Raw genomic sequence first — 68,341 nt, forward strand, 5'->3', positions numbered from 1 at the left:
CATCCCGTAGGATTATCTGATTCTGAGAGGTAAACGAAAATGTCAACGATTAACGCAGTATATTATTTCATTATTAAGTTACCTGGTCTTTAACACGCCAGCGGCTTCGAGTCGAGGTTTATCGCAAGTCCGATCTAGTCAACTGTTTGCACGGGAATGAAGTTGGTTGATGATATGACGCGAGGTGTATAAATTAGAAGGAGAAGTCGTCTAGAGTAAAATGACATTTCATGACTTGACATAGCACTACTGTCATAGGATTGGGCTTTTGACATAACACGGGGTCTACACTACAGCGCGACGTCCCGTCACGGAAAGCGATGTTGCCTGACAGGCGGTTGAACTAATCTAAGGCGCACAAATCGCTCTAGACGATGCCTAGTGTAGAAACGGCGAAAAACGCGACGATGCGCTAGCTCTTGTCAACAGCTAAACAAATATCATGCATCACTACGTCAAAATTCAACAAAAAAAATTTGCCAAATTTACGCCCCAATGTGATACATATTTCCCAAAGACAATTAACAGACAGGTCGCAGCATACCATGTAACGAGCCGAAAACCGTGGGAAAATTTTTGACAGTTGGTTAAAGTTTTGTTTACTTCTCACGAACAGCGAAGAAAGTGGGGTAAAACTGCAAATTTGGTATGTTTCATCAACAGAACAAAGAGTTGAGGCGTTCGAAATATGTTCTGGAAGAAGGCTCCGTATAAGGCAGACCAACACACTTTATTTCGGCAATCACAGCGAGCAAAAGGATCCATATCCCATGATTTCACACAGAAGAGCAGATTCTATCCGCAAGACCATGGATACTGTGATCTAGAATTATCAACTACCTATTTCGCGAAGATTTTAGCGGAGATCTCCCAAGTATGCTGGAAATGTTTGTAAACACTTTTTTAACCAACTGTCACAACAATGGCGGAGCAAAAAACAGCTTTGACCCGACCTGTCTGTTAATTGTCTTTGATATTTCCACATATTCTTTGAAGTTACCGGTTCATCTGTCAACGCCATTCAGCAGATGCTATAAAACATGAAGAGCGTTTGAATTTAAATGGCCATAATAAGTCCGTTTTACCCGTTTAAGTATTTGCAATATGATTTATTTTTATGCATAGTTTTTAAATATCAAAACCGCTTAAAAGACAATCGAAGAGATCAATATAGTTTTTTCCAATATATTTTTGAATAACCTTATAAAGCCTGTCTCATAGTAAATTGAGCCAAAGAAAGCGCGCTACTGTGGCGCCTCTAGTGGCGTCAACCGGAAACTAATATTTTTAGTAGTATTAGTGAATAGTAACAATCAAGTTGTGCAAGTTTCAGACCTGTACTATTGTTTTTCGCTAAATGCCGTATAATGGAAATTGATCGACCAAAAATAAATCCGCACAAATAACTGGAGCGCCGGTGGAGAGATTGGCAAGGCCCGGAATCCATAATAAAAGCAAAGAAAAATTTACAAGTATTTTTATTTTGTACAGTTATACATAAGGTTTGTTATAAAAATAGGTTTTTACTTTTTGCGTGTTCCCTGTTCTTATAAATTCACGTACTTTTTTTAGCCGATTTTTCGACCTGCCATTATTCCAAGGTTGTCTTGGAGTGGTACTGGGCCAATAAGATCACTTGGTACCAAAACCAAATTTCCCAGAGTTTCACCCCTTCGAAAAAATCTGGGCAATCACAAAATTTCGTCTTAGACAAAGTGGTGAAACAGTTACAGATGTTCTTGGCAAAAGGAAGTTAACGGAGGTTGCGAAAACGGAGTCCCATTCCACGACATGGGCGTTAATGCAGGAAACAAAAACAAAATACGTGAATTTAAAAGAACAGGGAACACGTAAATAGTAAAAACATATTTTTATAACAAACCTTATGTAAAACTGTACAAAAGAAAAATACTTGTCATTTTTTTTGTTTTTTATTTTAATGTGTTCCTGGTATATTCAATTTGCTCAGTTGCCTTGGTGTTATAGTATTTTGTGCGGATTTATTTTAGGTCGTTCAATTTACATTATACGGCATTTAGCGAAAAACAATAGTACAGGTCTGAAACTTTCACAACTTCATTGTTACTATTCATTAATACTACTAAAAATATTAGTTTCAGGCTGATGCTACTAGAGGCGCCGCAGTAGCGCGCTTTCTTTGGCTCAATTTACTATGACCCCGCGTCCACACGGCATAGTAGCGTAACGATTTTGACACTCCGTCGTAGTGGAAATGTTGGTCGAGAGGCCTTAGCCACGGCCATAAAAAATTGTTGAGACTACGACGGAGTGTCAAAATCGCTACGCTACGATGCCGTGTGGACGCGGTCTGAGACAGGCTTTATTTAGGCTACTTACTCCTAGTTTATCGATTACTCTCTTATATTGTTCGAACTCTAGCAAAATTAAAAGTGTCTTATGAGCAAAGAAGACTAATTAAAACATTCCACTGATATTTAAACTTACAGTGTGATCAAATTAGCCACATTTGAAACAATTCTTTTTCAACGTATCTTATTTCATCGATCTACCTGGTTTGTACTTATTGGATTGTATTTATTTATTACAATAGGGATAGCCTGGTCGTTTTGCTTAATGTTCTATCATAACATAATATGATTGTGCCATCAGTCTAAGTATCAGGATCTCTGTTTTCCTTAATCGAGGATGACCTACACTGGGTATGAGATTTGTACTGTATTTGCAAAAATTGGATTTGTGAAATGAAATGAATGAAAACTAAATGAAAATTAAACTACGCTCCACTTTCTATTCAGATCTGACTTCCATTGAAATTCCTCAATATGTACACAACCATAGGGAACACTGAAACGTTTCTAAACGTTTGAGAACATTTTTTCCATATTCTTCTATATTATTCCATATAAAAACCCACGCACTTCTTCGCGTTCAATGGCACTTCCGTGGAGCATTCTTTCCTACTGTGCTGCTTAGAATTTTAATGTGCAATCATGCAACTGCACCGACCTAGCGATCGAGGGGCGTACGGCGTGATTGAAATTCTGTATGAATCGATGAGCGCCCGCAACATCTGAAGCAAGATCGATGGGAGGGTCACACAACTAAATGGACATATTCCGCGCCCGAGCCAGCGAACGTCCAGAAGAACCTGCAATCTGCAAGGGAATGCCAAATAAGAACAAACATTCTACAAATGTCATAACGAAACGAGCCCCCCACTTCGCGCTCCCACAGCTAATCCGAGCCGGTTTGTAAAGGTCCCAAAATGGACCAGTTTACCGGCACTCGACCGCCACATCCCCGGGACCGGTATTGCTGCTCGCTCCCTCAAAGATCCTGTGGGGTGGAGACGCACGAGATCCTCACTGCTGCTGCGCTTCCTTTCCCGTCCAATCTTTGCGCGGGGTGATTTGAGAGAGCCAATGTAATTGTGTGTAAGTGCCGGCGATACCGAAGCGGCGATCGCCCATCGTGGCCCAAAGCAACCGACCGGCCAGCCCGTTTCCGATTGGCGAGCATTGATGGGCAAAAAATCGAAGAAGAGGCAAACAGGGAACACAAAACCGATACCTTCCCGATAATCGGGCCCCTTGGCCCAGGGGAATGCGTCTCCGTGGGGCCCATCGGGCAGGAATATAAGACGTAAGAAAAAGGTCCACCAAGACCTCCGATCGGCCAGGGTATAAATACCGCTGCGCCGTCGGGCTGGACAGCTTATTAGTGAATTTTGCGTCGTCCAAGTTGGACCGGGTAAGTGTCTGCACGTGAGTGGAGCGTTGCGTTGTGAGTGTTGCGCGAGGGATCGCTTTGGCCAAGATCAAGTTCAATGGCAGCCCGCGAGACTGGGAGGCAGAGGACCGAGATTAACGGTATTTGCTTACCGGATGGCCAGCGCAGTTGGGTGAAACGGGATTGGGTGGGCGATCGTGTGTGTTGTTGTTTCGCGTTCGAGCTTTTTTGCGATCGTTAAAATTTGCATAAAACAAACATAAACGATTGATTGTAAGAAAAAAATCGAAAAATACACACAGGCCAAGAAAGCTATGCTGGTGAATTCTTGATGTGGGTGGTGGCGGAACGCAGAACGTCGTCTGGCCGTTGGTAATCGTGGCAGTGAAAAATGGCCCCGGTGTGCCGTGCACCCGTGATAAATGACGGCAATTATGTACTTATACTGGCGTGTTTATCGTTTGCCAGTGAGTGATGAGTCGTGACAGGGACAGGCACTGGAATCGGAAAGGCGGAAAGATCTAATTGTGGAACATTATGCTATTATGTGGCTTGGCTTGATCGGATTGCACTTGTAAGAATCAATAGAAGGTTCGAGGAATGTAAATGTTCCAATTAGTGGGTCACCTCGTTCCATGTTCAAAAACAAAAAAAATGTGTGAAACGTAATCTTGTCGCAAATTCTAATGAAAAACAGGTTAAAATAAATCATCAATATTGTAAATCGATGGTCATTTTATCGATGAGTGTTAAAATGTAAACCTTCAATGTTTAGTGCAGTGTGTCCTCGTGCTCCTCCTATCGCTGCGTACCCCATTTTACTGAAATTATTAATTAATAATAATTATATTAAAATCAATCATTGATCATGTCAACAATACAAGCATTCAGACCAAAACAACTCCCAAAGTCCAGTCTCAAAGTCCATCAAACATGCCAACACATACGGTCAACAGTAGAAAACTGCACAAACGAATTACCTAACAGTTTTGTTTGTCATATAAACATAAAGGAAAGGAACCATTTGATAGCACCTGATATTTGCAGAAGAAGCTACATCGTTTTCATTTCTTGACCCTTCGCCCGTCGTTTATTATTCCTCTCAGGTTGCGACAATGTTGGGCCAATCGCGGGTGGTGGTTCTTTGTCTGCTGGCGGTGCTTCCGCTTTTAGCAGCGCAAGGTGAGTGAAGTCGACTCCCGACGTCTCCGATAGTCCATTGCCGAGGGGAAAAATATAATACAATCGTTTCGTTTAACCATCGTGCATTACGGCAGGTCAGAAAGCACGTATCGTATGCTACTTCAGCAATTGGGCAATCTATCGGCCGGACGTGGGACGCTACACGATCGGTGACATACCGGCGGAGATGTGCACGCACATCATCTACTCGTTCATCGGGGTGGACGACAGCAACTACCAGGTGCTGGTGATCGACCCGGAGGTCGACCTGGAGCAGAGCGGGTTCCGCAACTTCACCGATCTGCGCCAGCAGTACCCGCACGCGAAGTACCAGATCGCGGTCGGTGGTTGGGCCGAGGGAGGAAAGAAGTACTCGGAGATGGTGGCGCAGAAGGAGCGCCGCCAGTCGTTCATCGCGAGCGTGGTGCAGTTCATAAAGGTGTATAATTTCGACGGCTTCGACCTGGACTGGGAGTACCCGGGGGCGGCCGATCGGGGCGGCAGCTTCGGCGATAAGAATACGTTTTTCTACTTCGTCGAGGAGCTGCGGCGGGCGTTCGATCGGGAGGGGCGCGGCTGGGAGATTACGATGGCGGTACCGGTGGCCAACTTCCGGCTGCAGGAGGGCTACCATGTGCCGGAGCTGTGCGAGAACCTGGACGCCATCCACTGCATGACGTACGATCTGCGGGGCAACTGGGCCGGGTTTGCCGATGTCCACAGTCCGCTGTACAAGCGTCCGCACGATCAATGGGCGTACGAGAAGCTGAACGTGGTGAGTGGTTCTACGATCGGTAGGGCAATAAATTGACTTTGATTTAAGGAGTAACTCACACTGGGCCTTTTTGTAAATGTATCCCTTAGAACGATGGAGTCCAGCTGTGGGTCAACTATGGATGTCCTCCGAACAAGCTGGTAGTAGGAGTTCCCTTCTATGGTAGAACCTTCACGCTGAGCGCCAGTACCACCAATCCAACGCTGGGATCGTACATCAACAAGGAGGCGGGTGGTGGTGACCCGGGACCGTACACTAATGCTACCGGATTTTTGGCGTACTACGAGGTAAGTAGCACGTGGTCGTAGCTAATAGCTCTATGCTCATGATACCCACATCTCACTCCCGGGACAGATTTGCACCGAGGTACAGGACAAGGAAAAGGGCTGGACAACAAAATGGGACGACGTAGGTCTCTGCCCGTACGCCTACAAGGGCACGCAGTTCGTGGGCTACGAAGATGTGGAGTCACTGGAGCACAAAATGAACTGGATCAAGCAGAAGGGCTACGCGGGTGCGATGACGTGGGCTATCGACATGGACGATTTCCACGGCCTCTGCGGACCGGAAAATGCACTGATGAAGGTGCTGTACGACGGCATGAAGGATTACGTAGTGCCCGAACCGACGATCACCACCACTCCAAGGGTAAGTAGGAGCGATAAAATCAACTATTGAGCAAGAAAATATAACCGTGTGTTTGAATTGCAGCCCGAATGGAATCGACCACCATCGACGGTCTCAACGGAAGACGATCAACCATCGAAGCGTCCGGCGGCAACAACTACCACGGCTCGTCCAAGACCGACCACAACGACGGCAGCACCGATTACGACGACAACCCGCAGAACCACCACGCGCACGACCACCCGCAAGCCGGTCACAATTCTTCCACCGGAACCGGAGGATTCCGGCGAGGACCGTGAACCGGAGCCGGCACCGGCAAGCCCGGAGCGGGAGGACGAATCGGAGATTGACTGCTCGGGCTATAAGGACTTTGTCCCGTCGGCCGACTGCACCCGGTACTATCGGTGTGTGCACGGGCAACCGGTGGAGTTCACCTGCAAACCGGGGACCGTCTTCCATACGGCGCTAAACGTATGCGATTGGCCGGAGAATGCCGACCGGATCGAGTGCCGTTCAAAGGCCAAGCTGCTCGGGGATTTAGCAGACAAGTAAACGCCATCCGTTCCAGGGACGCCACTATCGCCACGAGCTGGTGGTGTTTTCTTTTTGTATTACTTATGAAATAAACCTGTAAACATTAAGCAAAGACTGTCGACCGTTTGTGGTTTGGTTAGTTTACTTTTTTTACCAAACAACCGGGGGTTGATTATGTGAACACTATATTCCCATTACATAAGGCCACTCCAGCGGTTTATTAAAGGATTATGTTTTCCTCATTCTGGGGCTTTCAATTGGATCTATTTCCGTGGGTTCTTATTTCAATCTAAAGCTTTGGGAAACAAGATGTAAATCACTCAAAGTCAATTTAAAAAATATGATTAAAATGTTTCTAAAGCACTAATCAATCAGAAATCAGATTACAATCTAGAGGGGTTTTTCCGTAGGTTTCTCCCAATGTATAAATCAATGTTCCTTCGGAGGAATTGGTGCTAGTTTTATGACTATACATATGTGCATCCAACTGTGTGTAAATCACTCGATCCATTCCAATAATTTAATCAATCACTGAGTCAAAACAATTTTCAAAATATGTATAACTGTTTGTTTGATAATTTTTGTTTTGTTTCAAGCGATAGTAACACGAACTTAACACTAAAATACATTGCTTGGAAATATTGTCTGAATGCTTTAAAGATGTTTCCAATCTGCAAACGGCTAAATATACTAGAAAGTACATTTGTTTACTATATTTTGCCGTTTTTAAGTTTTTCATACACCTCTTGATCGTTCATAAGAATAAAGGGATGTAAAACAAAATAAAAAAACGCAAAAAGATAGTCCACACAATATCCTAAAAAATAGCCGTTTACAGATTTGAAATCTTTAAAATAACGAACCTCTAGTGTGTTAAAATGACCGCTAAAAAGCATTCTAGGTGTGGTCAAGTTGGTTCTCGGAACTGGTCGTACAGAGAAACCTCAAATTTTTGTTTTAGATGTACCTTTGGATTTTAAGAAAAGCATTGTTTTTTTAAACAAAACTCTAAACTTGCTTTGTGGTCAACATGAACGCTGTTTCGATTCCAGTGTTAATAGCATGTTTTTAGAATCTAGAATTTGACTCAAACTTGATATCGAGGGAATAATTTGACTCATACCTCACACAAGCAGAACCGCGAGAAGAACAATCTGAGGCTATTCGCGGAATAAAGCAAAGATTAACGTCGCCAAACAGTAGAAGACGATCGTCTGGTTTCAGCTGGTTGTGTTTTATATCGGGGTCACTACTACGCCTCACTACTACTACTAGGCCTCAAATCATTATCATCTCCAACTTGGACATGCTTCAGCTTTCAACATACAAGCCTGTTGGAGCGTTTGAAAACAACTGCATCACATCTTAATCCCTTTTTAAGGGATAGAAGTGTCTAAACAAATGTCGGTCAGTGTAATAATAACACTATAAGATTCACTACACCACAGGAATTATCACGTTCATTCTTAAAGTTACGCACGTCTTGGGTAGCAAGCGAAGTTTTAATAATACTTTTTATGAACTTGCTTGTTTGGATGTAAAATCAGCACTGAGAAGAAAACGGTCAGCAGATGTTATTTCCCCTCTTCCGGACATTCGTTTTAGCACTTACTTACAAACAGTCCCACTATCTCATGTTTATTATCGTGTGGGTTTCCCACCGGAAACCTGACCCCGTGCGCTACAGGTACAGCGAGTGCATAATAAAATACTGTCGTGAGGCGAACGATGCTTTAGTTTTCTCGACTCAGGATTTCGATCGCAGGCCGGACCATCGTCAGTCTCACAGTAGTGTTCCTCGTGATAACATCTACTTCGTCGCAATGGCTGCCTCCGGTACGTGGTTACGACATCTGTCCAGACTAGAGCGCGCGCATCTCACCAAACCCGTTTTACGCGATTGCGTGGGGTGCATTTATAATACGATCGCATGTACTTAACGCTCGACTTCTTCTTTTCTCCTGCAGCAACGACGTGCTTGACATTCCTGCTGGCCATGACACTGGCGCTACAGAGTTCCTTAGCCAACCGGCGCATGATTTGCCACTACACCACCTGGTCGCAGGGACGTGCCAACCCTTACTCCTACCGGATCGAGGACATTCCAGGCGACCTTTGCACGCACGTGGTCTACAACTTTGTCGGTGTGGACAGCGAAGAGTACGAGCTGACGACGCTCCAGCGCGAGATCGACATCGTGCAGAACGGGTTCGGCCGGTTCATCGATCTCAAGCAGCGGTTTCCGGATCTGAAGCTGCATGTGGCCATCGGCGGGTGGGATCACGGTGGCGAGCGGTTCAGCAAGATGGCCGCGTACCGGCAACGGCGGCAAAAGTTTGTGGCGAGTGTGATGAAGTTCATGTCCCAGTACGGGTTCGATGGGCTGGAAATTGTCTGGCTCTACCCGGGTAATGAGGAACGCGGTGGTGCAAAGATCGATAAGGACAACTTTTACTACCTCATCAGTGACCTGAAATCCGCCATTAGAAAGGCGAAAGCTTCGTGGGAAGTGGCAATACAAGTGCCAGCAGATCATACGAGATTAGAGCTCGGTTATCAGCAGGACGCGTTGTGCGAGTAAGTGTAATTTCCCGTGATTGAGTACTCCCCTAGTGCCGCCGTGACAAGGCTAACTTTTTCCCACGTTTCTCAATAACTTTTCACCAGAATCGCTGACTACGTCCATGTGATTGGATACGATCTGCGCGGCTCGTGGACCGGATTCGTCGATGTGCACAGCCCAATGGTGGATCGCCCGCACGATCAGGGCATCTACGCAGGAATGAACGTGCAGAATGGTGTTGCGTCGTGGCTACAGAGTGGCTGCTCTCCGGACAAGGTTATCCTTGGCGTTCCCTTCCTGGGTCGCACGTTTCTGCTGCGCAATCGGGTGGAAAATAGCCTTGGCGCACCAGCCCGGGGACCGGGACCGAAGGGACCGCACACGTACTCCGAGGGATACATGGGGTACTTTGAAATCTGCGAAAAGTTCAAGCAGGGTAACTGGAGTCAAATGTGGGATTCGATTGGCCTGTGTCCGTATGCCTTCCGAAATTTCCAGTGGGTCGGCTACGAGAATGAGCGATCGCTGCAGGAGAAGGCCCAGTGGGCGATCAGCCAAAAGCTAGGTGGTGTTTATGCGTTCTCGTTGGACTTGGACGATTACCGGGGAACCTGCGGTGAGCCCTATCCGCTGATGAACGCAGTTTCCAAAATAATCAAAGGTTCGAGTGGAAATAACATAGTGTCGGCATTGGATCGGTTTGATCATTGACACCGTTAGGAATTAGGCATTTTGTTACTCAACCTAACCTTCGATTCAATGTGCTATCAAGTAACACACTATCGAAGGTATTGATCTATCATAATTTATTATTTAATTATAAATACTTTTTTTAAAGTAAAAACGCATTTAATCAACTTCGCAGTGGATGATAGTTCTTTTTTTCAAGAACAATGACCCTTCTTTTGTCTTAAAGACGGTTGCAAAAAAAAATATATATAATAAATAAGTGACACATTTTTTTATGAAAATTTCTTGATTATTATGACATAAGTGGTTTCCACAGGGAAAACGACGCGTTTCAGATTTCATAAGTATGTAATCAAATGTGTTTTTTATCACGCAAAAACTACACAATCCGTATCATTGTCTCACACATAAAACTGAAAGAAACCCATTAAGTAGAATACATTAAACTTCTAATAATAGAAAAGATTCTTAGGTGAAGCAGCGTTTTGGTTATAACTCGAAAAATATTACCGTAAATCCTCGTTTCTTCAGTGTGTAACGCTCGATTAGCCACAATCAGAAGCAGGTAATTCCCTATTTAGGATGATTCATCCCAACGAAAATAAGGTTCTGCCATTTTGGAACTAATCTCGCAACGGATCCGACCCGTTTTGGTATAATCTACCAGTGACCACCACAGGGAAACAATCTCGCGTCATGGGGTGTTTTTTTGTGCTGCGTTTCAAATGGTTCCCTGCGAATGCTCCGTTGTATTAGTTAGGTGCGCTTCTGATGATTGCTTGATGAGGTTCAGCTATAGTGACCAACCATCAGCTCGCTCATCTTCAGTGTATTTGAGCAGCGCGAGGTGATCGCGTCCGGTCAATCGTAGATCGGAGCTAAAAGACGACAGTAACGTGTTTTTAAAATGATGCGGTTGGGTGAGTAGAGATTTACGAGATTTAGTTTTCGTTGAACTCACATCAAGGGTTCTGTTTCTTCAACCCGTCATAGGTATCCACTTCGTGACACTTGCTGTGCTGCTTGCTACCGTAGCGAGCCGTATTGCCGCAGCCCCGCGGTTGGTTTGTTACTACACCAACTGGAGCCATGGGCGACCGAAGGAGTACTCCTACCAGATCGAGGACATTCCCGGTGAGCTCTGTACGCACGTCGCGTACAACTTCGTCGGGGTGAACGAAGACACATCGGAGCTGGTGTCGATCAAACCGGACTTTGACGATGTCCAGGATGGGTTTGGGCGGTTCCGGGACCTGAAGAAACGATTCCCGGATCTGAAGCTGATCATGACGGTGGGAGGCTGGACGCACGGTGGCGGACCGTTCAGTAAGATGTCCGCCTCGAGGCAGAGCCGCCAAGTGTTCGTCGCCAGTGTGGTCGCCTTCATGGAGCGATACAACTTGGATGGGTTCGAGATCGTTTGGCTGTGGCCCGGGGCACCGGAGCGTGACGGCAGGAAGCAGGATAAGGATAATTTCTACTACCTCGTGGACGACCTGCGGCATGGGTTCCAGCGAGCCGGCAAACCGTGGGAGGTATCGGTGCAGGTACCGGTCGATAGGGCACGGCTGGCCACGGGCTACAGTCAAGAGTCGCTGTGTGAGTAAGTACCGCTATGAGGAATGCTTCCCGCGAAACTAGCAATAATCGTACGCACGTTTACGCTACAGAGTGGCCGACTATATTCATCTCGCCGGGTACGATCTGCGCGGATCGTGGGGAGGAGTTGCAGATGTCCACAGCATGCTGCGCCGTCGGCCGCATGATCTCGACTACTTCTATACCTTCAACATCGAGGACGGTGTCGAGTCGTGGGTAAGCCACGGGTGCCGACCGAACCAGATCGTGCTCGGACTACCCGTGTACGCTCGAACCTACACGCTGCAGAATCCGGCCGACACCAGTCCCGGTGCGAAAGCGACCGGCGCGGGTGAAACCGGTCCGTACACCAATGACCCGGGAATGCTCGGGTACTTCGAGCTGTGCGAGAAGTTCAAGGACGGCAACTGGACGGTGGCGGTAGATCGGACGGCCGAGTGCCCGTACGCGTACCGTGGCGACCAGTGGGTTGGCTATGAGGATGAGCAATCGCTGGAGGAAAAGTCGAAGTGGGTGACGGAGAAAGGCCTCGCCGGTATCTACGTGTACACGCTCGATTTGGACGACTACCGGGGAAAGTGTGGCGCTCCCTATCCGCTTGTAAGAAGTTTGCACAAATTTATCAAAAACTATCCCAAGTCAGATGAGGATTTTGATTTCGCTATATACCGTCTATAAATTGTGTGACATGGTATTTAACGGCATGTTTATGTTGGTAAGGAGAACACAAAACAAAAAAAAAATAATGCTTGTAATTCACCAAAGCGTTGTTCCAATTGTCAAAATAAATCTGCGATCATCTTTGAAACCCGAGCTTTGCTCAAAAAGATCATTGGTTATATTATAACATGATCGGCTCACACCTTACAAATCAATTTCTTATTCTTAACATATGTCAACGCAAGAAAATATATGTATAAGAGATGACATAAATATCCTGTATGGACAGAATTATAAATATTCGTCCATTCAGGGCTGCGTAGAAGCGAATACTTACATTCTGTTCTAATGTGTCTGTTTTTTCTGATCATGTTTTTTTGTGGTCAGAATCAACGTCCCGTTCCAACAACCGTTGATAACCTCTGCCATGAATCAGCAAGATAACATTGACGCAGGAATTGACCGAAATTCGATGCTCAGTTCGCTCTTCATCACCTTCATGCCGATTGGTCGCGTAGTGCGCTACCCGTTTGAGTTAGTTGAAAATTGGCCTTCTTCGAGGGTAAACCTTCTTCGAGCATTCGCCGATAGAGTTAGTTGAAATTTGGTCTTCTTCGAGGGTAAATGTTTCAGAGGAATCTTCTGCTGCCGCCAGGTTCCAGTTGAAAATGCCGATCACCGGTAAGTACCGGTGGACGACAGGGAATAAACCTGTTTGGTCAGTTTTATAAGTGCGAACGAACCCGTCGTCAGCGGTCTTGGATGGAATATAAAAATTTGTTAATTGTGTGTGCGTGTACCGGACACTGGTTTTTGTTCTTCGTTTTTTGGTCTTGCCGTTCCTAAGACGTGCGGCCACTTATCAGCGTGGTGCTGCTGGTGCATCTGACTCTGACTGGGCTGTCTACGGTGCGCGCCGATGGTGACACGCGGCTCGTATGCTACTTCACCAACTGGTCACCGGGAAGATCCGACGAGTATGCGTTCAACATCAACGACATCCCGGTCGATCTGTGCACGCACGTTTCGTACACCTTCGCCGGCATCGATGAGCACACGTTCGAGCTTAAGTCGACCGTACCGAGCTTCGACATTGTGCAGAAGGGCTACGACAAGTTCTCGAAGTTGAAGAACAAGTATCCGGACCTCAAGCTGTCGCTGGCCGTCGGTGGTTGGGCGCACGGTGGGGAGCCGTTCCAGAAGATGGCCTCATCGCTTGCCTTCCGGGAGATATTCATCGCCAGTGTTATCGAGTTCATGCGTCGGTACGACTTTGACGGCGTCGAAATGGTGTGGCTGTGGCCAGGAAGCCCCGACCGCGGGGGAACCACCAGCGATAAGGACAACTACCACAGTTTGATTTCGGAGATGAAGGAAAGTTTCCGACGGGCCGGTCACGAGTCGTGGGAGGTGTACGTGCAGGTACCCATCGACCGGTACCGGATCGAGCTCGGTTACCACCAACGGCAGCTATGCACGTAAGATGACCTGTAGTTCTGAGGAGAGAAAGTCTACGATCACTAACATATGCCTTCCGATTTTTATTCCCACAGAGCGGCGGACTACGTTTACATCACCGGATATGATCTGCGTGGCTCGTGGAACGGCTTCACCGACGTGCACAGTGCCATGAACAACCGGCGTTTTGACTCGGGCGCGCTACGAGATCTTAACGTCAAGGGAGGTTTGCAGAATTGGATCAATAGTGGCTGCCCGGCAAACAAGATTGTGCTCGGCGTGCCACTATTCGGGCGAACGTACACCCTCCAGGATGAGAGCAACCATGGGCTGGCGGCTCCGATTACTGGACCGGGCAGTGCTGGGCCATATACCAACGAAGGCGGCTACTTGGGGTACTTCGAAATCTGTTCCGCAATGAGACAATCTAGCTGGACGGCCGAGTGGGACGAACGAGGCATGTGCCCGTACGCGTACAGTGGCAACCAGTGGGTTGGGTACGAGAACCAGACCTCGCTCGAGGAGAAGGCCAGTTACGCCAGGCACAAACAGCTCGGAGGCATGTACGCATTTTCGCTGGACCTGGATGACTATAGGGGCAAGTGTGGTACACCGTATCCGTTGCTGAATGCGCTCAGGGCGGCTTTTAAACCCAAAAACTTGTGTTCTGACGCAAGCAGCGGATTTACATTGGACCGCGAACCTTGCGACCTTGAATGAACAGTAGCTTCTTAAAAGAGAGTCAGGTTTGAGGTAACCGGAAATTAAAATAAAATTATCAAATGATATTCAATGAAGCGTATTGATTTTCGTAAATATCAACATTTAATCTAGCATTCAAACTTACTGAGTTACTATGGCTGGTAATTAGTTTTTTGAACTTTTTTGTATGTTTGTGCTTTTAATAGCATGCATTTTTGAAATAATCGAGGCAGACCGTCACAAAAACTGGCAGGAAAGAGACAGATTGAGGAAAAATGTTACGCCTACAAAGTAAATCGAAATTCGCTGAACTAAAAACTGTGAGCAACTAGTTTTCTCTTAATACATAAATTGTCCAGAATAAATTTTACATAGTGTAGACATTTAAATTTACAGAGTATTGAGAGTTAGATTGAAATTAACAGCAACAGTATGAATTATAACACGTTTCACAAACAAAAGCCATGTAGAGGTAAAATAATATGTTTTTTACAAAATCTGAGCATTTCTTCTTTGGCTCGGATAAGTGACCAGATTTGCTTTTCGCAAAATATCTAGGGACTGGGGTAGGGGATGAAATGTTCATATAAAAAGAAATAAAAATAAAAAATAGTATCAAATTATCAGCCACCAAAAACTGGTTTCCGTGTAGCTTCGAGACGACAAGTGGGGAATTTTACAGATGTGTAAAAGCCCATAAGAGAGTGTCCTGAAGAGATAAAATTTCGGTACCAAAACCCGGCAACTCGGAAAACCCCCGGAACTCAGAAAAAACATTATGAGAAGCACGATGATGGTTTTTGTTGGGGTATCAGGTGTTATGCTAACGAAAGTGGCATACAAAAAATTAGATTACGATACGCTTGGAATTATAAATCACTGCTTTGCTTGGGAATAGTAATTTAAACCTACTCACTCAGACAAAAATTATGCTAGTCAGTGTGGCGTCGGTTGACTTTATTTGCATGGTAATAAACATCCCTTCTTCACTTAAAGTGAGTGAGTTAAACAGTGTATGTGAGAACGGGAGAATGTACCACCATGAGCCGGTTCACAAAACAGGTATAGACCCGGAGCTGGCGCTTAACTAGTCGATGCACGTTAGCACGAGATGCATAACGTACTTGGACGGCAACGGGAAAGCAAGTCCCGATTCGAAGTGATGTGTCTATGAAGTAGATTAAAGCAAAGTGATCGTTCCACAGCTTATCGGAAAGAACGAAGTTCGTACGGGCATCATGAAGAGTATTGCAACGATTTTTGTGCTTTTGTGTGGGGCAGTGTGGGGTAAGCGTGTTTCCAGCTTTGGTTAATGTGTCCCAGTCGAGGGTGATACTAATTATTGTGTGCATTTTTGCTTATCGTATTCGTCCTACAGTCTGCGAAGGGCGACTTGTCTGCCACTACACCACTTGGTCCCGGTTCCGACCGGATGAGGCCGCCTTCCAGATCGATGACATTCCGGGCAAGCTGTGCTCGCACGTCGTGTACAACTTCCTCGGCGTTAACGAGACCTCGCATCAGCTGGAGCTGCTGCAGCCAGACTACGACATCGGTGAGCGAGCGCTCGAGCGGTTTGCGGCGCTGAAGGAAAAGTACCCGCAGCTGAAGCTACTGGTGGCCGTGGGCGGCTGGGGCCATGGCGGGGCCAAGTTCAGCGAGATGGCCAAGTTCCGCGAGCGGCGCAACCAGTTCATCGGCAGTGTCGTGAAGTTCCTGCATCACTACCGCTTCGACGGCATCGAGCTGGTGTGGCTGTATCCGGGTAATTTTGACCGGGGCGGCGCCGTTGAGGACAAGGACACGTTCCTCTACCTGGTGACCGAGATGGCGAAGATCTTCCGGGAGGAGAAGAAGCAGTGGGAAGTGATCGTGCAGGTGCCGCTCGATGTGTCGCGGATGGCGGCCGGCTACCATCAGGAGGCCCTGTGCCAGGAGGCCGACCATGTGCATATGATCGGGTACGATATGCGTGGCTGGTGGAACAACTTCGCCGATGTGCATAGCCCCATGGTGGCGCGCCCGCACGATCAGGAGGTGCAGAGCTTCGAAAAGGTGAACGTTGGGGACGGTGTGGACGATTGGCTGGCGCAAGGGTGCGCCCCGGAGAAGCTGGTGCTCGGGGTGGCACTGTTCGGCCGCACCTATCTGCTGGACGATCCGCTCGACAACACGATCGGGGCGGTGACGATAGGGGCGGGCGATCCCGGTCCGTACACCAACGAACCGGGCTATCTGGGGTACTGCGAGTTCTGCCAGAATCTGACTAGCAGCGAGTGGACGCAGAAGTGGGACGATGTCGGCATGTGCCCGTACGCGTACACCGAGACCACCTGGATCGGGTACGAGAATCAGCGTTCGCTTGAGGCGAAGATCGACTACGTCAAGCGGAAAAACCTCGGTGGTCTGTACGCGTTCTCGCTCGATCTCGACGACTATCGGGGAGAGTGTGGCGATCCGTTTCCACTTACCCGCTTCCTGTCGCGATACCACGACGAGACGAAGGTGAAGGAATGGCACATTTTCTCCTCAACCACCGAGAAAAATCAGTCCAACGCAAGATAACCTTAGTCAGTAGCTATAGTAAATCAAGCTGAGTAAAATATACAAAATAAACCATGCTAAAAATTGTGAGTCCATCTCATGTTTCACGTTTAATTCGAGCAAAGAAACGGGGACTAGGTTTGTTTTTGTGGTTCGGTCAAACCGGTTCGAGGGCACCAACACGCTCGCGGTGACCGTGAATATATATATTTCACCCCGCGACGCAACTGTGCTGACATCAACAACAAACCATCAACGCCTAGGAAAACCCATAGTGAGAGCTGGAATTCCCTCCTCCGTTGCACTTCGCTGTTGTAAACAAAGGGAAACTACATCTCGACTCCGGTGTTAATCAATGCGGGGTAAATTTAAGCGGAGATGTTGAACTTGATGAACCAGTTGCTCGTGTAGAGTGATTCAGCCAAACAGACGTACCACCAGTTTGTAGTAATGGTGGTGTTGCTCCACCAATGAATGTAGCCAATCCCTGTTAGCTCCTTAAAACGATGGAGTGTTTGCATACTTTACACATTGAAAAAATGTTTGAGCTTGTCTAATAAATCACAATTTATAAAATAAACTATTGTAATTACACTACTATAATATAAATAGTTGACATGCTATTTTAATGCGGTACTGAATGTATTGTAAATAAAAGTTTTCCATACTCCGTCATAAATTTGATATGTAAATGTTTTGTTAAATATACTAAATCTATAAATCGAATGTTGTAGACAAGACATGAAATTAATTTTTAACTCATTTTGTATGAAACACTAGTCAAACATAAATCCCATGCCTTTGATTTAATTCTAAACATATTTGTTTAAAAAAGGGTGACACAAAAGTTAATTAAAAATGAGAATGAAGCTATCTTATGGAAAAGCTATTTTTCACATTTTTCTAAAAATCTAATTGGAACTAATTGAGTAAAACAGAGAAGCGTTCCATTCCAACCGTAATTCATACTATTGTTTTCAGGGTTTTTAGATTCTTTTAAGGAAATAAAATATATAAAAAATTTAAAAAAACATGTTAAGGAAAATATTAACTCATCATTGAGTTCTAGTTTTTCGGTTTCAACTAAATTGAAATGTTTGGATGAATTTGCACGGTATATTGCACAACATCTAATCCATTGAATACATTCAGCATAGCAGCAAGAAGTGTACAGTAATATTTTAAAACAAATTTGTTTCTGCATACATGTTTCAACTCAAAATCAATTTCAACTATTATATAATTCAAATTTATGCAACCAGAAGTCAAATAAAAAGTTACTCATGACAACATTTCTGCACGTGGCGGCCAGTGAAAAGTCCCCCATGCACGGACCTACATTAACTCTGGCAGACCAATTGTCACAGGATCCGAGGCAGACGCAGGGCACACTAATCTATGCCGGACACCGCGGCGTCCCTGTATTTGCACGACGTGTGCGCTATTTTTTGTGCGTCTGTCTCTAAAATTAACCATGGAGGTATCGGCTTCTCTCGCACTTTTTAGCGCATCTCTGTAACTTTCCGATCCCGCTCTCGCGGAGCTTCCTTCTAAAGATTCCTTCTTTCTTTTTTTATTGTCGCTACCGATAGCTTCCCTTTGAGAGTTCGTTTCGCCAGCCCGCTAGCTCCCCGCACCGGAAAACCGGAGCGGCACCAGCATGCCGTCACGGGGTGCGCGCGATTCGGGGTCGGGAAATTCGGCAACCACCTAGCTCGAGCACTGCCAGTTTGGCCAGTGAGTGAATCTTCGAGCATCGTCCGAGACGCACGTTGTACGTGATCTATTTTGCGGTAATTTCAAGCTTGGTTATAAGAAGGAGAGAAGCGAATAAAGCCTTTTGTGGGGAAAACTGTGCAATAAGTGCTTTGATTAAAATTCGTGTCAGTTGAATAAGCTGCCGGAGTGTTTTAAAAAAATTAAATCAGCAATAAAATAAATTTAGAACCTGGGTGTTCATATTCAAAACTATCGAAAAAGTGGTTTAGCTACAGCTGAGAAGTCATATATTATGTAGCATAGTTGTGCAATGTTCTGCTTTACTGTTACCAGTTTTCCGAAGATCTCTACAAGCCACATACAAATATCTAAAAATATGGAAACAAGTGATCGGTTCGAGGATCTTCCAAGGAAAAATATAGCTGGCGTGTGGATGTGCTACTGAGTGTGTGTGTGTCTGTGTGCTTTTGCTGGTTTTTGTTCGATAGGAATTGATCAAGCAATAAATTTTTGTGAGCTCCTGTAAACGATTCGGTGGATCTGGTTCACCAGCGCATGGCTAAATGGCTATTCAGTGATAAAAAAAAAGTTTTGAAAAAAATATTTTATTAAAAATAAGTGCGAAAATATTTATTTCCCCTCTCCGTCATTCATTTTCTTGCAGTCATATGTAAGTGAAACAAAGCAGAACGCAACGAAGTGAGCAAAAATGCAACGAATCTCAGTGTGGGTCCTGCTGGGCCTAGCGCTGTTAACTCTTAGTGCATCCGGTAAGTACCCGCGGTCGGCTTTGGTCTGCACCGGGATCAGCTGAGCCAAAAAAGGGCCAACCAAGGGCGGTCGGTCGCTGGAGGTGGCGGCGCGCGACGGTAGTGAAAATTGCACGATTATGTAACCGGTTATTATGCAACTTGGGCCACGAACGATCAAATGAAGCCGAATGCCCGGTGAATATGCGCGATCGTGGCGCAAAAACGGAGCAACTGCTCACGACGCTCGCGGATGGGTCACGTGGGGGTGCTGCGGGGTCGGATGGGTTGGCCACTCGGGGAAAATAGAGTGGGAGCGGACCACACATCCGCGTTGGAGGGTCGTCCCATGGCGAGAGAGGTTAGGGAGTTATTTTTAACCTCTTCCGAACTGGTGGACCCACGAGCTAACTACACATGGATATATATACTTATAAACCAGAAAAATGTGACAGGTTCGTACCGTGCTCCGGCGGTGACAGACTTCGGTGGGTCCGAGGGTTTTTTGGCAGCAGGAATTAATTTTTCCCCATTTCGCCTGCGATAGATTCTACGCCATCAGATTGGCGGCGGTTCATGTGCACTCGTCGCCGGACGGCCCGCTAAGCGCCGCGGCAGAATATTGTGTCGCTGCAAACCAACCGACCGAGATGCCGGACCGGCCGAGGAATTCGAGCTAAGCTCATCCGACGCCAGCGGCACTAATTGATAGCAAAGTCCTCGGTGAATAATTTGGCTTGGCCACACCGGGCGTTACTGAAAATATGCGCCCCCCAATGGCATACCGACACCCGAGCGAACCGAAGGGAGTACGTTTTGTTGTTAGATTGGTGATAAATTCTGCGCTGGCCTTGATGCCGGCCACCGGCCACGCACCGTTGGAGGGAGTTTCAATTATCGGCTCACTCACGTCATCGATCTTTCGGTGGTTTTCCCGCACGCCACCGGACCGAACCCACACGCGCGGCGGGTGACGAGCGATGCTTGGGAAAGGATATTTTTAGGGCGACGTGTCCGTGACAACACTTGCTGGTGCCGGTTTGCCCGTTTTTTAGTGGTGTTTTTTTGGCATTTCGGTAAAATCCCTTCTGCGTGACCCACCGTCATTCATATCGTTCTCCGAATGGACGAAAGATGAGCCGTAGGCGAAGCTCACGCGCTGGGTATTGTTAAAAGATTCTCGTATCCTACCATTGAAGAAACCGTTTCTGACGATACACGTCGATACGAGGGAAAAGAAGAACCGGAGCTCGGTTGATGTCATATCGCACTGCACCACAACACAACATGTGCAAACGGCCAAAGCACAGACGCCATCGGCCGAGAAGGCCGATCGCGCGTTTGGCTTTACTCTATATTTCTTTGGCCAGCCAAACCGAGCGCACTAGGCGCAAAATAAGAAAATAAAATCGGTCTTTAATTGCTGCTTTCTATAATTAACCGTTCAGGAGCGTGAGAAATTGGTGCGCTCAGAGATGTGCTTGATAATAACTGGCAGGACTAGCTGTGTGTGTGTTGCTAGTTACGGACAAAAACAGATACACGGAAAATCTTAAATGGACGGATTCCGAGGGATTTTGGGGCGACAAAGCCTCCTAACGTGAACACGTGTTCGACGTGGGTTTCTTTGGTACGGCTTTGATTGCTCGACATCAAAGCCCAGGACAGAAACGCTTCCAATGGTCAGGACTGTTATTATTTTAGTTTTGTTTGAAAACGCCGATCATCAACCGATCTGACCTCCCGGCTCGAGGACACCCTCGAAAAAGACCATGCGCCCCCATCACGAGAGTGGCTAACATTTGTTTTCCGTCGCGAGATTAGTTTGACGCTAATGTAGCACGCCGCGTTCGACTCGAGACGATCTTGACATACATTTTAGTGGTCCAGTATGGTACCGCTGACGAGATTAGTAAGGCGTACGGCAAGGTCACTATTTATAAATGAGAACGCCGATTTTCTAACCGAAGAACGGTTGGTTGCCTGTGGGGTTACGGCGAGTAAAATCGTACCCGTGATTGGTTCCAGGGAGCGGGTAAGAGACGCACACCGAAGGAGTGCAAAAAATAAAAATAAACGATCAACATCTGTTCTGATGGGTATGGGAAATGTGTATTGTATATATTTTTCCCCACAAATTTACACCACGATAATGATGCAACCGACTTTGAGCTATCTTAACCGTATGTTGTCATCGATTGGGTTTAGAGCTACCGATGCTAATCGACACGATGATGCATCGTATTAGAGGAATAAGGCAAGCACTCGTGCTATTAAACTTTCCCTTCCCCGATAGGGTTACACGTGAGTGCTGAAGCGCCTACCGAGTACGAATGCCGACCGTACATCGAGAAAGCAATCCAAGATCTCAAGACCGAATCAGGTATGGGTGATGCTAGGCTGAGGTAGCCAGTGGCGTACGAACCAACTTAACACCACGTTTCTTGCAGCGGAAGTTCCCGAGAACAATGTCAGCACAGAGGATCCGATCGATGTAACCAGTCAGGAGGAGGATGACAATACGGCCGCGGAGGAACTGAGCATCGAGGAAACGGACGCTGCAACGGACGATGTTTCGGAAGAGTTAACTCCCTCGGAAGAGGTCCAAGAGCAGCTGTTCGCCGAGAACGTGGACGAGGCCGCTGCGGATTCCGAGCCGGCGAATAATGGCACTGGCGAGAATGATGACGATGAGGATGATGATGATGATGATGATGAGCAGGCAGATTCGGACAAGGTGGAAGTCTCGGAGGAGAACGGAGCCGATCAGACCGATGCGGCTGCAGACTCCGCTGAGGAGGAAACTGTGACCGATAGTCAGGAGCAGGCGGACGAGACGAATGAGGAACTGAACGTTTCCGAGGAGGCCGAGGTCGAAGCCGCATCGGAGGAGAACGAAGATTCCGAAAATGCGCCCACGGTGTCCGAGGAGACGGCGTCGGAGGAATCCGCCAACCAAGTGCTCGAGCAGAACGCTGACGACGACGAGGATGATGATGATGAAGACGATGATGAGGACGATGGGGAAGCTGCTGACGCTACCAACGAAGACGCCCAGTCCGACGAGCAGCTTACCGAGAGTCAGGAAGAGCAGCAGCCCAGCAGTGCCGAGGCCGACGAACAGGTAACCAACACGTCTCGATTGATCATGTTGCGATCTATGTTATTTATCATTTTCCTGCATCCATCCGCAACGAGACGACAGTCGGATGGTAATGGTCATTTTATTCCAATGTGAAAGCTTTCTGTGCCAGGTTTCACCCCAGCAGAACCTACACCTCACTCGCTTGTTGTACCCGAATTTGTTTGCATACCGTGATCATTCTTCTTACATCACAAACACCCTCTCCCCGACCGGCTTCTTTTCATCCGTTAATGTTGCGTGGCCACCGTTTTATCTTCGCTTATCTCGCTGCGGACAATATTTATACCATTCTCTCCAAACCACTGCCAGGATGTGGACACTGTGAAGAGTGTCGAAGATAAGTTGGAAACGGAAGAAGATGACGATGAAGAGGAAGATGATGACGATGACGATAATGTAACAGAAGAACAAAACATCAGTGCAGAAAAAGACAATGAAAATGATAATGATGATGATGATGATGAAGATGATGATGATGATAATGATGAAGATGAAGTTGAAGATAAAGATGACGATGTAGATGAGGAAAATGCAGTGAAAGGATCATACGACGATCGCGACACGGAAGAAGATAAAACTGAAGAAGAAGATGATGATGAGGACGATGACGATGACGTAAACAGTGGCGATGACCAAACTGTCGCCAGCTCTGAGGATGCAGACGCGAATGTGGTAAGACATAGGAACAGACGTAGACCGCTGCAGTTTCATTGCTAAAACAGTCACATTTTCGTCAGGAAGGAACAAACTCGGAGGAGGAAGACACGACCGAGGGACTCAGCGGCGAGGTTAAGGAGACGGTAGCTGACGATTCGGTTACCAGTGACGAAGTGGAGGAAGAGGATGAGCAGACCCCTTCGAGCACTGAGGAACAAACTGAAACGGTCAGTGAGGAAAAGACCGACGCCACCGACAGCACGGAAGTGACCGCGGAAGAAAATGACGATGATGAAGATGATGATGAGGAGGAGAAGAAGGAGGAAGATAAGGTGGTGAATGGAAACGGTGACACAGCAAGCGAGGAGGAGGATGAGGTACGATCGATTAAGTGGATCATCAAGTGACGAGATGGATGCGGGATGGAATGATGGATGATGTTCTCCGTTTTCGAGAAGGGGGTGGGCGATGAATAATGGTGTTTGATTTTTTCCCAGGACAATGAAGAAGCTGCCGCAGATGCTGAGGGTGATGAACAATCTGAGGAGCAAGCCACCGATAGCCAGGAGGAACCCTCCGTAGAAGCTGTGGAAGAAAGTGACGAAACCAACGACTCTGCCACTGTGGAAGGTTCGGAGGAAACCGCGCAGGATGAGGAAGACGAGGACGAAGAGGTTGTGAAGGAGAGCGGTGAAGAACAACTCGAAAGCACTGAGCAAACGACTGAGTCTGCTGAGGTGGCCGACGAGGCAGTGAGCGAGGAGGAGGCAACGTTGAAGGCGGACTCCGAAGAAGGCACCTCCCAGGAGGGAGAGGATGCGGTCGAGGCAGCTTCCGAAGAAACCGGAAGCGACTCGGACAAGGGAGAGTCGTTCCCCGAGGAAGATCTGCTACTGGTAATGAAAATAATGCTTTATCTATTTCATAAGCACGAGCTGTTCAACAATGACGCGTAGGAGATCGCTTCTGGCAGATCTGCCCGCGCGGCGCAAGTATTCGTTAAACGTCCACGTAATTTTGATTTTCATATACCCATCCTCTTCTGTCTATACGTGTCCTCACCAGGAGTACGAAATTCCGTCAAATCTTAGAGATACCTCGCACATCTACGAACTGCTCAACATCAACGACGACACGTCGGCACGGGAGAAGGCGCTGCAGGAAACGGCGGACGTAATCTTGCGCGACCTCAAGCGCATCTACGACAACTCGATCAAACCCCTCGAAACGCTGTACAAGTATCGCGATCTCAGCAACCGTCACTTTGGCGATCCGGAAATCTTCTCGAAGCCACTCGTCCTGTTCATGGGCCCATGGAGTGGCGGCAAATCGACCATTCTCAACTACCTCACACACAACGAGTACACGCCGAACTCTGTCCGAACGGGTGCGTATTGCGTCGGAAGGTGGGCTGGGGATGCAGAACGGTGATGACCATTGTTGACCGTACTCGATCTTTCGGTTTAATTAACCTACAGGTGCTGAACCGTCGCCTGCGTACTTCAACATTCTGATGCACGGTAACGAGCCGGAGGTCTTGGACGGTACCCAGCTGGCGGCCGATTGGACCTTCTCGGGATTGCAAAAGTTTGGCCAGGGGTTGCTCGATCGGCTCCGTGGCCAGAGGCTGCCCAACAAGCTGCTCGAACGGGTAAGTAGCACTCTTCTGGGTGGTATCAACAAAGCATCTAAGAAACGGTGCTAACTTGCGGCATTTATCTACCCACCTTCTCGCGGTGGCAGCGCAGCTGTTGCGTCGTCTATCTAACAGAGGTTGACATTTCGTGCATGGCACGCACCCGCCGGATTGCGACAAACTAGCCCGAAATAGATTGTATATGCTCGTATACGGCGTATAACTCGGGGGCTATTTTTAAACGCCACGCCGATTCTCTTAGGGTCACTAAATACTTTCACTGTCAGTCGCGACCATACGGGTGGATTCGATTCATCACCAACGCGTAACCCTTGACCGCGACCAACGTAACGGTTTGTGGGGTGTACTCATCGTGAATCTCTTGTCTGCGTTCCATTGTTACAGGTCAACATCGTCGAAATTCCCGGCATTTTGGAAGTGCGCAAACAGGTGTCGAAATATTTCCCCTTCAACGATGCCTGCCAGTGGTTTATCGATCGCGCTGACATCATCTTCCTGGTGTACGATCCCTCCAAGCTGGACGTTGGACCGGAAACCGAAGCCATCCTGGATCAGCTCAAGGGACGAGAATATCAGGTAAGTTGTTGGTACCTGTTGGTTCTAAATAAGTGAAATGATAACTGATAACCATTCTACCGTCAACTAGACACGAATCCTGCTCAACAAAGCTGACCAAGTGAAGCCCGAGGAGCTACTGCGAGTCCAGAGTGCTTTGATCTGGAACATTTCGCCGCTGATGTCGTCGGCGCAGCCACCGGTGATGTACACCGTGTCGCTCTGGTCCAATCCCTTCGAGGTGGGCGCTCCGGTTCGTTTGCTGCAGGCACAGGAGCGCACGCTGCTGCTCGATCTTGGACAAGCCATTGACAAGCGAATTGAGAACAAAATCGCCAGCGCACGTCGCTTCGCTGTAAGTTGCCATTTTCCGATGGTCTAGTGAAACCGTATTGGTGAGAAATGTGTGACGTGTATTTTTTTCTCCGCGTTTAAGGTACGTGTTCGAAACCACGCCAAGATGGTTGACTGCTACCTTACCACGTACTACAACCAGAAGACGCTGTTCGGCAACAAGAAGCAGACGGCCGAGAAGATCATTGCCAGCCCCCAGGATTATCATATCTACGAGGGCCTTTCGACGCTGACCAACATCTCGCGTTACGATCTGCCGGATCCGGAAGTGTACCGTGACTTTTTCCACCTGAACCCGCTGTACGAGTTCAAGAAGCTGTCGGAGACGTGCACCTACTTCCGTGGGTGTCCCATCAACAAGCTCGACGTCGCCATTGCCTACGAACTGCCGGAGCTCGTCGGCAAGTACAAGAAGGTGTCCGAGGCGGCTCTTGCGAAGCTGGATGTTCTCACGCCAACATCCGATTTCAGCAAGGGGAAATCGAGTAGTTGAGTGCAGAGCGCACACTATCCGTACGATCGAAACAAAACCAAACCAAAACAAAAAATTGCATTCAATGCGTACTGTTAAAGTAGTGTAGTTCGGTATACTTAATTATTATTTTCTCTAACGTTGTTTCTGTTACTACTCCGTCGTAGGTTTAACGTCAACCACAATGTCCCGTCCAATTTGGTGGCATACAAGTCCGTGCTTTCTTTGATTTCAAAAGTTCTATCTAATTCTTAACGAGTTTTGGGATTGTATTCAAACGAATTCAATTAGCTTTACAATCGGAAACGCTTTTACTGTTGTATCATGAACAGAGTTTGTTGCAATGGGATTATTAACTTTGACAGCAAACATATTTTAGTTTACAGTTTTGTTCGTTTGGCACATTTTTGATCGCAAAAAAGCCTAATCTGTTGGCCATGATGAGACAATGCGACAAATCAGCGTCTCATACGTTGTAACGTGTGAGCAGAAGGAGAGCGGGATCAGGAAGGGCAATATAAGAAAGCGTGTGCGTGCGTATCGCAAACCAAAGATGAAGTTTACCAATGTGATAATGATGGGCCGGAGCTTACGAAGACATTGGATTTAATTTACCCCATCGCACTACGAGAAGGGTAACAGAGAAGAGAAGAAAATGAAACCTCCAAGAACGGGTGTGCTTTAGCCGGTGCAATCCGTGACTCCAGACCAGACTGATTGATCCAGGTGAACAGGTAACGATGAAGTCGAAGAAAACTAGGCAATACTATCGCCGGAACACGATGATAAAAAGTAAATAAAAATGGTAAAATGTAAAACCAAATTTCGGCTGATGATTCATATGAGTTTCATTGTCAGAATTAATTGTTTAGTCACAGGATTGACCTCAACTTTAAATTAAAACAAGATTACAATAGAAAACTAAATAAATTGATATGTTATACCAAATCGTTCATTTCGCAATTTGTACGTTAACATTTATCGGAAAACAACATGTAAATCGGTGGTAAGTAACCAAGAGCTGGTTTGTTTCAGAGCAAGTTTTATTCGACTTTTACTACATTCTGGTAAGCTTCAACGGACAACAGTTTTTCCTTCAACGCTGCGCAATTCTCTAGCTTAGGCATGACGATCGCAACGTACCCTTCCCCTTCGATACTCAATATTTCCGGCTTGCTGGTAACGCGATTATTAACTTCGATAAGTTTACCTTGAACACAAGCGCGCAGGTTATACACACTATCGTCTTCGCACGTCACTAACGCCAGCACGGTGTCCGCTTGCAAAACCATCCCTCCTTTCTTTTTGCGCCCGGAAACTTTGTTTTCGCTACGATCGATTTTGCCCACTTCGAAGCTTACACTACGGATGCCTTTCTTGAATGCCACATGCTCCTTGGCGAGCCCGACCAAGCATATCCGGTTGGAGTGGAACAAGATCTGGTGGGGCTCATCCGGCTCGACGTCGGGTAGTGAATACAGTTTCGTATAGAAACGGTCTACGATCGACGGGTGGTTATCGATAAAATCGTCCAAGATCGAAGGAACCTTCACGTCACCGATCACCATCTCTTCTGGCTCGTACCAATCGTTTTCGGTGGTTGCCATTATTCTTTCTGCTCTCTCATTAACTGCTGCACTCGCTTTTGTTTCTCCAGTGCCTTTTCGCGATTCAACTTCTGACGCGTTTTGCGCTCGTTTCTTAGGCAAACAATCATCTGTCGGTCGAGATCATTGCAAAATCCCAGAAACTTACCGAACTTGTTCTACGCAAGGAAAGAAAAGTGTGTTAATGTTGAAGTGAAAACATGCCGGCAATGTGCTTTCCAACTTACCTCGGAATGACACTTCTTGAGGGCGTCGATTATCTGGTTGCATTCGAAAGAATGTAAGTTCGGCGACAAGTCAGTATGCATGCCTTGTTCGTAAATTGCTATTCAACAGTCGCCACTTTTGTTTCTCCACCAATTTTCACCTAAAATATTACACAACTGGGATAAGCATCGCGGCAATTCACCTTATTTTGACACTTTTACCCAAACAAAACAAAACCGAGTCGTTCTGCGAACCCCATCAGCTAGCGCATCAGCACAACAAACCGTAAAAATTGGTGCTTGGAGCAATTTTACGTTTTTTCAGTAGAAAAGGTATTTTTAAAATAACATTAATATTTGTAGAGGCATTTTTAAACAAAAATCGCGGCAAGTTCGTTTTGTTTTAAATGGAAATATGAACAGTTATAACTGGTTCTCGAATACTTCAAATTAACATTTGACATGCTGTCAATCCGTGATTGAACTTGTGTGTCGTAGGTCGGGTGTTTACGTACGAACCAATAAAATAAAAGTGTAGCATATAATTTCTTGCTGTATTTTGTGTCCATTGCGATTATTTATATTTGATCCTTCTATGCTTTTGCTGTAGCAAGTGATACAGACGGGAACAACATGAGTGAAACCGATTGGGATAGTAAGTTTCCATGTTCCGAGTGGAATGTTTCAAAAGTAAACAAACTTTCACCCCTTTGGTGTATTTTACAATTTCCAGCGATACGAAAGCAAGCACGGCATTTGGAGAATGATATCGACATGAAGTTAATCGCCTTCAACAAAGTGGGTGTTGGGGCCGCTAGTGGAGGATCCCTGCCTACGGCGAACAGCTCTGACACATCGCCTTTGCTCGGCGATCACGTCTTCGAGTCACTATCGCTGGAAATTGAACAGATGCTGGACAAGTTATCCAACATCAATGAAAAGATGTCCGAGATTCCAAACAGTGGTGCCGCGGTGATGCATGTCCTACAGAGGCATCGCGAAATTCTTCACGTAAGCTGCTGAAGAAAAGAAGCCAGCCATGAGGTAGACGGTACAGCTCTATTTATTTTACAGGGATACCGCCAAGAATACCTTAAAATCCAGGCCAATCATACAACACGAATGGAGCGAGAGGAACTGTTGCGCGGGTCTGGCCTGGGCCCGTCGTCGGTGGGATCACCTTCAACGTCCGGGCTGAGCCGCAGGGACATGTATCTGAAGGAAAATACCCATTTGCAAAGCTCTAGTTCCCTGGTGAACGACCAAATAAGCATTGCGATGGAAACGAAAGAGCATCTTACATCACAACGACAGCATTTGAAACGCTTCCAAACCCGTATGCACGACATTTCTAATCGCTTTCCTCTTATATCTAGGTAAACTTACATAGTATTGTGTAGTAAATGGCCAGATGTTGACTATTTTTCTACTACTTTTAGCCTAATCCAGCGCATCAACATACGGAAACGTCGAGAATCTTTAATTATCGGAGGAGTAATTGCTTTCTGTACCATTCTGTTGTTATTGTACGCGTTTCATTGAAAGGGCCAAACGACAGGTTACAAATTAACAGTTCCAAGTAACTTTAATGCTAACGATATCAAACGCGTCGCTGTTTAATATAGATTTATTTTATCAATACCGAAAATGAACCTGGAGAGCATGTTAGGTGAATAATAATTGTGTCAATGGGTTGTAATAATCTGTACAGACGGTAAAAGAGAAAAAAGTAAATAAATAATGTGATATACTTCATAACTAACAATAAAGTAATTTTCTGACCACACTTAGCAATGCGACAAGTGTAGCGCAATTCAAACCATGGTTTTATGTATGGTAAATAATTTATTGAATTTTAACAACTATCCTACTTATTGTACTTGTAGCTTTATCGAATTACACTTGTAAAAATAAAATCTCAAATTCTTATCGTTAGACACTATGCGTCTCCACACAGTTTACCACAGTTTTGCTGTGGCCCATGGGTCCGGGCCAACCGCTGCCAGTACGGGTTTCTCAACAACAACTGGTGTATGCACGGGAACGGGTACGGGCTTAGGAACGGCAAAAGGTACGGGAGCAGGGACAGGATAGCCAACATGCTTGATCACCGGCACTGGCACCGGATGAGGAACGGCGACCGGGTACGGACGATCTACCGGGACAGGATAAGGCCGTTCTACCGGGACGGCATATGGTCGTGGGACAGCTACCGGATAAGGACGATCTACCGGAACCGGTACATGGACCTGTGTGGTTTAAAACAGATTTATTTAAGCAAATCCGTACCATCAAACGGAGAGCAATTATTATGACTCACCTTAACCGGCACGGGGTACGGTTTTTCAACAGGCACCGCATACGGGGCGGGAATCGGAATACCGACCTTCTTTGTGACCACCGTGTGTGTGTGGGCATGCGCTCCCAGGTACGGTCCAGCTAGGGCGGGAAGTGCTGGAGCAGCAAAAGCAGCAGGAACCAGAGGGTCGGCCGGGGGTAGAAAATGATGGTGGGACGGATGTGCAAAGGCATGTCCATAGACCGGAGCCGCCGGAGCATACGCACCGAAGCCGAAAATACCTCTCTTCTCTTTCTTCGTACCCGGCACCTGGTTGACACTCTGTTCGTTCACCTGTTTTTGGTTCGTAATGACTGCATCACTGCCATCATGATCCCCTCCAGCGTGCACTAACGCCAATGGCAACACGAGTAATACCTAATTATAGGGAAAAAAATATTCGAAATAATTTATGTTCGGTTTTAGTACAAAACTTGTGAGAGCCATTTATAAAAAGCAAAAAACTGTCCTTGCAGATACGTTTGAAAATGAATCACATTATAAAATCCTGGTCAGCAAAATGTACCCCAATGGTTCTTTGCCGGAACCGAGACAACAGAAATTTGGAATGCACTATGCTAATGTAAAATGTAAAACAGAGCCGGAAAAAAAGCAATGTATTCAAATTAGTCACATTTTAGACCGTTAGATGAGCACCTGACGCGGAGACAATTCGCTGACAACATGGGAATTAATATTTATTATGTCCTTGTGAGTGATGCTTCGTTGTTGTTCGTTAAATTTCGACTTTGATGAAGTAATAGCAGAAAGATAAATGAAAAAATCATTTTTCTAATGGTGCTTGATTTACGACTTTGTTACAATGTTGTGATTTATCTATCGCACGTATTTTCCGTGCAATAGAGATCGTAAATTATAGCTATACAGAACACGTCAAATAAAATCAGAAAATCATAATTGGAAAACTGTTTGTCCTTGCTAAACAGGGTGCTGCAAAGTCTGCCTTTTGGTTATAAATAACGCTGATCGTTTAGCGTCCCATGAATGGCCGTCATAAATCTACCAACATTCTCAACACAAACGTTTGCATTTAGCTGATAATTAGGTGTAAGGATCTCACAACTGATTAATTCTGTTTATCACTCCCACTAACTCGTACCGGGTTCATGGTAGAAATAGAGCAAGCGGCCTATTTTCGCCATTACGTATAGATCAAGCCCGGCCGTGAAAAGGAATGTTGATAGTTTCGGTCGTGTTTAGGATTGTATACTTAGACGAGTTAGTCACGTACCAAAAGTTTCATTTTCCCTTTCGTTTCTGCCCACGTGCTTGCGTCACGGCGTGGAATTGATCCAGGCAAATGGATGAATGGACACCTGTGAGAATGGGAACCTGAGCACAGGCAGGATTGTGTTTTCACTTTCACGACACACGCGAACACCAACACCAGAGGTGTCGCTGTAGCTGGGAATATCCTGATCGTTACAAAGGAAGTCCTAGCCAGTACATACACTTTGCACTGAGAAACTTTATCTGATAAGTTTGGGTGGACGAGGCGGCACTGTATAAATCGAGCACTAGTTGTTTACTATCGGAGAGTGAAATAGGGATGTCGGTCCGTTTGTGCGAAGGATACGTCACCGGTACGTGCTTCCGGGGGCTTGCGACTTCCGAACAACTCTCACTGGGAACTTCGTTGCTGGTGCCGGACTGATGGACACCTTTAAATCTGAACGCACAATCGCCGATTGATTACTTTACATCGGTTGACCGAAATCTTATAGAGCAGTCCAGGCACAACTCCCTCCATTCGAGCCCGAGCGTCGGCCCCTAAGGGAATGTCCAAATTAATTGTGTTGCGCCAGGCCGGACGACATCGAAGCATTGTGTACGGAGTCCGCCCTCCCCATCCGTGGGTGGGGATGCACCATTTGCATGTTTATGTTGGATTTGCGTCTATTGCCGGTCCCAAAGCGACCATCGATGACCGAGAAGACACGCTGGAGTCGCTCCGTCGTCGAGTACGTGACGGTGGATGGATGACTCCCGGCTCGCTGGCATGCTAGTGAAACTTGCAAAACTGTCCGGCCACGGTGAAGCTTGCTGTTGTCGCTGTCATGACCCATTGTGGGCGGGTAAGCCTCCGCTCAGGACTTTCCCTTCGCCGAGTACCCAAATGGGACGATAATTGTTCTGGGACCGTTAGCAATAGCAAGTGTAGCAATCGGGACGTCGCCTCGGACGCCGGACGGATTACATCAGGCAGCCGGGGGTGCGCGATCCGCAGATGGTAAGCGGATGTCCAACAGTTTGCCAATAGTTTTCGCACCGGAACATTACACAACGCATCGGACAAGATAATCGATTTCATGTGCTGTGGTCTGTTATTGTTTGCCCGTACCGATCTGCACTTGACCTGGTTCCCGGCTGGGGTGGTGCATTCCAGCGCACGACGCCGCAATCGAGTTTGAAGTTTACATCGTTGCTTTATCCCGGTTTCAATGTCATCTGTGACCGTGTGGTATCTTGCGATTTATTGAGGTGAAAAACGAACTTGCTTTGCATCGTTTACGCCACCATGTCCGTACCGGGCGGAAACAGCAGATGAACGAATCTGGCTGAAGCAATCATGTGTTCGTTGAAAATTTGCCAACACAGACCACAGTGGCTCGACACCTTCTTGGTATTCCTTATCTTTCAAATCGCCCATCTTTGTGTCGCATTGGATTATTAATTTTTGATCCTTGAAGAGCCTCACAGTGCGGATGAATGAAACTCTGCGTAGCTAGAGAATGGGTGATTCAATTTACACCATCGCCTTCATTGTGCTTTATTGTTAACGATGGTTCGATGATTTAATTTTTGCCAAAGCGAAGTTTACAGAAAAGAAGGTCCCCAAATGAACGTGTTCTGCTTTAAGCGCAGCATCACATTTCGTTCTTAGCAGAAGTTGCCCGTGGGGTAACGAATTTGCATTTTCATAATGCTTAGGGAGTTCCCTGGATACTTTAATATCGGTTCACGGTGTTCCGGTGGGTGGGCTGGGGGGTTCGTTACTTGTTCCGTGTATTCGTTTGAAGTGACCGATAGAGCCTTCGGTGAGAACTTGGGATGGATAATTTATGCATAAATTTCCCAACCCCGGGAAACTGCTTATGCGGCGGTACAATTGATACGCACACTTGGGATAATACTTTGTATTTCAATATTTTTTCTCCCGAACTGCAGGCGCCTGCAAAGCCATATGTAGTGTGGTACTTTTAAAAAAATCGAATTTTATCCAAAATTATTTTTAGGAATTTTATCAAAATGTCTTTGACTGAATCGCATAAAAAAAGCAATTTATGTTTTGTTCCATATGAATCATGTACACAGGAGTGCTTATTTGATCCTTTAAGCTAACATTTGAGTTTTGCTGCGAAGAACGGAAGTGACGGAAAAAAAAGTTAAAACCCACACCTGCTATGAACCATCTATCCGTGCGGCCATGCGTACTGTTAAAACATTAACAAACACGCCCTACGGCTCTGTTCTATTGATTTTCTGCTATCGGAAGTACAATGGGGAATTGCTGCAACATTTTTAAAAGTGTAACACTATGAATTGATCCGTGGGAGACTGGGAATTTGCAACTGACACATGCTTGCATACTTCAGTATGCCGAATGGAGCTGTCCGAACTGGGGGAAAAATCCGATATCCTAGCGGACAAGGATATCCATCAAGTGTCAGGGTTGCCAAAGGGATTTGCAAACATTAAAAAAATCAAAAACAAAAATGAAAGGAAAAAAGGACTCAAATGTCCTGTTTGTATCTTATTAATTACTACGATTAATATATAAATTATTTATGTAGAAAAAATGGAGACGATGTGATGGTTTTTTTTTTTGCAGTAAGTTTCCAGTGGGACCAAATTCCACGTGTAAAAATATCATATGGATTTAATGAACACTTGCTCCGGTGCAACATTTTTGGTCCTATTAAACCATGCTGGAATGAATTTGTTTTTCGGTAAACGCTGGTGCTTGATGATGCTATTTTCGTGGCAACCCAAATGGCAATCGAATGCAAACAGTAGCATTCCAAACATTTCAAACGTGCGTTCGGTTCGTTCCAATGACTTGACCCAATGTGTACCGCATCCCAGCTGTTTCCTAGGTATGCTGAATTGTTAATTTACACCCATTGGGTTTGGGTGGTGCTATTGAAACAGTTTTATTAAATTCCACATCTTATAAATCAGATTTTTCACAATTTTTTCCATGGAATATGAAAAAACAACACCGCAGCAAAGATTGTGTGGGAATGTGCGGGTAGACGAAAACAGTAATAATTTAATTACTCTTCGGTTTGGGTTTTGCTCCACTCGATGACAGCATAATTTAAATTCGTTCGACGCAGCCAAACACCCGGGAACGCGGGCAGGGGGACACCGGTAGAGAAACCGGAAATGGATGATCGTCGCACAATCGTCACAAACGCTGTCCCGCACGGTTGGTGTTGTAATCGCACTACGACATGAGTGGCATATGGCCTGCAGGGAAGGGTTATGGCCAGCCGGTCGGCGCAGAAACGTGTGCCCTTATCGAACGTGCGATTATGATGGCGATATGAGACCGGCGACCCAACCAGGTGCGATATCGGTGGAGCACGGTGAGCGGAATGCATAAAAACCATAGGCGCGCGTTTGTTGCTGGAATTGCTCGTGTCCAACAGTGGTCCCAAAGTCCTATGGACGATTGATTACTTTCACCACCGCCGTTTGTTCGCAATGGATGAATGGTTGGGGTGGGCGATCGGGTAGCGATCGCTTGGAAACGGTTTAATTTGTAGTGATTAATTGCGAAACAATTAGATTGCGGTGCGTATGTGTTCGCTGGGTGACAGTTTGCTGTTGGTTGCGTTACGAACCAACGCTGGTCGATCGGGACTTTCTTTTCGCTGGGGTCTGTTAGCGGGTGGGTGGGTCATTTCTCTTCAGGTTAATTCAAATCAGGTGTGCCGAGGTATTGTGTCATCTGGTTGATGATACGTATAAAAGCATATGATTCGCATAATCAAAGTTCAATTCGGTCCGGTCGCTCAACGGTCGGCCTTGGGTTGGAGGCCATTATTGACGAAAATTTTGGACAGATATAAATCTCTTAAAAAATATACACCATCATTGAAGCAATGTCGTACGCTGCGATGATCTAATCGGTATAGTGCGTACTTGGATAACTGGGGCTCGCCCGGTTACAGTGAAAGTCCAAGTATGTTGCATGGAAAGCACGCACGCGTAGGGAGGTTTTTCCTTTCGCCTATGGACGGAGGCATTTGTGACGAGAACATTCCGATCTTAATTGCCATACGTCACTGCTGCATTCGAGAATGTGTCGAAGCCATGCGACCGAATGTCATCCCTTCAAAGACGCTCCCGGTCCGATTGCGATTCGGATGAATGGCTTTGCGAATCTGCCGAACGTGCTCGAACACACTCGCACATTGGCACCGTACAGGCGCTGATGGAAAAGTCGGGCACTAAGGCAACAGGTTTCAGGTCCCACTACGGGGGGGACCACACTTTGTCCGTGGCTTTGGTGTGTGCAAGGGAATTTCCGCTCGCCGAGCGTTAGGCTCCATTGAAGCATTGACCATTGAAGAAAAACCCGAAACACGCCAGCCAGCCAGCTGGGCCGGTTTGGTGAAAAACTAACTCCCTTTTCCTATCCCCCCCCTCTAGGGAGCGCTCGGGCCCGTGGGCTGTGACACAACGCGCGCACCATGTGTGTGATGCCCTTAATGGTGACCACGGTGACGCTGGCAACCGGGCTGATGCCCCACGGATATGGCGCGGCAACAGGATGGATGGGCTATACCGACGAGTGTTTCGCACAAAAATGGGCTAGCCACGCTGGAGCACGATGGTGAAACGCACCTAATTGGAGCGGTTATGACACGGTGCACTCCCAATTAGATTCAGGAGGCTTGAGCGCCACTGGATGCAAGTCGCCTTATCGCCATCGGGGAGGAACGGGGGGTTTTATCTGACAGCTCCAGATGTTGCTGTCACCGAGATGAAGAGATGGAACCCGGGCACTGCCGGTCGCTTCCGCGTTTTGCAGACGCTTTCGGGCTTCGGGAAGGGCCGATATAAATATACCGACGTGGGACAGTTTCGACAGTAGATCAGTGGCACAGTCGGCGGCGTCTGGAAGGCAGCTCGGAGCGAACGATCGAATCGGGAATACGCGAGGATAACAACCAACGGAAATCGTAATCGTCATGCAGCTGTCGACGGTAAGTTACCGGAGGGCCGCTTTCCGAGGCCTTCGAGGAGTTCGTTATTGAGCCCGGTCCATTTTTTACAGGTGTTTTGTGTCCTTCTCGGACTGGCCACTGCCGCGAGGGTCCACGGTGCAGCTCAGAAGGAAGGTGTCGACCACCAGAAGCGCGCCATCGGTCACGGATACGGACTGGGACTAGGTTTAGGTGCGTCCGCCCTAGGGGCTTCCTTGGGACCATCGTATGCCGCTCCGGTTGGGCCTTATATCGGGGGATCGCTCGAGGGGGGACTCATCGGAGGTGGAGTGATCGGTGGAGCTGGCATTGGTCCGATCGTGGGAGGAGGTCCAATTCTAGGAGGAGGTCCAATCCTGGGAGGAGGTCCCATTGGAGTACCGGCTGGCCCGTTCCTGGGAGCCAGTATCGGTCCCGCTTCCTTCCCGGCTCTTCCAGCCTTACCGGCACCGGGACCTGTGTTGGCCGCTGCCGCTCCTCCAACTATTGCCGTCGCCCCGACGGTAACGAGAAACATTCTGACCACCGTCCAACAGCCTGTTCCCGTGCCGTACCCCCAACCAGTTCCGGTCGATCGTCCCGTGCCCGTGCCGGTCCATGTGCACGTACCCGTTGACCGTCCCGTGCCCGTCCCGCACCCTGTCGCTGTGCCCGTGCACGTACCCCGCCCGGTCCCGGTACCTGTCCCGCAGCCCTATCCAGTGACCGTCACGAGGTAAGAACTCAATCGTTTAAGTCTTTCGACATCCTCCCAACTCTCGCCCTCAAAAACGTTCTGCTACACCAACAGAACCGTTGCCGTTCCGGTACCCCAGCCGTACCCGGTGCCGCATGCCGTTCCCGTACCGCAGCCGGTGGCCGTGCCACAGCCCATCCCGGTGCCTCAGCCCGTGGCCGTACCGCACCCGGTAGCCGTGCCGCATCCGGTCGTCGTGCCGGCTGCCTTGCCCACCCTACCAGCGCTGCCCTCCTACGGTTACGGCGGGTTCCTGCCTTCGTACGGTAAAGTTTACGGCGGAGGCATCACGCTCCAGAAAGTCTACACTGGCCACGGCCACGGTCTCGGTTTGCTCGGATTGAAAAAGTATCTCGGTTGAACTGCGACCGGTTGAGCGTTGAAAGGCCAAGTGATTGTGTGATTCCAGCTTAATGTGTTTTAGTTTATTGCTAGTTAAAATACCATCATCGTGTCATAGTTGTAACGATAAGGTAAAATTGATTCAGTCGTTATATAAAAGCCATCAAAGGATTGAAGCAAAAATATAGACTAATGATAATCGTTTATATTTGAGTGTGTTGTGTTTTAAATACATCCTAGATTCATTGAAACCCGACTTATAGTATGGATATCTTCTGCTTGCAATACGCTGCTGCTTCTGGAACTCATCTGACCATAACGTCCAACCCGTCTAAAATCTTTCTGCTGCACAATAATCCCCTCCCGATATTTTACTTCACGGCTTCTCGACCGGCCGTTTCAACAGTTTGCTTCAGTCGATGGGTTTTGGTGAAATAATCAATAGCGTTCATCAATTATGCTACAATTTCGGTTCCAGAACCCGAACGTCAATTGATAGCCAGAGTGTATTTCCTCGAGCTGCGAGCAGATGGGCCTTCAGTAAGCTAAGAGTAGTTTAAATTTCATTTGTAAACGTCCTGAGCTGCAGATGCTTTGCGGCAGAAATTCAGGGTGGGCAAACGGTCTGCCATTGGCTTTGATGTACTTTCAAACCAGTTCATCAGCAAGGCGTAGATCGATGAATATATTAAATCGATGGAAAAGTGCCCTCGGAGCTTATTCAACCGAAAGTTTTAGCAAAGTATGGAAATTTATACAGAACAAAGATGTTGATTTGAATCCCATCTGCAAATCGCTCGTACGTACGATGGCCCCAGCACTCAGAGTAATTTTCAGTATTTTCGTTTTTACTCAGAATGTCACACACTTGAAAGCATTTGATAGTTAAACACATGGATGAACGGACTTCTTTCAATAATTCCAGAAACTGTGATATGTTGTTCAAATTTACATGTCGTCCATTCGTTACGGTTCCTTGGTGAAATATATATTTTTTACATCAACTATGCAATTAGCCATAGTGTTGCAACCCAGCTGACCTCGAGAGGGTGAAACGTTTTTTTTAAATTTTATTAACTAGATCAGTTTTCATTCGCATATGCAGAAAAAAAGTGATTATTTGCTGGTGTTGATGTATTGGAATTGTTTCATTGAAACTTTTTTGTTTCAAAATATCGCTACTGAATTACTTTTAAATATGTATGTTTCGTTTGAAACTTTCGCTTACACGATTTATGTCTGTTTCGGATGTGACAAGTGAGTGGCAGAAGGTTTGCTACAGTTTAACACGCTTTTTTGGAAGTTTAATTTAACTAAACAACGCACACACGCATACCGCTATTAGAGAGTTTTACTTCTTAAGTCTGCATCCCAACGGCTTAGCGACGATGCAGGGTGGAGTAGACGGCACCGTGGTGGTAGAGCGGAGCATGGGCCACCGCGAGCGGGGCGTGGTAGGCGGCCAGCGGAGCATGGTGCACCACCGGGGCGTGGGCGACGTAGGTCTTGGCGATCGGGGCATGGTAGGCGAGCGGGGCCGCCACCAGCGGGGCAGAGTGGGCGATCACCGGGGCGGGCGCGACGTACGAGTGGGACACGACGGCCGGCGCATGGTGGTAGCCGAGTCCGAAGTGGATGCCACGCTTCGCCTTCATCGACTCCATCGGCTGCTCCTCGGCATACACCGAGGCGACCAGCAGGACAGCGGCGATGGCCTGAAACGAGAAGCCGGGATTTGTTAAGCTTCACTTCACTAGCAACACTTCACTGCACTCGTTGCGTTCCTTCGGGATCTCAGCTCGCACTCACCAAGAACTTCATGTTGAGTTTGCTGGAGGATTTAGAGTTCTACGGAACACTGGGCTTTGATGGGGCGCTGCGTAGCGGGCTGCTGGAGCACGGTCGATTGAAGGTTCACCGGTGAACTTTGCGAGATTTATGATGCAGACTACGGCTGCCGTGCGGTCCTTATATACTACGCACCGCGTGCCCAAACACGCCCCGAAAACCTTTGCACTCCATCCGCGGTGCCGAAGGACTGAGCCCCTCCGGCCCAACCCCGCCCTTAACCGGAGGGGGACCTCGGGTGAACCTTGCTGCGAGCTTCAAGAGACAGGTCATGTGCGCGATTGCAGAGTTCGATCGTCGGCCGGTGACAGTGCCACCCCACCACGCACGGGTGTCACTCGGTCAGCCCGGCGGCGGGCACAACGCAGTGACAAAATCCACGACACCGCACCGACAGTTGCACACCAGTTGCGCGCCCGGTTTTGCGAATGTGATAAATCAGACGGCCAGGGACCCCACTTGGGGCCGAAGGATCGGATGCTGGGTGACGCCAGTTGTCGCTGTCGCCGATCGGTGCCCCCGTTGTCCACCGCGGCTGGTGCGAAGCTTAATGAGATTTACTTCCCACGGGCCGCACGCCAGCCAGGCGCTTCGGAACGCCGGTTGGGAGGAAGCCGACACGCCAGACCATGCCAGGCACGCTGGTCGGGAGGAAATGGGTGGACGCAACGGCGCAGGGTGACGCTAATGAGCGAAAGTTAGGGCGCATTATGGAATTAAGTTCTTATCGCGATGGCCGGACGTTGCAGCATTCTAAGGGCGGATATGGGCGGCGAGACGGTTGCCTCATGTTGACCAAGAGCTACGCGGTTCGATATCACGCGCTTGGGATAAACTTTAAACGCTATTGACTTTTAACGACGAGCGTGTGGGAAATTATTCGATAAATCGTAAGCAGATCTGCAAATTTTCGTTGAATCCTATTGTGCCATGTTCTATCCTCTTGCTATCCCCCACGATAATGGTACCCGAAATAACGTAAACAGTGTAGCTTATTTGTGCTGCAGTGTTGAAGGGGCGTCTAGAATTAAACCAGCTTCGATTTCGATAGAATCGATTCATTTCTTGACGCAATCTTATCCATTCGCTTTATTTAAACACAGCTATGTTCTACTGATTCAATACAGTATCGCTCAGGAAACGGATTTTATCCGACCCTTAAGAAATTTTGGAAGCCAAAACGTATAACAGAACAATTTTCAATGAATTTGTTCGCGATATCACACTATTCTTCATAAAAAAAGGTACCGTCAATCTATTGCACGAGATGTTCAATACCAGGCGACATTTTCATATACTGTTATTGTACTCGATTGAACATGTGATGCCCGTCCAAGTTCTGGCGGCATAAGAGTATATTTACTTTGCATCCACAATAACTACATTCAGAGACAATAGAACTGTCCATTCCATTACGAAACAAAATATGTTTCACAATATCCATATTTCCCTAAGATAAGTTATTTTAAAAACTGTGAGAACGTGAATAAAACCTTGTTATAGTAAAATAATGCGAGTGGAAGGTAAATATCAACTATAATAAAAGCAATTTGTTTAAAGTGTAAAGAACATACTGAAGAAGTACAACATTCACTCTACCGTAAGGGGAAGAAATGGTTCAGGAGTAAAAAGGTGGTGGACAGATTGTGAGACGATTACTTTTTCCCATCACTTCCTTTTGGAGGTTGCGGACGATTTTCCAGCCGTTTTTCATACAGCACGCGTGCACCAGCATGGATGCCCTACGACCCTTCGCAAGCCTTTACGGGCGGCTCGAAGGTGGATCGTGTGAAGATCACTGTTTTTACAAACATCCCCAATCCCCAAACAATCACCTTGCCACACAAAAGCATGAAGGCAAACCGTGACAGATTCGCGCTGATAAACGACTACCGTGACCAGCGGTGCCAAAAACGCCCGTCCCGAACTGGGCTGGCTGGCTGACATTGACCTTAAACCGCGTGTTGTTTGGACGCCAGCCGAAGCCACAGCATCAATCAGCCATTACGATGGAAGCGGCTGGGTGGGGTAGGAAACGCAGGTGGACGGGTGGCAAGGGACTCCTTTTCCAGTGCCTCGGGTGAAAAACGAGAGTGACATTTACATGCTCCACAAAGCACGCGCCGGTTCGCTCTTCGCTGCCCTTCCAACCGAGCCCAATCGGATCGAACTCGAAGCCGCCATATTTACGCACGCACTACACAACGAGCGACCCAGACGATGAGTGAGCAACGACGCCCGGCTGCTCGGAGTGTGGCTGAGGGACTGCAAAGGGTCGCCCGAAGGACGGGGCCACATGGACGCGGAGATTTCCTGCCACCGATCTCGCAACGGTGCGCCCGCCCGTGCCTCGAAAAGGAGCTACCCGGTTCGATGAAAATTGCTTGATTGACATTCGGTAAGTGGTGTGCCGGTGGCGCTCGATCTGTCCACCGTCCAGCTAATCAGCGCGCGGATGAAACGAGGCCTCTACGCTACGTGGCCACGTGGTGATATCGGTTGTCTTTGACGGATGTGCAATTGTAGCCGCTTGGTCGCTACAAATGGACTGCTGGAGGACGCCGCAGCATGCACCAGATGCACCGATGAAGGAAATAAGGTGGTGGGAAAAAAGTACACAGACAAAAAAGTTTAAAGAACTAAACTGCCGTGGAAGTACATAACCGAAGCGCCGAACGCACATCACAATTGGTTGAGATCGGATCAAAAAAATGCTCCGCAGTCCTTCGTTTGGAATTCTTTGAGCGATCGCACTGCAGCAGGGATGGCGAACCATTTTGCTGGTGAAGAACATGTTTTGTGTTGAATCAGTTAGTAATTTCGTTCAACATTTAAATGAAACAAAAGTTCAGACATACATTAATCATTTCTATCTGTTCTTTGCATTTATCCTACTGTAGCATTCTATCTCCTCCAGTTTCTACTTAATACACTGAAACGCATACTTAAGCATGCGAAATCCTATAAAATAACAAAACATTTTTCTATTCATAACTCAACTTTATCAAACAACGTTCAACTGTTTAAGTCGTGTAATCCAATTTTAAACGTACGAATAGAAAATCTAAGATTGACAGTTTGTTTGGGGATGTACGAAAATCGAGCTGCGTTTTCGGTTTCGATTTTCGATGATATCGGCTCATATGATACTACAAACTGTACAAAACTGTATTGTAAGCATTGTTTATACTATACATGCCCAAGGGTTTCTTTGACGTGATATATGTATATGAAAATGAAAAATGAATATGAAGATGAAAAAAAAAACTCGTTTTGATCGAATTAATTCAGTGAAAGGCCGCGCAAAGGCTGAACAATTTATTTAGTTGATGAATTTTCTAATAGCTAGCATAGCGTATATGGTGGATTTTCGACATTGCATAATTTGTTGCAATTTAAGAAACTATAACCAACCAACAAGGTTTGGCCAGTTCGCCATCCCTGACCGAGAACATGACTCACGCACAGCGCTCGGTGTGTGCGACAGTTGGTTCATTTTTCCCAGCAGCAGCGGCGCGGGACCAAAAAGGGCCAGATCAGTGATGTTGCAAGGGTGCACCCCCAGGTGCAGGTGAAAGCAAATAATTCATAGCACGCAAACGCCACACCAACCATCAACGGTTCAGGCGGAGGTGTTGTGGGTGCGCTGATAACTAGACGGTGGGCCCGGAGTACCGCAGGGCCGGCGGTAGATATCGAGTGTAAGAGTTATTTACGATCGGTGAGCCTGACTGCGCGCCTTCTAACTGTTTTTGGAGTAGAAATGTGCCGGTGCAAGACGTAAACTGATCAATCGTCCCACCGTCCGGGCGGGGTGCAAAGGGAGTGAGGGAAAAAATTAACCTCCACCACTCGTACTTCCCAGCGTCAAACAGGTTCTGTGACATGCCGCCGTAGCAGTTGGCGCGACGGCAACGACCGGAGCGCGCGCACTGCAATCGCGCCAGGCTTCAAGGGGAGGGGCGAGGGAATGCGGTGGACCACGGACGAAATGTTTTGATCAGGTGGGCCGCCCACCGTGCCTCCATTTTCCACCGCCCGCCCTCAGTGCCGGGCAGCGCAAGACGCACTTGCGCAATGTGCGCGTACCACCTCGCGCAAACATGTACGAAATGAGTCAAACGTACTCGTGTCTTCCGTCGCTGGTATCGGGCCGCGGATCGGCCTGCCCTTTCTCATGCATCCGACGAATTGGGAGCTCTGACCGTGGAGCGATTGGGAGCTCTGACAGATCGCTACAAATCGATTCATTCGTGACCCCGCCACCAGAACCTACCAGAATCGTGTGTGGCGCGTTCTCCATGCCTACCCCATACTATGGCCGGTGTATTCCACAGCCTAAGCGGGATGGCGCAATCGGTTAATGAAGTGCTAGAACAATTATAAAACGATTTGTCAAACGTAATTCAATCAACCAAATATGGAACCATCCGGTTGTCACAGCAGAGACTATTTCTTTTTCTACGCGTAAAGAAGAACTTGAACGGTCGTACGTACGTGTTGGTATGCTGGAGTCGAGGTGCCACTGTTTCGTAAGGAACCCACGATTTGGGAAAACATTACGGCAATTGACAAACGGCAGCTGAGGGCAGCCCTTGCGGCCCACAATCGATCTGAAATCAATCGCGTGGCGCAGCAGGGATTTATCAATTTTAAAAGATCGCCCCCGGAGATCGGTTTCTAGGTGATATTAAGATTTGGTTTTTTGCTCTGTGTCTCACCTCTGACAGCATCGTGGCCAAGACTTGCTATGCATTTCAACGTGTTCATGGTAAACGTGAGACGCCACACGTATGTTGCACTTGCAGCCACGTGCAGCGTTACTGTATCACCTAAGAGACCAATCCGGCTGTAGTCGGGGCCGTGTTTCTGAGTATACTGAGTATATGAAGAGCTGAAGGGGTTCGTGGCAACGATTGCATGTGCAATCGAAATGTGTTCGAAATTACGAACAAGCAGCCACCGCTGACCTACCTGGAAGCATTTTGCCTCCGGGAGATCCTGCTATTCGTCATCCATATGTAGGTTTTATCAATAGCCTCAATTAATGTCGGTGCACCTAAGCCCATAAGTACATACACATATACGCAGGGTGATTAACAAACACACAAAGCCTGCAGCATCATCTGGCTAGAACAGCGAGTGGTAAGATGTGAGACGATAACACATTTTTAATTACTTGCTTTCGTATTCAATCGATGGAATGTGAACAAAATAAGTAGATTTAAAGTACAATAAAAGAATGGCCTACTAAAAGACAGGCTGCTTAATTCATCCGAACGAATTCCAAGGTGGATAGATTCTAGGAGTCTAGGACATCATTAAATCGCTTCCCATTCAATACCAGAAAACTCCTTTATTTTCTTCCGCTCGATGAACTGCTCGTACCTTGGATATTATACATTGTGCTGATATGACCTCCAGGATATTTGGTCCAAGGCCAGGAGTATCCATACTCCGCGTTACTATATGATTCCAAGGTTTTTTATAATAACTACTATAAAAACGCCCCGTGTGTCCGTCGCACTTGCAGCCACGTACAACGTCATAGTGTCTAACAATGTGCAACCTCTTCGAAGTCGACTGTAGAATATGAAGACCAAAAGGCGTTCGTGGCGACGTTTGAATTTGCAATCGAAATGTGTTCTAAATTAGGTAAAATAAGCCTCCGATGACTAACCAAGGGGGTTTCAACCGTCGTGAATGGTTAGAGCTGGTTGTCGGTAGATTTTTATCAATAGCCTCGAAAAACCAAGTAAAAAACCAAATACGTATGTTTGTTCTTCGTATCCGATGTTTCGAATAAGGAACAAAGTAATCTTTTATGGCAATTGGGGCTCTTCAAAAACGATACAAACGATGTAATTGACTCTTAACCCAACACGAATTTAGGTTGGGTTATGCCAACCAACCTACAATGCGGTTTGCCGTTTAGCGTCCTGTAGTTGTGTTCTCAATGTTTTGCTTTTATTTTTTGTCCAACATACACTTCCTTTGCATTTTCACATTTCCGTGTAATGAAATGGATTAAAAAACTAAATGTGTCGCCACGGTAGATGTTTGCTCAGTTGCTCAGTTTCCACGGACGTGTGTATAAAATACTGCTCCTTCGTGTCGATTTCTAACATCCGGGATATGAGTATCCGTTCGTACACTAAAATGATGAAGGTGATTCTTCTAGCGCTTGCTGCATTTGCATTGAGTGATGTTTCGACCCAAACTATTGAGCAAGAACCGTGTCTAGCTTGGATGAAGCCGCGTAAGTATTATTGTCTGCCGAACTTTTTCCTAAACGCTCAGACTATTCAGAACATCGTTATTTTTTATTCCATACCAGAACCCGTTTGTCCTCAATTTGAAAGATACACTTGCTGTAAGACGTGCTTTGAAACAACGTGCCGTCAGCCAATCCCTCCAGTCAGATGTGCACCATGTACCAGTGGTGGATGTATTTGTATTGACGGTTACATACGGCAAACTACTAAAGGACGATGCATTAGGAAAACAAGTTGTAAGCTTATTTTACCTTTTGAAGAACCTATTCCTATCGAACAATCAATGTAATTGTAAAAAATTTACAAGAATAAATGAGCTTGTTGCGCATCATGGGAAGCAAAATACACATTTGTGTTTAATATTGAAGACTGTCAAGTTCGAGCTGGTTGGCTTTATGTTTCGTAAGTATGTAAGTTTTATTTTAATTATTGTTCAATTTTAATATTATATTTGTAAACTTAAGACCATAAAACACTTGCTCCGGTAAGCAGATAATCGAGGACATCAACGACACTGCGGACATTTCACCGATTGCTATGCAGAGGTCGTTTTTACTAGACACCGATTACTGTGGATGTCGTATTTCCTAGCCAAAAAGTCGTACTCCCAGCCAATCCTAGCCACCTGTTGGATGAAGCCAGGCTTGCAAACACACACTTCGGGATACCTCAAACATAACACATCAGACACCGACTTTTTGCAGGTGCAGGTTTTTCAGGGGAACATGCATTAAACCAATGACAATTTAACAAAAATTGTGGCAAAGTTACTCCTTAATAAAACTTTAATTTTGGTTATGCCATCCTGTAGTAAATAGGCTTAGCGTGTAGACAATTTTACTTTCATTTCCAAAGCTGAATGTTTTGATGAAGTTTCGGCCCGACAGCTTCAACTCAAGGCATTGTTGTTTATCTCGTGCACAGGATCTACAGAACGTCGTCGTAGCATTTTCGAATGCGACAAGTCAACAAACTGAGTGTTTTGTTTGAGTTTATTCAACTGTACCGGGATGGAATCGTGTACTTCGACTTTTCCTTACGACACCGTTGGTGGTGGCGTCCTTTGGGGGGTCTTATATGGATAGGGAAATACCAACGATCTATTTCGTTTAAGCCGGATGTATACGATAAAGTATTAACACATTTCTAAATGCATTCGTGAAACTTTCCTTCGAATGAGTCGTTTCTAAGAAATGGTGAGGTCCAAATTCAGCAGGTATTTGATATGGTTGAAAGAAACACAACACTTCAATGCTTTGCACATTTGCATTGAGTGATGTTTATTCTCAAACCGTAAAACAAGAATCGTGTCTAATGTGGATGAAACCGCGTTTCTCTTTGAACTAAATGCTAAGGACTGCGGTTACGATCATCTTAATCATAGTTTTCTTTGTTTCCTTTTCAGAAACCATTTGTCCCAAGTTTGAAAAATACGCGCAAAATACGGCTGCAAGGAGTGCTTTGAACCTACGTACCGCCAACAATTCTCGCCCTATAAATGTAAACTCTGTTGGCTGGATTTGCATCGACGGTAACGTACGGCTTATTACTGGAGACTAATATAAATGGAAAAAAGAAAAGACATGACAAAATAATTCAATTTGGCCTAATTTGTGTTTATTTATTTTATTGCAATTGTTGTGGGTAACGTGTTTTCTAATTCAAACAATGCAACAAGTTATCCCGCACTAACAGAGATTTTTTGGTATGCATTTTCCTCCAGCAACCTTGCGGATGTACCCAGCTTTGCAAACACATCCTTCAGGACACCTGACACACATCACATCAGACACCGGCTTTTTGCAGGTTCCTTCAACGCATGCCCCACAGCAAGTATAAACTTCGTTAACTGGACATTTCGGGGGTTTCGGCGTCGTTCCAGGAGCTATCAAAGAGAGAGGATTGTTTGTTTGTAAGCACGCAATGACTTAACGGTGAGAATGGATTCAGTATTTCAGTTATTATATGTTCAGACCTGGTTTAGATTCGCTTGTGGTGACTCCTTTACAGTAGTCAGACATTGCTTGTCCTGATGCCAAGCACACAAACACGCTGCAGACGAAGACTATCCTTACAATTGACACCATTTTAAGATTTTACTTTTTAAGTTTCTTGTATCCTTGCCGACTGCTGGCAGAGATGCGACTTAACTACGTTTTATACGCATATGACACCTATTGCGAGCGAATTCCAAAACAACATCTGTTTAAACAAGTGCGCAAGAGGGATTGAATTCATGTCTCGTTAGCATTTCCTGACGACAGCTTGTGGGTGACGATCTTTGTACAAAGCATCCCTCTATCTAAAAATTAGAGCAACACTTTCCGACTGATTTCTCTACGTTGCAATCCGTTGAGTATTATGACTCGCTTATTGGACATATTGACTCCACTGGGTATATTTGGTAAACTTGTACTGGTTGTATCGTTTAACATTTTAATATTATTCTATCACTCAGTGGTAAACCGGGGCATAAGTGTATTTTACTTCGATTCATTTCTGGAGCCCTATGTTTTTCACCATTTCAGCCACCTGCAAGTCAGGGTATTTTTATTTATCTCCTTTAGAACGTCGCAATGTTGTTGAGTCTTGTTTGAATTGATTTAGCTGCGTTGGGGTGGTATTGAGTATTTTAACGTCATGAAAAATGCCAACTATCTGTTTCTTTTAACATCATTTCACGATATTTTAAATACAAAAATTTCATAATACCAAATTTCATTGAGGCAAAACGCCCTTGAAATCCGAGAAACAACGATGTTTTACAAGAGAAGCTAAGCGTTCTATAGTTGCAAACTTAAATTTATTATCTCTCTCTTTTGGTTTCTGCCAGTAGCGCACATCGCTTGAACCAATTATCTGTTCTATTACCCAAAGTTGAACAGTTTGCACAGTTGTCTACCATTGAACATGCTTGATACAAAAATGGGTATAAAATACTGTTCCTTCGTGTCGATGTCTTCCATCCGGGATAAGGGTATCCGTTCGTACACTAAAGTGATGAAGCTGATTCTTCTAGCGCTTGGTGCGTTTGCATTGAGTCATGTTTCTACACAAACCGTAGAGCAAGAACCGTGTCTAGCTTGGATGAAGCCGCGTAAGTATTATTGTCTGCCGATCTTTTTCCTAAACGCTCAGGCTATTCAGAACATCGTTATTTTTTATTCCATACCAGAACCTGTTTGTCCAAAGTTTGAAAGATACACGTGCTGTAAGACATGCTACGAACCCACGTGCCGCCAGCCAATCCCTCCAGTCAGATGTAAACCCTGTACCAGTGGTGGATGTATTTGCATTGACGGTTACGTACGACGAACTATTGGAGGACGATGTGTTAAGGAAAAGCGATGTTATTAAAATGGGGAACACTTCCTTGAAAGTTAGAATGAAGAAAACTTAAGATGATTTGTATGAAGTATGAGATTTGGAGAAATGGAAAAGTTTCGAATGAAGAGAAATAAAGACATTTTTAACCTGTTTCGGTTAAGTCACTGATTATGTTGGATTTCTAAAGTCTCATTTACAAAAGCATGCTAATAGTTATAGTTGTGAATTGAATAAAACATTATATTATTGAAAAATTTATAGAAATATTTGGAAATCGAAACTGTATGAAAATCCAAAGGAATACAAACTCTTATAAAAAAGTTCAACTAATACTTTTAGTACGGAATCATGAAGGGCAATGCAAAAGTCAGCTTATATTTTTATTGCAATTATTGCGGGTATCGTTTTTCTAACTCAAACAATGTAACAGGTTATCTCTCACTAACAACGACTTTTTTGTATGCATTTTCCTCCAGCAACCTTGCGGATGTAGCCATCTTTGCAAACACATCCATCCGGACACCTGATGCACATCACATCAGACACCGGCTTTTTGCAGGTCGCTTCAACGCATGCCCCACAGGAAGTATAAACTTCGTTGACTGGACATTTCGGGGGTTCCGGCGTCGTTCCAGGAGCTATCAAAGAGAGAGGATTATTTGTTTATAAGCACGCAATGACTTAACGGTGAGAATTGGTTCAGTATTTCAATTCTTCTGTGTGCAGACCTGGTTTAGATTCGCTTGTGGTGATCCCCTTTGCTTGTCTTGATGCCAAACACACAAACAAGCTGCAGATGAAGAGTAGTCTTGCAATTGACATCATTTTAAGATTTTACTTTTTAAGTTTCTTGTAGCCTAGCCGCCTGCTGGCACAGACGCGACTTAACTACGTTTTATACGCATATGACCTCTATTGTGAGCAAATTCCAAAACAGCGTCTGTTTAAACAAGTGTGCAAGAGGGACTGAATTCATGGTTAGCATTTTCTGACGATACCTTCTTTGTACAAAGCATTGGTCTATCAAAAACTTAACACAGTGGTAGACAACACTTTCCGAATGATCTCGCCACGTTGCCATCTGATGAGCATTTTGACTCACTTATAGGCCATACTGATTTCACCGGTTATATTTGATAAACTTTTACGGGTTGTATCATTTAACGTGAACATTTTAATTTTATTCTATCGCTCAGTGGTAAATAGGGGCATAAGGGCAGACAATGGCTCTTTTACTTCGATTCATTTCTGGAACCGTATGTTTTCACAATTTTAGAAAGCCTCAAGGTATTTTGGTTTATTTCCGGTAGAACGTTGCTATGTAGGTGTGTACGTCAAATCTGTAATCTCAGTGTCTTGTTTGAGTTTATTCAGCTGTTTTCGGTTGGAATCGGAATCGCAACGTCATATAAAGTGCCAACTATCTGTTTCAAGCAGGATATTTTAAATGAAGAATAATTATAATACCAAATACACTCGCGGCAAAAAACCATTGAAGTCCGAGAAATAATCTAGTAAAGTGTTCAGTGCGAACTAAGACAACTAATGGAACGTTTTACTTTTGGTTTCTGCCAGTAGCGCACACCGCTTGAACCCATTTTCTGTTCGATTTCACAAAGTTGAACAGTTTGCACAGTTGTCTACCATCGGACATGCTTGATACAAAATTTGTATAAAACGCTGCTCCTTCGTCGATTTCTTCCATCCGGGATAAGAGTATTAGTCAAACGCTTAAATGATGAAGCTGATTCTTCTAGCGCTTGGTGCATTTGCAGTGAGTCATGTTTCTACACAAACCGTAGAGCAAGAACCGTGTCTAGCTTGGATGAAGCCGCGTAAGTATTACATTATATACATGTAACACTAGTACAATAAATAACCTCGTTATTTTTAATTTCATACCAGAACCCGTTTGTCCAAAGTTTGAAAGATACACGTGCTGTAAGACATGCTTTGAAACCACGTGCCGCCAGCCAATCCCTCCAGTCAGATGTGCACCCTGTACCAGTGGTGGATGTATTTGCATTGACGGTTACATACGACGAACTACTGGAGGACGATGCGTTAAAGAAAAGCGATGTTATAAGAATGGTAAAAACTTTTCCTTTGAAAGTTCAAGTGAAGAAAACTGAATATGTGAGGTGATTTACAGTAACATTGTAGGGCGAATCGTCAAACGCGGCGATGACTGTTTGGCAAATGTTACATACAGCTAGAAAAGCAAAAGAAGTCGAGTGAAATTCATAAAAAAGTTATTCAAAAGAAATAAACATTAACAAACAAAACACACAGGTTTTCTAAATTTTTATCTTTCATAAAGTTCGTATTCATTTTAGGGCAATCAAACATTGGAGATTTAGAGATCATAATGAATAACATAAGGGTTTTGATTACTTCACTGAGTATGTTGAATTTCTTAAGTTGTATTTACAAAATCATGCAAATAGTGAAAAATGAGTATTAAATTGCATATCACAGTATATTGTTTATAAATTTATTGATAGAATTGGAAATGAAATTCTTATAAACAATTTTTAACTTGGACATTTAGTAACATTAAAGACAATAGAAATATCTGGATGGCCGACGATTTTAACACTGTTTGAGTTCCCGGAATAGGACTGAGTCATCGCTCCATACACCATTTCGCTCCTTTCTTTAATGGTGAATACATATTTATCCAACATATTTGAAGACCAACGTATTGGAGAAACAATAGCCATACCTAATAGTTCGATAACGATTTGATCGACCACTTTTTCATTTATAATATATCGAGCACACGATATGCACACAAATCTCCGAGTAGTGAAGTTGTTGATACACCGAGAAATGTTCTTTCATAGTGGCCACAAAGGTTTACCATTCGAAGAATCAATACTTCATGTGAAAGCATCGTCCATCTTCATGTGAAAATTGGCCCATGAGCGCCTGGGCTCACCACCTCGACGGCGTGGGTTCGAATCCCAACCGCGACCGGACCCTCCCCTGTACGAGAGGACTAACTGTCCACGTACACATAGGGTAAAAGTCTCGTAAGTACTGAACGGGCAGGCATGACCAACAAGGTCGTTACGCCAAGAAGAAGAAAACATAGTCCACCTTCATGTTGTCGTTCGTAAGTAATCAATGTGACAAATTAAGAACATGGGAAAACATGAATTTCAGAATACCTTTATACTTTTACTATTCGAAGAGGTTTTTGGAGATTCGAAGTTTTAATTAAACCACCTCACGCATTCAGTTCCTTTCGTCGGAACTTTCAGAAGAATCGTCCTTTCCATTTCGATTACAACGCTTCTCCTTTATGCATTTCCCTCCGCTAACCTGTCGGATGAAGCCTGGCTTGCAAAAACATCCTTCCTGACACAAGAGGCAGTTTAAATCGGTAGCCGGATCCTTGCAGGTTGGTTGAACGCATGAACCACAACAGGAGTACACTTCTTTGGATGGACATTTGGGGGGTTTCGGTGAGGTCCCAGGAGCTATTAAAAGTAGTGGAGTTTTTTTTATTTGTTTGTTTTTAAATGATTCTTATCGATGAATTATGTATTCTTCAATGCGCTGACCTGGTTTAGATTCGCTTGTGGTGGTGGTGACCCCTTTACAGTAGTCAGACATTGCTTGTCCTGATGCCAAGCACACAAACACGCTGCAGACGAAGAACAGTCCCTTAATCGAAACCATTTTCAATATCTTTTGCTTAATTTTATGTACTGATTTGCAAAGAACTGTGCCATCGACATTTTATACGCATCTGAACTCCATAATTTTACGATGGTTTAACGATGGCGTCTATTTACACAAGTGCGCAAGAACGAAGAGGATCGCTTTTTCGTTGGAATTTCCGCATGACAACGTGAAGTATGCGAGACATATCATTTTTGCATTAAACCATTGATCATTTTATAATTATTGTGGCAATGGCAAAAGATGTTCCTCAATAGAACTTTAATTTGGGTTGTGCCATCCTGTAGTACATAAGCTTAGCTGTTTGCTCGCTAACAATTACAGTTTTACTTTGTTTCATTTCCGCAGTTCAATGTGTTGATGAAGTTTTTGCCCGACGGCTTCAAATCAAGGTATTGTTGTTTATCTCCCGTACAGCGTCTACAGAACGTCGTCATAGCATTTTCGGATACAACAAATCTGCAAACTGAATGTCTTGTTTGAGTTTATTCAACTGTACCGCGATGAAATCGTGTACTTCGACTTTTCCTTACGACACCGTTGGTGGTGTGGTTCTTTGGGTGGTCTGATATGGATAGGGAAATACCAACGATCTATTTCTTTTGAGCCGGATTTGTACGATAAACTATAAAACAAATTTAACTGCATTGGTGAAAATTCCTTCCAGTGCGTCGTCCTTAACAAACATTTAAAAAATAATGTGATGGGGTCCGAATTCGAAGAATTTTCAGTATACATGAAAGCAGGTAAGTACACGTTATCTAACAGAAGTTTTGTTTCTTACGTTCTTAAGTTCTGTCCTCATCATCATTGTCATCATCTTCATGTTCTTTCGATAATATTTTAAATTCTTACTCGACCCGGAATTCGCATACATTGTCTGTTTTTCTTCTGTACGACGAACGGTTCATGAATCAACAATCCAAAAGTTTCGGTGCGGGAGTCGTTTATTCAGTTGTCCGTTGTCAGACCTGTTGTTTTACGAAAATGTGTATAAAACGTTGCCACTTCGACTCAATTTTTTAACCATTGTGGATTTGAAAATTCTGTCAAGATGATGAAGTTGATCCTACTAACGCTTTGCGCATTCGCATTGAGTGATGTTTCCTCTCAAACCGTACAACAAGAACCGTGTCTGGCGTGGATGAAACCGCGTAAGTTTATTTGTTTCCTTTCGAAATAAATGCTAAGAGCTACGGGTACGATCATTTGTACCGTCGTTTTCTTTGATTCCTTTTCAGAACCCATTTGTCCCAAATTTGAAAGATACACATGCTGCAAGGAGTGCTTTGAACCAACATGCCGCCAACAAATCTCTAACGTCAGATGTAAACCCTGTACCAGTGGTGGATGTATTTGCATCGATGGTTACATACGGCTTACTGCTGGAGGACGATGTGTTAAAAAGGCTGATTGCGGAAGAATTTTTGCCTAAACCTACCTGCTCGATCGACTAATGGACTTGAGAAAAAGGGATATGAATAAAATACATAATTTGCAGCTCATGAGCTGCGTATCACTGCAGGCAAAACAATCATTTGTGTTCATTGTACGCTTTTTAATATACTATGGTGAGACTGTTGCTGTTTTTCGATTTGGTTTTAAACCTGTAGTCTTTAAAAAACTAACAACAATTGTGGAGAGGACATATTTGTTGCTGATCGAACATTTCAAGTCTTACATTCTACTTGGCGTAACGACTATCTTCGCCTGCCTCCGTAGTAGGAAGGGATTAGTAGACTTTTTCCCTTTGTGTACGTTTTCTTCCAGTAACCTTGCGGATGTAGCCATCTTCTCAAACGCATCCTTCCGGGCATCTTTTAAAGTGAACATCGGACATCAATTTTTTGCAGGACGCTTCAACGTATGCACTGTAACAGGTGTATACTTCGTTCGTTGGACATTTGGAGGGGTTTCACCCCAGGGCTCGAAGCTATCTACGAGAGAATGTACGTTTTTCCATAAAGGTACAAACTAATTGACCCCATCAATATATCTTCCGACATGGTTTAGATTCGCTTGTCCTCCAACAGTAATCAGGTAGTACTTGCCCTAGTGCCAAGCATACAAGGCAGCAGTCAAAGCGTAGTCTCACAATTGAAAACATTTTCGGTTTCTTTATATTTAGTTCCTTGTAGTGATTGTACGACTCATGTAAATTAAGTTTTAAACACATCTGAATGCCATAATTCCGCTAGAGGTCTAAGTATTTATCATACACAGGTGAGCAAGAAGGAAGTCGACGAAGTCCACGTTTGTGCGAGATGCTATTTAATGAAGAGCTTAAAGTATCGGTGTAGCAAATTTTTTTGATTTTATAATTATTTGAGATATGTAATATTACAAAAGTTATAGCTATACCGTTCAATTGAATAAAATTTTCTTGTATCACTGGTATCAGTGGTATACAGGCTGTGTGTGCCAACCAAACTTGGTGTGGAAACCAAACTTTTACTTTATTTCTTTACTTTAATTTTCAACAGCTTATCTCTGCTGTTGTTATTTCAAAATATTTTTGTTTATCATCTATGTAGCGTTGTGTTTCGCGTGGATGTTTTGTTTGACTAAGTGTCTTGTTTGAGTTTATTCAGCTGTATCATGGTGGTGATCGTGTACTGCGACGGTAGCTTACCTCCTCGATGGTAGAACGGTTTGATTTGGGGCTTTACACGTTTACAATATCTCGCTTACGTTTAAATCTCAGTTAATGCAAAACACGACTTCTCTTTTAAGTGAAGTCATTGCGTTGCCATATGAAACATTTTAGTTCTGCATTTGTCTTCCATTTCAACAATCTGTCAGCCTAATGGGAAAACTCTTATGTAATCTATCAGATGTTTTAGTATTGCAGAATTTTGCATGGAAAAGAGTATGTTTATTGTGTGTGGATTGTGATACGTTGTTTCATCTTTCCTCTTCAGCTTGATTGGAGCATTCGATGATCATTTCATCCTATAGCACTAAACGTTCTCATACGAAAGCGTATAGTACTGACGGTAAGAACGGTTCATCCATCGATCGGAAACGCCTCCATCCGCCATACATGTAGGGCTAGCAATTATTTTTCACCTTAACATCTAAATTTTCCACCTTGATTGCAACTACATGCTACAAGGCAAAAAGTGCTTATCATCTATTGATGTATGTACGTCAATCGAAAGGGGCGTGACGTGTATTGGAAAGGAAATAGCAAGACATGTGATACTTTCCCGTAATGCACAACGTACGGTGGAATGCGTTCATGTTTCTAGAACTTACTATTACAGACAACCGTGTACTGGTAGCGCTTGTACGATTTTGCACTTATCAATTTGATTTAAAAATATGTATATTATGAAAACAAGAATTTTTTTTAGATATACTAACAAAGTAAAATGTAGACATTGCCTTATCTTTTACTTATTAGGAACAATATCGTCGATAGCTCCAACAGTATTCTGAAAACAGTCGAAAGTACCACATGTTAGTATTGATGACAATGACGCTATTTTCTTTTACCGTTCCTTAAAAGCGCTGGGAAATTTGCTTCTTCTACTGCAATTACCTGTAATTAGCATTATTTATACTTACATTTACACCCTTAGCACTTGGTGTAGATTTCCCTCACCTGCAGTTACGTTCAAATCAATAGGAAATCAATAGCGAGTGTGATTGCATTTGTTTTTTCTTTTGAAAATCTTTGAGAGGCCAAGGATTCTTCATATGATGGTGGGAAAATGCAGGCAAATTAAACCAATAGCCTGGAGGAGTGACACTCACCTCGCCGAAACATGTTGCAGCGATGCTCTTTCTTTTATTGTTAACCTTCGTGGTACGGCCAACTCTGCTGAGAAAGTGAACTTAGATAATCGACGTCCAGGTGAGGGTTATTATGCCTCCCACGCCCGTCATGCCTTGTGATGATGTAGTTGGTGATGATATTGGAAAATAGGTTTCGCCAACCACGCGAGTTTCAGTTGATAGTGCGACCTCCCGGAGACAGCAATGCCGTAGCGTTGCAAATCTTCAGTTGAAGTTTAATGGTTGACGAGTTTAAACGTTAGAGAGGCAAATTAACACTATCCAGTAGATAAAGTTATGTGAAGTTACATAAACACAGGTGTAACAATTGTTTGGTTTTTTTTATCACTGATCGTATTTTTAATAACGTCAATCACCAGTTTATAACATCTGGGAAGATCAACGTAAAGATGGATCTGAAGGGAAGAAATTTTAAAAAGATTGGAATAATTTGTGCGCTGGTACTCGTATTTGGTGTGGTGTTCAGCTATGGAATATTCCCCTCCATTTTGCGGTTTATGATAAAGCAGGTTTGTGGCATGTTTTGAAATAAATAATTCAACTAATTTTGGCATCGCCTTTAAACGCATTGCATTGCAAAAAGAATGCTGTTGAAATCTTCAATTCATAGTATGCGTATGTGTGTTTTTTGTACATATTTTTAAAGAATGTTTTACTGAAGCCTGGAACTCAGATAAGAGACATGTTCGAGAAGATTCCGTTTCCGTTGGATTTTAAGCTTCATTTATTCAACGTGACGAACCCCGAAGAAATAATGCGCGGAGGTAAACCTCATGTCAATGATATAGGACCACTATATTTCGAGTAAGTAGTACGCAGCGTTGAGTTTGTTAGTTGCAAGTTTTATAAATTTGAGTAAACATATGCCTCAGATTACGGTTACTTATACTCCTAACGTACAAGATTTGATGCATTTTCCGTTAGTCACTTGTCTTATGTAGCCTTGTTTGCAGAAACATCCTTCTGCACAAACAAAACAATATACCTGCATTTTATTAGCACACGTCGGCTGAACGCACGAGCCGCAGCACTTATATTCCTCATTCGTTGGGCATGCTGGGGGTTTCACTACCGAGCCTGGAACTGTCATAACGATAGAAAATTTTGATAGTTCAGGTCATAGATCAGTTGAGAATAAAGAGGAGAGTTTCGTATTGTATTTTGCTGCAGGGCATTTTATTTCGCCCTAGGGAGGACTTTTTTATGTGCCGCTAGCAACAAAAAATAGGATGATCTTACTTAATGACGTAATGCAGTATGGGTGAGCTAGTGCTGAAGACACAAATAAACAGCAGATAAAGAGCACTCTTAGTACTGACACCATTTTGAAAGCTATCCAAACTCCTGGTATCCGATCAACTGTCGTCTGCGATCGATTTTAGCTGATTTTATAGGCGATAAGTTCGAATATTCTAGAGTCTTCGGCATTGAGTATGTTTAAACAGGTGCATACATACAATGTTTGACAGACCGGCAGTTTTACCGGCTCTCCCTTTGGCGCATAATATTTTAAACTTCACGGTTACAATATTCAACTTGATGTTCCCAATAGCGTTCTAACTAACTTCAGAATTGTAGTTAATTAATAAATAATGATAGTTGTTTAAAAACCATACTAAAATTATTTAGGTTTAATCTTTTTGCATATAAAAATTTGGAACATTCTCAGGGTATTTTACGAAATATAAAGTTTACTTTGTTATTATGAAAAAGGAAAAAAATGAAAAGCTGCAAGATGTTGTCATTTATTTTCAATCAAATTTCAAGAGAAGCTTCTTCAACCCATTTACACGGTGTCTTTATTTCACTTGCATCGATGTGTAGAATATGCATCATCTATCTAACCGGAGGATTTGCAATCGGTTTCCGGTACACATGGTTTTCCTTCCTTTTTACGGATAAAACCGGTAGCACAGTAGCATCCCTTATAGCACTTTGCATCGCATTTCCGATCGCGCGACATGTTCGCACAAGTTTGCTCGAAACACATTCCACAACAACGATACACTTCGTTAGCACCGCATTCCACTGCAAACGGAGAATACAATTAGTATACGAATACAACTATCCGGTGTGGTGCCAAATAGGCAGTACTTACTGTGCTGGTAGCATTTGAACATATCCTTATTTTCAATAAATGCTTGACCGTAGCTCACTGCCGCGAAGGCAACCAGGATCGATAGCACAACCAAATAGGTCCTCATTTTGCAGCTTAGTGTTTCGCACGATTGTGTGAAGATCGTCTACCAAATGCGGTCTAGGTTGCTTCGGCCGTTTTATGGTACCGATGGAGAGTTCTAGAACCGCGAACACAATACCCTGCCAATTGTCCAAATAAGCACACTGCAGCTTGTCAAAACAATAGATAATGGGGGCAATATCTCGCGACAACGTATCTGAGTAAGGTCGCATGGAAGAAAAGAAATAAGATTCGTAAACTACACCGATCGACAGCACACACATTTCTTTCTTTCACAACACAGCAGCGACTTTCAACAGAAAGGGATGTTTGTTACTGTCGTTTGGATGTTTACCAGTCAGTAGGACGATGGAACGTAAAGAACATTCAAGAATATTTTAAGAGTTTGAAAAATACTTACTCATTATTTGTGGTAAGTTATTTTTTCTATTTTCAATTGTTATAGTGAGAAAAAAATGAAACCATAAAAACCTCCACAAGGATTTAATCAAGTATACTGACCGAGTAAAACTACATATATTTTGATTTGCATGTTGCACCAGAAGTATATTTTACTTGTCGTCGACATTCATAAGAGAATCAATTAAGACAGTTGTTTGGACCGGTTTGAATATTTTCCAATCCCAATGTATTAGATAACAGATTCTTGCGGAGCATGTAACAATATCGAACAGACTTAATTTACTGTTCGAAGGAAGGACAATTTTTTATTGGAACGCAAGTGCCATTGCGAGATATCCGAACGTAGCCCAGCTTGCAGAAGCATCCTTCTACGCAGCGCGTATCGAGGCACCCGACCCATTGCGAGCAAGTGTTATAGCTACATGATCCGCAACAATGGTACACTTCGTTTATCTCACAAGGTTCTAGGAAAGAAAACAACGGTATGACGGAAGAAACGGTTAGACTCAGTTTAACTTAAAGATATTATAAGCAAAATCCAAGGAGAAACTAGATAACTTTACTTGGAGTGCATATAGCTTTTGTAGTGGTTGAACCTCTAGCCGTTGGAGTCGGTGCCGTTTGATGCGTCTCATTAACTGTAGCCGTTGGAAGCGTTCCGTTGATGGTTTGTAATGTTAAAGCGATCGGCGAGGATGATTTCGTAGTTGGTTTGGATGTTTTTCCAACTGTTACATACGGTGATGACGTGTCGTTAGGAGCAAATGTAGTGGTTGCTTGTGTTTCAGTTGATGCTGAAGCAGTTGTTGCTGTCGAAGAACTATTCCCTGCTGGTATTGGCGAAAACGATGCTGTTGTCGTAGGTGTGATAGTTGCTGCCTCTGTTGTTGTCGACGAATCGATATATGACTGAGTTGTTGACGTTTCATATGAGTAGTCTGGTGGTGTATTTGTTTCACTATGTGTTGGGACCTCACTCGTAGTGGTTAATATAGTAGTCGGGATAGTAGAAGGCCACTCAACTGGTGGGAATACTTTGGTTGGCGCAGTTGTCATAGATAGCGCTTGGACCGACATGCTATAACACAAACAAGTTAAAAATACGAAACTTTCCCAAATCTGACCCATTATGTATTTGGAAAATCTGTATGCCAACCCTTATCAATGTGCTAGGGAAGATTAATAAGAAGTTAAAATTGTGCAGTTTATAAACAACAATACTAAGAATTCACGAGCTCGTCGTGTAGCTGTGTAATTTCCTTGTTGAAAAGTTGAAAAATATTGTCGAGCTGAAGCTGATGACGGTGGCTCACCTTCTAATGTTGATGTGACGAGAACTTCAACAGAGCTCTGGAACGTTCTTTGAAACGTTGACTCATATCCAAATTTCAATGTGAGTGCAATGTCATTATACAGCTGGATCAATAGATTTGGTTTTGCTTTTATATGGCGCCATTCTTCAATGTCATGAAATGGAGGATGTTTTTGCTTGGCTTCCTAGCCGTTGTTTTACGTTCGCTGCATTCACTCGATGCACATAATTTGGCATTCTCAAACTTATTAATTATTCTACGGTGGGAATAATTTTTGGTTAACATTGTTATACCGAAACAACAGCACTTAATTTGTTTGTAGACTTGCTTAACAAATAAATAAATATACATAATTATCTGACAATCATGATTTTATTTCTTGCTTTGCTGGATACCATTGACAGGGAGTGGAAAGAAAAATATGATACTGTAGACAACGCTGAAGAAGACACCCTCACCTTTACCTTACGGAATACATGGATTTTCCGGCCCGATCTATCGGTGTTGACCGGCGAGGAGATCGTAACACTGCCACATCCACTGATGATGGGTGCCCTACTCATGGTGCAACGGGACCGTGAAGCAATGATGCCACTGGTGACGAAAGGTATCAACATCATCTTTGCGCCACTCGAATCGGCCTTCCTGAAGGTGCGTATCATGGACCTGTTGTTCGACGGTATCTATATCGACTGCAGTAGCAACGACTTTGCCGTCAAGGCACTGTGCTCCGGCTTGGATTCGGAAGGTGCCGTTAGTCCACATAATGAGACACATTACAAGTTTTCCTTCTTTGGCATGGTAAGTAATGGTTGGCACTGTGTTGTTGTGCGAATATCTTCCTTCTACTTTGCTTACGACTTCGACAGCGTAACCATACGGATGCGGGTCGGTGGGTCGTGTACCGTGGAGTGAAAAATATTCGTGACCTGGGCCGTGTTATTTCGTTCAACGATGAAACAGAAATGGACATCTGGGATGGAGACGAGTGTAATCAGTACATCGGTACGGACTCTACCATCTTTCCGCCGTTCCTCACTAAGCAGGATCGGCTGTGGGCATGGTCCCCAGAGGTGTGCCGCTCGTTAGGTGCTCACTATGTGCAAAAATCTAAGTACGCTGGCTTACCGATGAGCTTTTTTGAACTTGATTTCGGCGATCTAAAGGTAAGTAGCTAGAGAGAGTACTTGTTCGATATACGTACTACAATGGAATCTTAATACCCTCCGCAGAATGAGCCACATAATCATTGTTTCTGTCGAGACCCACCAGACGAGTGCCCACCACGTGGAACTATGGACTTGTCGCCATGTCTCGGAGGACCTATAATCGGTTCTAAACCTCATTTTTACGGGGCAGATCCAAAACTCGTCGAAGCCGTTGACGGGCTAGCGCCGAATAAAGAAAAGCACGATGTCTACATTCATTTTGAACTGGTGAGTTTCGATGACGTAAAATGATACAATTGAGGATCAACTCAGGATTCTTCAAATGATCGGGCTTGTCTGTCTGTTGGGCTACTTATAGTTCACGGGGAGCCCTGTGTCAGCTGCAAAACGTTTGCAGTTCAGCATGGACTTGGGCCCAATTCACAACCACGATTTGTTCGGACAACTGCCACAAGTGATATTACCAATGTTCTGGGCCGAGGAAGGTGCTTCTCTCAATAAAACCTGGACCAACCAGCTCAAATACCAGCTCTTTCTGTGAGTAGCAACAAGCACAGTCTAAGGAGCGTTACAGTTGCGTGAATTAAATCGTTTTTTTTCTAGAGGTCTTAAGTTCAATGCAACCGTTAAGTGGCTAACCATTATCATCGGAACCGTGGGAGCCATAGGTTCGGCATATATGCACTTCCGCAAAGATGCAAAAACCACTGATGTAACAGCAGTTACCGCAGCTACATCTCCGGCAGCCAGTCCATCGTCGGGTAAGCAAGCAGTGGTAAACTTGGCACTTGGAAAAAACCTACCACCTGTTATTGATGGATTGGATAAACCGCCTAAGTTAACGTCGGCCGATGCACGTCACGACAGATACTAGAATTTGCATTTCATTGCCTCATTCGGCATGTTAGTACACATATCCAAAGATTCTAGAAATCATGTATCGGATATCGAGGCGATATGCACACCTACTATCGTAGTACTTATTGATGCTACAATATTAAAACGCACCGCATCACAGTTTGAATATAGTTTGTTGAATAAAGGACACATATTAAAAACTGCATTATGTATTATTTATTTACTGGCTCAAAATGGGGAACAAAATCACGGCATTAACGATCGGAACAATTTTCTTCGGATGGGCAGTTTTGTTGTGGAATAACGAATTTCTTTTACAAGAAATATGGGCAAACTATATCTCATCTTGTAGAAGCATCCTTCCACACATCGATTATCGATTATCCGAACCATTCACGACAAGTATTGTAGCTGCAAGATCCATATCACTGGTAAATTTCGTTGCGTTCACAGTTGTGTACATCGAAACAATTGTAGTTTTTATAAATCGTCGCATAAAATAAAAAAATAAATTGAATGTTTGGGCCAACATTAAAAATATGATAATTACTTGGAGTACAGAGACGTTTTGTTGTTGTTGTTAATCGAATAGTCGAAGTGATGGGGCTTCTTGTATTGGAAACAGCCGTTGTTTTGCTCGCTACTTGATTAGGGACAGTACTAACCAAATCATAGGGACTGAATGCAATGAGACTGTCTTATGACAAACCAACTTAAATAATATTTGTTTGAAAATCTTGTCGTTATTGTGTGAAATGGTGGATTGTGTTTTGGTATTTGGTGTGTCTCAGGGAGTGCAGAAAATGATCGCATTTTGTGTGCAGCTGTGTTCGTAAAGTTTGCTCAAAGAACCATGTGTGTTGATTTTTATTAAACCATGTTAAAAGATACATTTCTATTGTGGTGTAACCCTGGAACGATTGTTCAATTGAACGCGATTCATAATTCTCGTGACTGGAGCTGCGCAGTTGTATTCTTTTCAATTTCCAACATTTAAAACTGTTTCAGTAAACCTCCTCCAGGCCTGCAGGGCCCCCAGGAGAGCTAGTTTCCCCAGGCGAGATAGTTTCCTCAGTTAAGCTGGTTAGTATAGTGATCTTCTTCCATGCGAGCTGGTTGGTTGCTGTACTGATTGTTCCACCATTCCCCAAGGATGCTGATTTCTATGGCGACCAATCCAATGCAATGGGATGTGTTCGTTGTGTTCCCATTCAAAGGTGAGGTTCTGCATCTCTTATAGTGCTTTCCTTTATCCAAATAGGAACCTTTCGGTAAAACCTCACACCGAAAATCCCACACTTATGGTTATTTAATATATAATAATTATAATAATATCGATGTTTTTAGAACACCGAAGATTTATTGGGGAGGGCAGTTTTGATAGGGGATGCACGTTCCGTTTCGAGATATACGAACGTATCCCACCTTGCAGAAGCATCCTTCCACGCAGCGCGTATCGAGGCATCCGACCCATTCGCTACAAGTGTTGTAACTACAAGATCCACAACATTGATAAACTTCGTTCAGTCCACAGCTTTCTACGAATATGAAAGAAAGAAAAAAGGTTTTGTAACAAGTGGTATCTCAAATAAGCATGGAGAATGATCAAATGAAAAAGCAAAGCATATCAACGTATATCATAAGTAAATCAAATTTGTGTTGCATTAGCCAATAAGATGCAATGTTTCAAAAGATAATTAAGTTGATGTTCCGATCTTACTCAAGACAGTTCATTCTCAAAACGTATATTATTTGAAAACTTACTTGGAACACAGGGACGTTGCGTTGTCGTCGTTAACTGAGTTGTAGTAGAGATGGGTCTTGTCGTTGTAGAAGTACTAGGCTTCGTTGTTGTTGTAGTAGTTGTGGGTCTTGTTGTAGTAGTTGTAGTGGAAGTCGAAACGAGACTTGTTGTTGAGATAGTAGAAGTAGTTCTAGTAGTTGAAGTAGTAGGAACAGCACTTGTTGTTGATGTTGTGGCACTAACAGCCGCAGTAGATGTAGAAACACTGTTCGTCGATTGGCTTCCTGTTGAAGCCGGAATAGCGGTCGTGGTTGTACCTCCAGCTACAGTTGATGTCGAACCATTGCTCACAGTTGTCGATTGGCTTCCTGTCGAATTAGAAGGAGCAACTGTTGTGGTTGTACCTCCAGCTACAGTCGATGTCGATCCAGTGATCACAACTGTGGTTGAACCTCCAGCTACAGTTGATGTCGTACCATTGCTCACAGTCGTCGATTGGCTTCCTGTCGAATTAGAAGGAGCAACTGTTGTGGTTGTACCTCCAGCTACAGTCGATGTCGACCCAGTGATCACAACTGTGGTTGTACCTTCAGCTACAGTTGATGTCGTACCATTGCTCACAGTCGTCGATTGGCTTCCTGTCGAATTAGAAGGAGCAACTGTTGTGGTTGTACCTCCAGCTACAGTCGATGTCGATCCAGTGATCACAACTGTGGTTGTACCTCCAGCTACAGTTGATGTCGTACCATTGCTCACAGTCGTCGATTGGCTTCCTGTCGAGTTAGAAGGAACAACTGTCGTGGTTGTTCCTCCAGCTACAGTCGATGTGGACCCAGTGATCACAACTGTGGTTGTACCTCCAGCTACAGTTGATGTCGTACCATTGCTCACAGTCGTCGATTGACTTCCTGTCGAATTAGAAGGAACAACCGTCGTGGTTGTACCTCCAGCTACAGTCGATGTCGACCCAGTGATCACAACTGTGGTTGTACCTTCAACTACAGTTGATGTCGTACCATTGCTCACAGTCGTCGATTGGCTTCCTGTCGAATTAGAAGGAGCAACTGTTGTGGTTGTACCTCCAGCTACAGTCGATGTCGATCCAGTGATCACAACTGTGGTTGTACCTCCAGCTACAGTTGATGTCGCACCATTGCTCACAGTCGTCGATTGGCTTCCTGTCGAGTTAGAAGGAACAACTGTCGTGGTTGTACCTCCAGCTACAGTCGATGTCGACCCAGTGATCACAACTGTGGTTGTACCTCCAGCTACAGTTGATGTCGTACCATTGCTCACAGTCGTCGATTGGCTTCCTGTCGAGTTTGAAGGAACAACCGTCGTGGTTGTACCTCCAGCTACAGTCGATGTCGACCCAGTGATCACAACTGTGGTTGTACCTTCAGCTACAGTTGATGTCGTACCATTGCTCACAGTCGTCGATTGGCTTCCTGTCGAATTAGAAGGAGCAACTGTTGTGGTTGTACCTCCAGCTACAGTCGATGTCGATCCAGTGATCACAACTGTGGTTGTACCTCCAGCTACAGTTGATGTCGTACCATTGCTCACAGTCGTCGATTGGCTTCCTGTCGAATTAGAAGGAGCAACTGTTGTGGTTGTACCTCCAGCTACAGTCGATGTCGATCCAGTGATCACAACTGTGGTTGTACCTCCAGCTACAGTTGATGTCGTACCATTGCTCACAGTCGTCGATTGGCTTCCTGTCGAGTTAGATGGAACAACTGTCGTGGTTGTACCTCCAGCTACAGTCGATGTCGATCCAGTGATCACAACTGTGGTTGTACCTCCAGCTACAGTTGATGTCGTACCATTGCTCACAGTCGTCGATTGGCTTCCTGTCGAGTTAGAAGGAACAACTGTCGTGGTTGTACCTCCAGCTACAGTTGATGCCGTACCATCGCTTACAGTCGTTGTTTGGCTTACTGTCGAGTTTGAAGGAGCTACTGTCGTGGTTGTACCTCCAGCTACAGTCGATGTCGTACCATTGTCCACAGTTGTCGATTGGCTTCCTGTCGAGTTCGAAGGAACAACTGTCGTGGTTGTACCTCCAGCTACAGTCGATGTCGTACCACTGTCCACAGTTGTCGTTTGGCTTCCTGTCGAGTTCGATGGAACTACTGTCGTGGTTGTACCTCCAGGTACAGTTGATGCCGTACTATTGCTCACAGTCGTCGATTGGCTTCCTGTCGAGTTCGAAGGAACAACTGTCGTGGTTGTACCTCCAGCTACAGTTGATGCCGTTCCATTGCTTACAGTCGTTGTTTGGCTTACTGTCGAGTTCGATGGAACTACTGTCGTGGTTGTACCTCCAGGTACAGTTGATGCCGTTCCATTGCTCACAGTGGTCGTTTGACTTCCTGTCGAATTTGACGGAACTACTGTCGTGGTTGTACCTCCAGCTACAGTTGATGTCGTATCATAGCATACAGTACTCGCTTGGCTTGTTGTCGAGTTCGAAGGAGCTACTGTCGTGGTTGTACCTCCAGCTACAGTTGATGCTGTACCATTGCTCACAGTCGTCGTTTGGCTTCCTGTCGAGTTTGAAGGAACTACTGTCGTGGTTGTACCTCCAGCTACAGTTGATGCCGTTCCATTGGTCACAGTCGTTGTTTGGCTTATTGTCGAGTTCGATGGAACAACTGTCGTGGTTGTACCTCCAGCTACAGTTGATGCCGTACCATTGCTCACAGTCGTCGACAAGCTTCCTGTCGAGTTTGAAGGAACTACTGTCGTGGTTGTACCTCCAGCTACAGTTGATGCCGTTCCATTGGTCACAGTCGTCGTTTGGCTTCCTGTCGAGTTCGAAGGAACTACTGTCGTGGTTGTACCTCCAGCTGCAGTTGATGCCGTTCCATTGGTCACAGTCGTCGTTTGGCTTCCTGTCGAGTTCGAAGGAACTACTGTCGTGGTTGTACCTCCAGCTACAGTTGATGCCGTACCATTGCTCACAGTCGTCGATAAGCTTCCTGTCGAGTTCGATGGAACAACTGTCGTGGTTGTTCCTCCAGGTACCGTTGATGCCGTACCATTGCTTACAGTCGTTGTTTGGCTTCCTGTCGAGTTTGAAGGAACTATTGTCGTGGTTGTTCCTCCAGCTACAGTTGATGCCGTTCCATTGCTCACAGTCGTCGTTTGGCTTCCTGTCGAGTTTGAAGGAACTGCTGTCGTGGTTGTACCTCCAGCTACAGTTGAAGCCGTTCCATTGGTCACAGTCGTCGTTTGGCTTCCTGTCGAGTTCGAAGGAACTACTGTCGTGGTTGTACCACCAGCTACAGTTGATGCCGTACCATTGCTCACAGTCGTCGATAAGCTTCCTGTCGAGTTCGATGGAACAACTGTCGTGGTTGTACCTCCAGGTACCGTTGATGCCGTGCCATTGCTCACAGTCGTTGTTTGGCTTTCTGTAGAGTTTGAAGGAACTATTGTCGTGGTTGTACCTCCAGCTACAGTTGATGCCGTTCCATTGGTCACAGTCGTCGTTTGGCTTACTGTCGAGTTCGAAGGAACTACTGTCGTGGTTGTACCTCCAGCTACAGTTGATGCCGTACCATTGCTTACAGTCGTCGATAAGCTTCCTGTCGAGTTCGATGGAACAACTGTCGTGGTTGTTCCTCCAGGTACAGTTGATGCCGTACCATTGCTTACAGTCGTTGTTTGGCTTACTGTCGAGTTTGAAGGATCTACTGTCGTGGTTGTACCTCCAGCTATAGTTGATGCCGTACCATTGGTCACAGTCGTCGTTTGGCTTTCTGTCGAGTTCGAAGGAGCTACTGTCGTGGTTGTCCCTCCAGCTACAGTTGATGCCGTACCATTGCTTACAGTCGTTGTTTGGCTTATTGTCGAGTTCGATGGAACAACTGTCGTGGTTGTTCCTC

At 45.1% G+C, this 68,341-nt stretch overlaps 13 protein-coding genes across 13 annotated transcripts in view; 8 read left to right on the top strand and 5 right to left on the bottom strand.

Annotated features, from left to right (window-relative positions):
- The first annotated feature begins 4,826 nt into the window (after nt 1–4,826).
- On the top strand, nt 4,827–6,847 carry LOC131272793 (endochitinase-like). The gene is made up of 5 exons (XM_058274652.1): nt 4,827–4,893; nt 4,989–5,668; nt 5,758–5,955; nt 6,023–6,316; nt 6,380–6,847. Exons 1-5 carry the CDS (start codon nt 4,827–4,829, stop codon nt 6,845–6,847), a joined length of 1,707 nt encoding a protein of 568 aa, XP_058130635.1.
- Nucleotides 6,848–8,652: 1,805 nt separating this feature from the next.
- LOC131272802 (endochitinase-like) lies at nt 8,653–10,103 on the top strand. Its single transcript, XM_058274664.1, has 3 exons — nt 8,653–8,665; nt 8,797–9,406; nt 9,497–10,103. Exons 1-3 carry the CDS (start codon nt 8,653–8,655, stop codon nt 10,101–10,103), a joined length of 1,230 nt encoding a protein of 409 aa, XP_058130647.1.
- An 889-nt stretch (nt 10,104–10,992) lies between these two features.
- LOC131272812 (probable chitinase 10) lies at nt 10,993–14,519 on the top strand. The gene is made up of 5 exons (XM_058274676.1): nt 10,993–11,002; nt 11,076–11,685; nt 11,753–12,351; nt 13,189–13,819; nt 13,895–14,519. The coding sequence occupies exons 1-5, from the start codon at nt 10,993–10,995 to the stop codon at nt 14,517–14,519; spliced, it is 2,475 nt and encodes an 824-aa protein (XP_058130659.1).
- A 1,131-nt stretch (nt 14,520–15,650) lies between these two features.
- On the top strand, nt 15,651–17,096 carry LOC131260144 (endochitinase-like). Its single transcript, XM_058261816.1, has 2 exons — nt 15,651–15,788; nt 15,880–17,096. Exons 1-2 carry the CDS (start codon nt 15,740–15,742, stop codon nt 17,064–17,066), a joined length of 1,236 nt encoding a protein of 411 aa, XP_058117799.1. The 5' UTR covers nt 15,651–15,739; the 3' UTR covers nt 17,067–17,096.
- Nucleotides 17,097–19,473: 2,377 nt separating this feature from the next.
- On the top strand, nt 19,474–26,374 carry LOC131272821 (midasin). Its single transcript, XM_058274687.1, has 11 exons — nt 19,474–19,534; nt 21,810–21,896; nt 21,964–22,617; nt 23,014–23,330; nt 23,396–23,692; nt 23,813–24,211; nt 24,381–24,702; nt 24,794–24,966; nt 25,357–25,548; nt 25,619–25,882; nt 25,964–26,374. Exons 1-11 carry the CDS (start codon nt 19,474–19,476, stop codon nt 26,372–26,374), a joined length of 3,177 nt encoding a protein of 1,058 aa, XP_058130670.1.
- Nucleotides 26,375–27,359: 985 nt separating this feature from the next.
- LOC131260157 (protein Abitram) lies at nt 27,360–27,960 on the bottom strand. Its single transcript, XM_058261831.1, has one exon. It carries the CDS (start codon nt 27,958–27,960, stop codon nt 27,397–27,399), a length of 564 nt encoding a protein of 187 aa, XP_058117814.1. The 3' UTR covers nt 27,360–27,396.
- Nucleotides 27,960–28,375, bottom strand: LOC131260169 (COX assembly mitochondrial protein 2 homolog). Its single transcript, XM_058261843.1, has 2 exons — nt 28,188–28,375; nt 27,960–28,118 (listed from the first exon to the last, which is right to left on the bottom strand). The coding sequence occupies exons 1-2, from the start codon at nt 28,266–28,268 to the stop codon at nt 27,960–27,962; spliced, it is 240 nt and encodes a 79-aa protein (XP_058117826.1). The 5' UTR covers nt 28,269–28,375.
- Nucleotides 28,376–28,654: 279 nt separating this feature from the next.
- LOC131260151 (Golgi SNAP receptor complex member 1) lies at nt 28,655–29,952 on the top strand. Its single transcript, XM_058261825.1, has 4 exons — nt 28,655–28,821; nt 28,900–29,177; nt 29,241–29,542; nt 29,606–29,952. The coding sequence occupies exons 1-4, from the start codon at nt 28,800–28,802 to the stop codon at nt 29,706–29,708; spliced, it is 705 nt and encodes a 234-aa protein (XP_058117808.1). The 5' UTR covers nt 28,655–28,799; the 3' UTR covers nt 29,709–29,952.
- Nucleotides 29,953–30,124: 172 nt separating this feature from the next.
- Nucleotides 30,125–31,768, bottom strand: LOC131260154 (tetra-peptide repeat homeobox protein 1-like). Its single transcript, XM_058261827.1, has 3 exons — nt 31,757–31,768; nt 30,487–30,882; nt 30,125–30,415 (listed from the first exon to the last, which is right to left on the bottom strand). The coding sequence occupies exons 1-3, from the start codon at nt 31,766–31,768 to the stop codon at nt 30,125–30,127; spliced, it is 699 nt and encodes a 232-aa protein (XP_058117810.1).
- Nucleotides 31,769–36,291: 4,523 nt separating this feature from the next.
- On the top strand, nt 36,292–37,840 carry LOC131272831 (tetra-peptide repeat homeobox protein 1-like). Its single transcript, XM_058274699.1, has 3 exons — nt 36,292–36,370; nt 36,735–37,458; nt 37,534–37,840. The coding sequence occupies exons 1-3, from the start codon at nt 36,292–36,294 to the stop codon at nt 37,838–37,840; spliced, it is 1,110 nt and encodes a 369-aa protein (XP_058130682.1).
- Nucleotides 37,841–39,200: 1,360 nt separating this feature from the next.
- LOC131260165 (larval/pupal cuticle protein H1C) lies at nt 39,201–39,642 on the bottom strand. Its single transcript, XM_058261838.1, has 2 exons — nt 39,631–39,642; nt 39,201–39,536 (listed from the first exon to the last, which is right to left on the bottom strand). The coding sequence occupies exons 1-2, from the start codon at nt 39,640–39,642 to the stop codon at nt 39,201–39,203; spliced, it is 348 nt and encodes a 115-aa protein (XP_058117821.1).
- Nucleotides 39,643–57,151: 17,509 nt separating this feature from the next.
- On the top strand, nt 57,152–62,720 carry LOC131260138 (sensory neuron membrane protein 1). Its single transcript, XM_058261810.1, has 7 exons — nt 57,152–57,271; nt 57,409–57,566; nt 61,082–61,478; nt 61,547–61,843; nt 61,910–62,113; nt 62,205–62,383; nt 62,450–62,720. Exons 1-7 carry the CDS (start codon nt 57,152–57,154, stop codon nt 62,718–62,720), a joined length of 1,626 nt encoding a protein of 541 aa, XP_058117793.1.
- A 1,822-nt stretch (nt 62,721–64,542) lies between these two features.
- LOC131272841 (mucin-22-like) overlaps nt 64,543–68,341 on the bottom strand; it is a 4,427-nt gene continuing 628 nt past the window's right edge. Inside the window, exons 1-2 of the mRNA XM_058274711.1 lie at nt 64,692–68,341; nt 64,543–64,638 (exon numbers count right to left, since the gene is read on the bottom strand). The exon at nt 64,692–68,341 is cut by the window's right edge and continues 628 nt beyond it. Coding sequence (XP_058130694.1) covers nt 64,543–64,638; nt 64,692–68,341 — 3,746 coding nt within the window. The remainder of the gene's footprint in view (nt 64,639–64,691) is intronic.

The sequence above is a fragment of the Anopheles coustani genome, chromosome 3, assembly GCF_943734705.1.
Source record: "Anopheles coustani chromosome 3, idAnoCousDA_361_x.2, whole genome shotgun sequence".
NCBI lineage: Eukaryota > Metazoa > Arthropoda > Insecta > Diptera > Culicidae > Anopheles > Anopheles coustani.

Coding starts and splice junctions, on each gene's coding strand:
- LOC131260154 (XM_058261827.1), bottom strand. Junction 30,416..30,486: donor CGTACCCCGTGCCGGTTAAG/GTGAGTCATAAT, acceptor TAAACCACACAG/GTCCATGTACCGGTTCCGGT.
- LOC131272793 (XM_058274652.1), top strand. CDS start 4,827: ATGTTGGGCCAATCGCGGGTGGTGGTTCTTTGTCTGCTGGCGGTGCTT. Junction 4,894..4,988: donor TCCGCTTTTAGCAGCGCAAG/GTGAGTGAAGTC, acceptor GCATTACGGCAG/GTCAGAAAGCACGTATCGTA. Junction 5,669..5,757: donor CGTACGAGAAGCTGAACGTG/GTGAGTGGTTCT, acceptor TGTATCCCTTAG/AACGATGGAGTCCAGCTGTG.
- LOC131260169 (XM_058261843.1), bottom strand. CDS start 28,268: ATGCATACTGACTTGTCGCCGAACTTACATTCTTTCGAATGCAACCAG. Junction 28,119..28,187: donor TCAAGAAGTGTCATTCCGAG/GTAAGTTGGAAA, acceptor TTCCTTGCGTAG/AACAAGTTCGGTAAGTTTCT.
- LOC131272802 (XM_058274664.1), top strand. Junction 9,407..9,496: donor CAGCAGGACGCGTTGTGCGA/GTAAGTGTAATT, acceptor ACTTTTCACCAG/AATCGCTGACTACGTCCATG.
- LOC131272812 (XM_058274676.1), top strand. Junction 11,686..11,752: donor AGTCAAGAGTCGCTGTGTGA/GTAAGTACCGCT, acceptor TTTACGCTACAG/AGTGGCCGACTATATTCATC. Junction 13,820..13,894: donor CACCAACGGCAGCTATGCAC/GTAAGATGACCT, acceptor TTATTCCCACAG/AGCGGCGGACTACGTTTACA.
- LOC131260138 (XM_058261810.1), top strand. CDS start 57,152: ATGGATCTGAAGGGAAGAAATTTTAAAAAGATTGGAATAATTTGTGCG. Junction 57,272..57,408: donor TGCGGTTTATGATAAAGCAG/GTTTGTGGCATG, acceptor ATATTTTTAAAG/AATGTTTTACTGAAGCCTGG. Junction 61,844..61,909: donor TTGATTTCGGCGATCTAAAG/GTAAGTAGCTAG, acceptor TACCCTCCGCAG/AATGAGCCACATAATCATTG.
- LOC131260151 (XM_058261825.1), top strand. CDS start 28,800: ATGAGTGAAACCGATTGGGATA. Junction 29,178..29,240: donor GGCATCGCGAAATTCTTCAC/GTAAGCTGCTGA, acceptor TTTATTTTACAG/GGATACCGCCAAGAATACCT. Junction 29,543..29,605: donor CGCTTTCCTCTTATATCTAG/GTAAACTTACAT, acceptor TACTACTTTTAG/CCTAATCCAGCGCATCAACA.
- LOC131272831 (XM_058274699.1), top strand. CDS start 36,292: ATGGCGCGGCAACAGGATGGATGGGCTATACCGACGAGTGTTTCGCAC. Junction 36,371..36,734: donor AGCCACGCTGGAGCACGATG/GTGAAACGCACC, acceptor ATCGTCATGCAG/CTGTCGACGGTAAGTTACCG. Junction 37,459..37,533: donor TATCCAGTGACCGTCACGAG/GTAAGAACTCAA, acceptor CTACACCAACAG/AACCGTTGCCGTTCCGGTAC.
- LOC131260144 (XM_058261816.1), top strand. CDS start 15,740: ATGAAGAGTATTGCAACGATTTTTGTGCTTTTGTGTGGGGCAGTGTGG. Junction 15,789..15,879: donor TTTGTGTGGGGCAGTGTGGG/GTAAGCGTGTTT, acceptor TTCGTCCTACAG/TCTGCGAAGGGCGACTTGTC.
- LOC131260157 (XM_058261831.1), bottom strand. CDS start 27,960: ATGGCAACCACCGAAAACGATTGGTACGAGCCAGAAGAGATGGTGATC.
- LOC131272821 (XM_058274687.1), top strand. CDS start 19,474: ATGCAACGAATCTCAGTGTGGGTCCTGCTGGGCCTAGCGCTGTTAACT. Junction 22,618..23,013: donor GGAAGAGCAGCAGCCCAGCA/GTGCCGAGGCCG, acceptor TGGAAACGGAAG/AAGATGACGATGAAGAGGAA. Junction 24,967..25,356: donor CCAACAAGCTGCTCGAACGG/GTAAGTAGCACT, acceptor CCATTGTTACAG/GTCAACATCGTCGAAATTCC.